The sequence below is a fragment of the Haemaphysalis longicornis genome, unplaced genomic scaffold (genome assembly GCF_048455015.1).
Source record: "Haemaphysalis longicornis isolate Haplotype H1 unplaced genomic scaffold, Haemaphysalis longicornis Haplotype H1 scaffold_2, whole genome shotgun sequence".
Classification (NCBI taxonomy): domain Eukaryota; kingdom Metazoa; phylum Arthropoda; class Arachnida; order Ixodida; family Ixodidae; genus Haemaphysalis; species Haemaphysalis longicornis.
In genome coordinates, this window is record NW_027526295.1 from 277,986,520 (window position 1) to 278,058,608 (window position 72,089).

Here is a 72,089-nt window from a genome sequence, read left to right on the forward strand (position 1 = left end):
CACCCTTCTCGTACCCTGCAATAAAATGACGGCAATGACCAATGACGAAAACAACAGCCGGAAAGGAGCAGCTCCAACTTCGCTGACACTTATCTTTAGCAATATGCACTTTCTATTTCAAGCTACCCCCCAAGATGTAAAAAACTGGCTGATTCCTCTCTCGTAAGAATCGGTAAAACACGAAAGTGAAATGTGCAGCGAAATCTGCAGCTGAGCATGATTTGCGGGTCGGCGGCTGTCTTGTAGGTGGGCTTCGCGAGCGGCGTCCTGCTGGCGGGTCGCTTCGGCAAAGGTTTACTGGCGTCATCTCCGTGACGGATATGACGTCAGTGAAATTTTGGTGTATCCCGGCATAAAAAAAACTCCCGTGTTAAAATATAAAACCCGAAAATCAACTACCCGAAGTATAACTTACTCTTTTGTATTAAAGGTTGCTTCCCCGCAAGAACATCTGGTTGCAGGGGTGCGCCCTTTACAGGCCACTTGCTTCATTGTACTGGCGTCACTTCCGTGACGGATATGACATAACTGAAATCTTCGTGAATCCCGGAAAAAAACACTTTTGTGTTAAAAAAGACACCTGACGTATTAAATGAATTTTTCAGGTGGCGTACATGCCCGATCAGAAGCACGACATTTCTTTGATAAAAGGCTAAAGCATTTGCCTGAAAAAAGGTCGACAAGAACACTTTTGTGCTGAACATGGTCGTCAGGAAACGAGCAGGAAGAAGATTGGCTAGGATTGCGGGATTAGGTATGTGCTATACGTACAAAAAAAGCTCACTTACCATTCCCTCTTTTCCGGTTGCCAGCGAAGCTAATTAACGCGGCATATTAATGACAGAAGGCCAACAGTATCGCCGAAATGGTCACTAGGCTGGCCCGTGAGTAATGTTCGTTTGTGGGCTCTGCTACCACGCGAAATATTTTGTCGTGATGGTGTCTTTTTCTGCTTGTTCTTTTCCGTGCCTTTTCGTCCTCCGACGCCGATATCTGTGCTCTCAGTTCGTGCCGTGTACATTTCGTGCTGTTGAACCGGAATGGCTTCATGTATGCCTACGTTAGTCGCGACGATGGGTTTCTATGTTGACGGAAGCATATACGCATCAAGCAAAGTGAGAAACGAGCTTCCGTGTCTTCATCGGCTCCGCTTTGGGTCCAGGCTTCTTTTTTGGGTGTACGCGGACAGCGGGGGGAAGGGGGGGGGGGGGTCTCCAGCGCAAACACAGCCGGCAGCGCGCAAATGTCGCACGACTCGACACGCGTGAGTGCGTTTTGCACGCCCTGCACCGCTGCTTGCAGATAGCAGTGGTCTGCCACGCACCCTCTCTCCTCTCCCCCACTTCCCACCCTTCTGCACACCGAGATCGAAAAACAAATCAATGAGATTTAGCGCCGGCTCCTGTGTATTCGCCGGTCTCCTTGCCAGAAGTGTGACGAAGAACTGTTTGTGTCGTGACCAAAAGCCGCCTAATCATGTCAAACGACTTTGGAAATTTTCACCATATGTCTTTTTCCCGGAATGACCTAGATAGCTAAAAAACAGCAATATTAGCACTTTTTCATTAGGTGCTGTGAAAGTAGTCGAAATAGAGAAACGCCGCCATGATGGCAAAGGCCACTTTTTATGCAGTCGAAATTCCGAAGGAAAAAAATATTTATGCTAGGTGTCGATTTCCCGTCTGGCGAGACGGTTTTTTACTATATGTGTTTTCTTTTTCCAGTAAAGTGAATGTTGTTTAATGTGAAGTTCGTGCTATGGCGGGTTGATTAAAAGAACCACCAAGACGAAATACAAGTATATTTCATTCACAAGACTCATTGGTCCAAATGGCATACCAATTTAAGAAAAACTTCACATAATGTGCAAAACAGATAAAGTACTGGCCACTCAACATCCACTTTCTCACCCAGACTTATGACGTCACAAGTACTTGGTTGCGGGTATGGCAGTCACCAACCAAAAACACCACCGAGGAACATACGTGAGTGATTGTAGCGGTGTCACTAGTTGAGCTTCATCGTACCGCTTGGATGCTAACATAAAGTGATACCTCAGTTTCTGCTATTTTCCCTCTAACATCACTACTGACGTTGCGTAGCATGGGAATTTAATACTTCTTAAGCTTTAATGCTTTAATACTTTCAAGACCGAATTTAGTTGAGTGAGTTAACGAAGGTTAATTCTCTTCAGAGAGTTAGCGAAGGTCAGTAAAAAAGCCTTGCATTTTTTCCTCAAAGGAAAATTTGATAATAAAGCTTCGCGTTTCAACCATCGACGTTGTTAGCAGGATGTGTGTTTGGTTTTTCTACCGTTTAATTATTACATCACTGAAACTCGCACATGTGCAAAGCACCGTGCGGCACAGAGTTGTTGGCTTGCACTAACAAGCATTATGCAACGAAAAGGTCCTTCGGCTAATCTGAGTGCGACAAACGAGCATATTTTCTGTTCTGTATTTCGCTCATGACACAAAGGAGACTTCTAATTGTTTTCCCATCAGCATGGAGCTAAGAAAAGAAGCATTGTCGCGGCTGCAACAACGGAGGAGTAGGCGTACACTTCTCTCCCTCTCTCAGGCTAGTCCAACCATAAGCCTGAACCTGTTTATGAGCCCCCGTACTTGAAGGAACGAATGGCCGGGAGGAGAGTCCAGTTTTCGTGCGAGGGGAAGCGATAGGTAGTGTCCCACAGTTTAGCAAAACGTAAACAACAGCTGTCTGGAGTCGTTCGTTAGAACCATTGTGCTGCTCTCTCTGACAGACGCGTTGCCAGTTTTGCAGTGTTGGAGCGTTACTGCACCGTGTGCCTTGCTGTCAGCGGGAGTGCATTGCGCGGAGTTAATGATCGCGGCGGATAGTGCGTACCTCGTAGCGCAGCTTCATCTAAATGCGGCTACCGGAAAACAACGAAAAAGTTTGTTCGGGCAACAGCAATTTCCGCTTTAGCGACTGTTCGGACGCGGACCTGTGGGTGGCGTCGACGTCTCCGAAAATAGGTTGTGTGTAATTGTGATAACCAAAGCTCGGCACACACTGAATATCTGCTGACACACCCGCGAACAATCAGGTTGATGGAAAGCAAGGTTGCAAGTTTTGTCGTTGTTGCCTAGTGTTACCTACGTTCTCATCTGGTAATTACTGTTTATAATTACCAGTTTGTTACTTCATGTTTTCTCCTTTTTATCTTATTTCGTTCAGCAAAGACCGTAGCGGTCGTGTAAAACCTATTTGTCTTTTTGAAGCAGCTTCTGTACTGGTGGTTTTAGGTTAGTTTTCTCTTTAGCTTTTCTTTCTTCACCCCAGCACTGTGCGAAATAATTGACTACAGCTTACAGGTTAAATTTTGTACAAGTTCGATATGAAAAACGGAACTTAGTGGGAGGAGATGGAAGATCCTTCTGTTAGAAATTGACTCCCTGCTTATGTGCATTTTTTTTTACTTTTCTTGTCGTTTGCACGGCGACTTCCAACTATTTTACGCGTTGTCAATGACTCAGTACGAGTAAAGAAACATCTTCGCTCCACCCATTAAGTGCAAAGCCAATATGTTTGACTGAAATTATGAAAGCTGTTGCTGAGCGTTCAGGAAATATTTTTTTTTCGTTAATGTAGTAAAAACATTGCGTTGGTTCTATTCAATTCTTATTTTCGTTTGGGTAATTGTGCCACTCCGTTTAAACGACAACATCGATGGCATGATAGCGGTGCAGAAGCACGACATTTACATTATCTGAATTTACCCTCGAGTAAAGGCCGTACAAATGACACTTGCTTCGCCCAGTTCCACGCAACATTATGCACGATTCTTGATTTGGTCGGCTTGGTTATACCAAGGCATTGGACTGGGCTAGTTGGTACATATTTGAATGAAGTAAAAAGCAATGGAAAGCACAGGACAAGCTAGCTTGGTTATCTTGCGCGTGCTCTAAAAACCCTAATTCGGACAGCCCCTGTGTGATAAATGGTACCCATCGCATGAAGCCTGTAGGTCTTGCGGCCTTATCCGAACCTTGATCGCAGTTTTCTTAGTGTACAGTGCCGTTCAGATATAATGCCGCTTAAAAGATTCAGGTATGTTAGGATATACACGAGGCGCCCCATGCAATCCAGGACAGATATTATCTTGAATATTTTCTCTATTGACTATTCCCGTGCGCCTCTCAAACAGCGTCGATAGTTCACTACCTATACAAGCACCGTCACCGACAAAAATGTTGGTAGACGCGCGTTAGTCAATGAGAGAAACTAGCTCTTAGTCAGGGCAGGTTCGGTTTCATGAACCTTCTGTTACAATTAGGTAATCTTGAGTGCATTTCAAGGAGGCATGGCCTTCCGCATTACTCTTTAACAGATGCAAGGGAAGGAACAGCGCACATTCTAACACAGGACGACAGAGTCGTCCTTTGTTAGAATGTGCGCTGTTCCTTCCCTTGCATCTGAAAACCACCAACTAGCCCAACATGCCACCCTTTTGGACTCTTTAACAACCATCGTACACAGGTCTGTTAACTCCCAGACCTGCTTCCGTCCCGGCATATCAATTCCGAAAGCAAGTCGTTTGATTCCCCTTGAGTTACGCTTTCACACGGTGGCTTTACCAGTACAACGGAGAGCGAAGAGCGCGGGTCATGTATGAGTCATAGATTTAGTAAATTTAATATTCGAATGAATGTGAGTACTCATATAGTGTCTTCTATATGCGCTCTTGAAGAGCCGGCCTCCCACAAAAAGACTGTTTGGTAACTTGTTTCGCAGGTGTATGTTATTAAAGGACTGAAAGCCCCAGCGCACCACCGCACCCACCACAAAACTTCCGCAACTTCAGAGAAGGAAGGAAGGAAGTAAACTTTATTTTCCTGAGCACCCTTAGTCCAGGGCGCCGTCTTGGGAAGCCGTGGCCATGGCTTCCTCCCCTCTGGACGTCAGCAGGAGCTGTGTCGCAGCGCTGGGGTCAGCCAGACTTGCCTCCCAGGATGCTAGAGTTGGATTCGGGATGGGGGTCAACTTTGGATGTCGATCACAGGTCCATATTGTGTGAAATATGTTGGGGTAACCTCCGCAGAACGAGCAAGTAGAGGTGCCGGGTAAATTTCGAAAGCGATGTGTGAGATGTTCAGTGGGTAATGTGTTTGTCTGAATCTGTCGGAGGAGGACGGACTGCCGCCTTGTGAGTGTACGATGGGGGGAGGGATGTACCTTGCGCTGCGCGCGGAAAGACTCGAGGTATTCGCGCGGGCTAAAAGACGGCTGTGCATCAGAAGGCAAGCAAATTAACCTTGAAACTCTCTGTGCTACATGGGACGAAGTAAAGGGGCCCTTACGACATTCACTGACAGTCAGCCGATGGAAAGAGCTTAACAACGTCAAATAAAGCCAGTCGGTCCACAATTCAGTTGACTTCTGCGTGATCGAGATACAGTTCCAGAGATCGTAGATAGAGGTTTTTACGGCCCCCTTTCTTTCATGTATAAATCGAATTTTGTAACCCTACAACTTTGTGAGTGATTGTGGCACCTCTCATGTGTATTTTGTTCATGTGGGTTTTTTTTCCTTTTCGTTTCTATTGTTCTTAATGTAGAGGCTTCCGGCCAGCGCTACTAGCTTTCCGCTTAAAACTTCATTTTCACTCATGCTAGCACCAAATAATGGAGAAAAGAGACGGCGCACAAATACTGGGGACTGTTTTCTGTTTGTGTGCTTGTTATATTCACTGCTTCTATTCAGTCTTCCCGCAGTTTACTTTTTTGGAATTGTCCCCGCAGCCATCGCGTATCACATAGTCGGTTATCGGATGTAGCAACTATTTGTGCCGTCAGCTAATGGTACTCGAGCACTTCTGAAACCATAACCCGCTTAATGCATTGCAGCACAGAAATATGTAGGACGAGGGATTGTACACTTTAGGCGGAAACTACAACGACAACTTTGCATAACGCGTGCAGTGTTCCACCATTTGAGGTAGTGCGTACTGCGACACTCTTTCGATTTCAGCGAAGTTTTCGTAATTTTCGTATCTCAGAGGCTGGTCAACTAGCGTCACCTAGGCTGGCTACAAAAATACTCACTTCCTGCGATCACGGATGACGTTCTACGTGGCACCTGCGTGCAGACAACGGCGTTTTACGTCGCCCGCTGTGGTTGAGGTGTAGCGCTGTACATACATACATACATACATACATACATACATACATACATACATACATACATACATACATACATACATACATACATACATACATACATACATACATACATACATACATACATACATACATACATAGGAAAAAAACTTCCAACAAGGTAGCGACAACGATTGTTGCCAACGTTTCAGCAAGAGACTTGCCTTTGTCAGCCTTCGCCCTGACGAAAGCAAATCTCTTGCTTTAATGTTGGCAACAATCATCGTCGTTGCCTTGTTCGAAGTTTTGTTTTCTTGTGTTCCCTACCATCTTCCAAGATTTATTGCTTCATACATACATACATACATACATACATGCATGCATACATACATACATACATACATACATACATACATACATACATACATACATACATACATACATACATACATACATACATACATACATACCATAGCGGCGCCCGCGAACGGCGATACATTTCTGCTCCTGCTCGCACACCATCTGTTGAGGCAGTGCCTTACGATCCCAGATGTTTCAGTGGGCGCCGCAGGGTGGCGTTGCGGGTTTTTTCGCTCACGCCGGCTTTTTGCTCGCGGTCAGCGATGGCGACGACGTCGGCTTTCGGCCCGAGATCCTTAACAATACGCGTTGAAAGTCCGTGCGTTGTTGGTAAAAGACACACTAGCAATGGTTTACGAGCACAAGAAACGGATTTTCAACGCTCAGATTCTAGGACCGGCGCATGTAATCATGGTTCTCTTGGGACTCTATGGCTGTGAAATATCTTTGCCGCATTCTAATAGATAGTTTAAAATATTCTAGAACACAAAGAAAACACTCGTGGTGTGGCAATCTTGCGTTGAAAAGAATATGTTTACCACTCTCTTGAAATATTTTCAGTTACGGAAGGAGCTAGGTGTAGCTTTAACGTTTCCAAGCATCGCTGCGAGCTAACTTATTCCCCTCGTAGTGCGTCGAGTTTCTTACTCTGCTTCCTTAACTTTGCTCTAGTACTAGTTCATCACGAGGATGGTTCAGTTTCGGGGAGCGTGCTACTACTCGCAAGGTATGAAGTTCTGACTGCGCTCCCTTTCCGTGTTAGCAGTTAGCAGTGCTTTTAGCGCGTAGAACGGGCTGCTGCATTTGCAACAGCTTCGGATGTCTTTGAACTGGTGCTGTAGATGACGTTCTTTCTTTGGAAATAAGTGTCGTAGAGGGGACGCATTCTTTCAGATATTTTGAGGCTTTGCTCGGTGTCTGAAAATTTGACCTGCAATGAGGCCTGGCTGCCTGTGTGAGCTTGTCCATTCGTATTTCGCCCTCTTTTTGATCACGGAGAGGGGAACCACTCCTCATTGACAAGGCGGTTTTTGAGGAGGCCTGCCTTTTTTTTTTTTACGGAAATGGGGATAGAACAGCTGTCTTTCGCAGCAATCGATGCCAACCTGAAATTTGCTCCCAAAAGTCTGCTTTAAGCAAATGTAGCTAGCGAACGAATGAACTTCTTAATTAAGGGTACCGTACCCTTTTTTACGTCTGACATCCACTTTTCAACGGATCTTCGCCTGCATTGGCTGATTTGCGCCTTGGGGGTGGCATATGCCGATACGTCTTGCGGTGACGCCAACCTTTTCACATGCTCTAATAACGATGATTATGATGATGGTGATGATGCCCTTGAAGTGTGTTAGCGCATAGCCACTCGGGAGATTGGCCAGGTTTGAAGTTTTGACTGTGCACCTGTTAGGGCTTATACATTTAATTACTGATGGTAACCTTAACAGGGATTCACCTTCTCGGGCGCAGCTCCCGCTCGCCTTTCGCAGCTTCTGCGGGCGCGCGCACTCAAGTGTCCTGCTATACACGCCACAATTGCAGCCAGTCAGCGTCGTCGCTCGCATCGCGCCACATCGCAAGTGTGGTCGCCCGCTCTCGTCTGGCAGTTAACCTTCGAGCGCGGCATGGGTACGTCGCACATGGTTCGCTCCGCTGAAGAACGGGTAGCCATTCCTGATAATCACAGCAGAATGTTCGGTATACGTTATTACGTATACCGAACAATTGCATTCGGGTAAGGCTAAGGTAAATGAAGGTATTTCGTCTTGGTCGATCGATGGTTTTGCCTTTTTATTTCGTTCATTGCATTTTGATTTCGTGTTTTCGTGTTTTTTTTTTCTTGCGGTCAAGTGTTTTCGTTTTTTTGTTTTCCGGTCATTACGTTTCGATCTTGGGCTCATTCGTTTTCACTGATTGCAAGCTTCGCGTGCAACCCTGTTTCCGGAGAGAAAGGTTTCTATTTTTTCCTTCGATCTCTGATAACATAAATAAAAAGAATGCAACTTCTGTTCTTTTCTGTTTTATGACATGTGTTCCGTCTGCAAGGAAAGACTTTGCCTTCCAAAGCTTAACGTGACACCATTTGTTTGCTGCATTTCAGCGTGAGACAAGTTTTAATTGAGCATCTGGGCTATTCCTGTAGCGGCTGAGTGGAACGCTAACACATTTTGTTTGCACACGAAACCCTCGGTGAACTCAGCGTGTCGGCAGCAGCTTTCCGCTTACCCGACTCGCGAAGCGCACAGGCGGTCAGCAAAACTCCCTTTGCATGCCCATAGCAAAAAAAACAACTTCCTAATATACATAGCTATATACAGAGCTAGCAGAGAACCCCTGTACTGCACAAAATGTCTAGTATTGTATGGCCATGCAGAACAACTCGCGAAACTCACGCCGCACAATAGCTCGAACTTCGCTTCGCCCCATGGGAGAGCAGCTTACTCGTCGGCGCCAACAGAAGACAGAACGCAGAACAGCGGGCATACGAAGCCGCCTTACGATTCGTTCAGACTGTGCGAAATGTAAAAGAAGACAAACATGCGATAGGCACGTCCCATCCGGACTTGTCAACGTATCTGCACTGTCTGTAGACAGGGACGAGGTATTGCGTTAACACAGTGAATGGCACTCTGGCAGGAAACACATTAAAAGACGCTAGAACCACCCATACCATTGAATGATAGCACGACAAGCGTTTGTAGCTCTTCTAGGTTCTATCAAGTGCTACGGCACCACACCGACAGGGTTTTTTTCCCCATGGTGATGGCGACCATGGCGGTAGTCCGGCGAGCGCACAGTCTTGTCAGTTTTTATGCGAGATAACAGTTTTGTAAAAGCGCATACTTTTTTACTACTTTTCACGGCTAACAGCCCGTTCCCTATTCAACGTGTGTAGGTGCCGCCTGGAGCAAAAGTATACGGTCCACGAAAATCGAAATTTTAGGTAATTTCACTTCAGGTAGCAGACCACGAACTGGAACTGTAGTATTCATGTGACATGTAGTGTATTACTAAAGCAATGCAAAAATACCCCACCTAATACGCCGGGCTGCCACACGGCAGCGTCAGACCCTAAAATTGCTGTTTTCGTGGTCCGTAAACTTTTGCTCTTAACGGTACATACATACATACATACATACATACATACATACATACATACATACATACATACATACATACATACATACATACATACATACATACATACATACATACATACATACATACAGACATAAAGCACACGCTCACAGCCTTTGATGTGAATTTTTCCCGTGCCATCCGTTCAGATCACCATCACTTTCTCACTATTAGCAAAATCTTGCTGTCATCGGACGGCATGTATGTAATATCGTCATTTCATTCTCACCAAAAGAGGCGGACTTGCCAAGCTGTGTATAGCGTGGCTGTCGCTCTCTTTATTTCTTATTGGCGTTTGTACATCTTGTTCTTTCTACTCGTAGACCACATACGTCTCTAATTTCGGGAACGCAATGATGGCCAGTTGCTGCTTAAAACAAACCTATTCTTTTGCATAGGGGGAAATTAAATGTACAGATACACCCCGGATTCACGAAGGAATCGGAGCAGGAGGCCATGATGTGGTCCTTGTATCCACGCCATGAAATCTGGCAGACGTCTGGGGCGCGGGCCGCAGGTGGCGGTGCTTTCCGTGGTTGAACTGCGCCTGATTATGAGGCTTCAGCCCTGGGTAGGCGTTTCTGTTTCAGGTCTTGTTGAAGTTCTGTTAAGCATCCTGATCGAAATCCCCAACGCAGACAACGTTGCGAGAGAAAACAATTTCAGGAGTTTACGTTTGTGTGACGAAAATAGTAGTTGCTCTGCCACCTACGATCTGAGAGACTAAGCACGTTGCACACCATGCACATGCAAGTAGTTTTTTCGGCGATATCGAAAGAATAATTCTTTCATCATAATCGTGCACCAGGTGCTCATTTGTGAAAGATGCAGTTTGTACAATCTGCATCTGCGCTGGAACACATTGCCTAACTGCGAGCTTGGATGCTGCCCATAAAAGTTGGTGTGGCTTCAATGCAAAAGCATTAAATGGCCCATTGATGAAGAAATCTCCAGAAATTCAGACAATTGTCTACGAATCCATAGCATTCTTATGCCGCTTGTCCAGAATGTGTTCTTTAAAACCAAGTATGGCTATGAATAGCAAAATACCTAGGAATTTTTTGTTCTTTTAAGTTTTCTTTTGCTTCTTTTTCCTAAGACTCTAAATTTATACCATTATACCGAGGAAGTGTGTTTAGTTCACCAATTTCTTTTCGGAGATGCAAGGCGTACTGCAGAGTTAGTCCGCTGACGATGTATTTTTATTCGTATTTCCTATGTTGTTTTACGGTCTTTTTTGTTCCCTCTTCGGTAATTTTGGGAAGATGTATAACCGGCATATTTTCGATTTTGCCATGCCAGATCATTTTCGTTCACATTCTGATTTTTATTGTTTTATGAATTATTGGTTTTTCAAAATTATGTTCCACCAATTCCACTTACGCTATTATAACGATTAAAGGTGTTACTTTCGCCAAATAAGCGATTTTCTGGAAATGCAGGGCATTACACGGCTCGCCATTTTCGCTATTTTTAATTGGTATTTTGGAAGTTCTCCTGCGAACTTTTTTTAGTTTTTATTTTGGTTGATGGGAGATATATAAGATGCATTTTTTATAACTGTCAGATGGTATTTTTTTATTGTATTTTTTCTATTTTCCTATTTATTTGTTTTCAAAAATTGTGGCTGACCAATTATCTCCATTTACGCTATTATAACAATTAAAAAAGTTACACCAGCCAAATCGGCATTTTGCGAAAAAGCAGGACGTGTTGCACGGTCCGGGCTGTGTCAGTACTCGGCAAAGAATGCTACGCATCAAAAGCCGGTGTACGGAGTCTACAGGAACTAAACAGTTTCTCAACCTCCCATTGGCTGTGACACGTTGAACGTATACCCTCATTGGCCAACGGTAGCCTCCGGGACTTCATGTTTTCTGCGCGTCCCAACAGTACTCGCAGAGTGCTGCCCTTGCCCACCAAATAGCAGGCACCCCGCGACGGGTATTGGCGTGAGCTTACGACTGGGTTAAGTGGTCCATTTCTCTTGGGCATGCGCAGAGCCACGTGGGCATCGGGGAGTGCGGCACTGGCTGCGGCCGCCACTCGGCGTCCAGCGGCAGTGACACGTCAACAAGCCCGTCCGCGCTGCTCTTCCCCAATGACGCAACGGTCACCAATGAGCCAGGCGGCTCTACGCATCAGTACGTATACCGTACCGGTATCAAGTCTGCAGCACGCATTTACATCGCCGGTGATCGCAACCTGGGCAGTAGCGAAAAGTGGCCGTCCACTCCAGTAGACCGTACATTGCCCGCAGCGAAACTCGAAAATATTACCAGCAGCGCAAAACACAAAGTTGTGCTAAATGGTATTGAATTATACATAATGGTCAGGAGAGCAGTTTAATGTTGAATTCTAACAGAAGATAAGGAGCACTTTCAGAACAATCTTTTAGAGCTAAAGTTCTACTACGCCACATCTCTCAAGACATTCATCGCGTTGCAGTGACCTTCAGCCGCCGGTGCGCAAGCGGCGTCTTCCTTATCGCTTCTTTCACTCGGAGACTCTCGGCGCCGGCTGTGCCATCTGAGCGTGAGCTTCAGCGCAATCGAAAGGCTGAACCCAACAATTCCGTAGATGTAGCTGGACGGCTGGCTGCGAAATTGCAAGCAAAGACAAACTTTCACGAAACATTGCGTGCACCGTCTTCGCTTTCGCTCTTGATAACTAGGTTTGGAGCGGATACTGAGGCATTTTCGACCCGTTTATAGCAAACACGCCCTAATGCCACATTGAGAGCGCCGTCTCAGCGAAGGTCGCTCCGAGGAGCTAGAGAAGTTGCCTCCAAAAGTGGGTTGATTCGACCGGAACTCACGAGCCGTTTCTTCCTCTCGCGTGACGGTGTCGCCGTTTGCTTCCGGTCTACTCTACATTTCGAACCGCCTTGGCACAGTGAACTATCCGTGGCGCCCGCTCCGGGTCCACAAAGCGGAAATAGATGCCGGACGCCGTGTCGCGCTCGCGCTCTTGCTTTTTGGCGAAAGGGAGTCGGACTCAAGCAGCTTAAGCTTGGAAGAAAGCTGCGAGGAAGGCGGCTCCGACGTCGACCCGACGGACACGCCGTGTGAACATGTTTTTCGCTGTTTTTTTTTATTTTTCGGGGGGGGGGGGAGTAGGGGGGGGGGGCTTTCTGCGTCGAAGAAACCTTGGCCAAAGGTGGCGTTGGGCATCCTAGAAACCTGGAATCTACTAGTCGGGGACCACTCGTCACAAGGCCCCTCGTCATAGGCCAACTTGTCACAGCTAAAGTGTCAGGAATGTCAACTTGTCATAGGGCATTTCGTACGAGTAATTCTCCTGTTACTGGAATATTCGTCACACAAAAAACTAGTATTAGGAAGTTATTTTGGAGCGTCAAAGCTATGTTTCCGCCTCATATGCATAGTCTTTATAGAAAAGGTGAGTGTGCGTCAGTTTTTAGCGCAGGAAGTTAGGTTAATAAACCGTCACACCTCATTAATTATATAAAAATGATAAGTGGATTCAAATTTATATTACAAGACACGCAGAACAAGCAAACTAAATGCGATAAATGATGCAGTAAACAAGTTGTGCATGAAATGGAAAAGGTTGTTTATTGTGCAAGCTTTGTAGTGCTGTACTATTTGTACTATTGTCGTCCTGCCCCGCTCTCTCCATGTGTACGCGTTTTCAAGGCTGGGTTCTGTCGTTCTTCACTACACCAGTTTAGAAGCGCATGTTCCGGGTAATATTCCGAAGCGTATTGACTGGGGCTCGGCTGTCGTGATGATCCAAGATTCTTGCGGTGCGATTGTTGACATCTTGGTATATGAGTGCGAGGCGGGGGTGGGGGGAGAAGGAAGCTTCTGTCCGACGTCTAACTGGGTCTAACAAGTTCCTGCAGCCCTTGCTCACCCTTCAGGCACTTGAAGGCTTACAGCGCGGCAGCTGCGTTTAAAGGGTTAACACATGCCCAGGTCACACCATCACGTGGTGACATAGACCTCGCCATCAGCCTCGTCAACTGCAGCTCTAACTAAAGTACCATTGTCGATACCATCTAAGCACCCAACCTTAAAGCCCCTGTACGATCAGCGCTTGAAACAAGTGCAGGTCGCGCTGACCCCTCCACCTTCCCCTCTTCTCCAAAAGAAAAGAACCCGCCCTTCAGGGCGTTAAACACGCAACACGCACGCAGGTCGCAGAGACCACCCCCACGTCCATTTAAACATCTGCAACGGGTTTACCTCTCTCGAAACCCGCCTCAGACCAGCTTTCAACGCCAATTTCCGGTCAACGCTTCAAGGCCTTTGTTCAAGCCGCCGTGGTGCAGCGAAGTCCATGCGACGATACGGCAACTTTCCCGAGAGTTCCCATCTCGAGGTGGCATGATACCAAAAGGCTGGTGGGACGAGATGACCTATGACGAGTTCTTTGGTGCCGAGTGGGCTCGTTCGCGGAATCCAGATGGCGCGTGTAGGGAAGCGGGTGCTTTTGAAAGTGCATGAAGCAAGAGGTGCCGAAAACGTGCTGTTAGGCTCATGTATTGTGAACTAGAAGAGTTCTATAGTTCATATCAGAAGCTAGCTGCAGCACTGTGGAGGCTACATTGTTGTCCCCCTCAGGGCGCCTAACTCACCGCGAAGGAAGCGACAAAAGGCGCCGGGGCCGTGCGGTGCCACTTGCCGAGAGGGGAGAAGGGAGTGTCCTTTCAGAATCCCCTTCACGGCGGATTAGGCGCCCTCAGTGGGAGCACTATTGATAACAATGTAGCCTCCACAGTGCTGCAGCTAGCTTGTGATATGAACTATAGTTCATTTAGCTCTCGTTTAGGCAATACGCTCCGGCGGTAGCGAGTGCGTACCGAATGCAGCTTCGGAGAGACTGAGATGAAGGGCAACATTTATCCATCATTTCCATGCTCGAGGTTTGAGTTAGGGAAAGGGGGTGGCAAGTGCGGGTTCTGGCTACATCTGCACACTATGTTGCACAGGGTGACTGAGTGTGTACATGACTTGCATTAAGGCGAATGCTGATTAGGGAACTGCATTCGGAGTCGGACTGGGCGTGGGGACATGTTGGTTTGAAGTTAACGAAGTGTAGAGCCTCGCTTTTTTTTATTGTTAATGGACCTTTTTCCAGTAGCGCTCTGAGAGTCCGCTACACTCGCTCCCTGCGCCCGATTCGCCATAATTGGGTGGCGAAATGCCTATAAACCGACGCCATGCTGGATTAGCCAGTTGCGAGCGCTTGAGCCAGCCAAGCGCTGCTTCGTTTTCTGAGCTCTGCTATCTCTGTCTTTTTCACCATTTTCATCCTTTTTAGCTTTACCGCACTCACTTTAACGTTGTTCGCGTACTTTATGGTGTACTGTCACTGTTGGTGTCGAGACACAAAGCACGTGCGCAGGTTTCCGAAGGGGCACCTGCTGCGGGATGCCCCACTTTTGTGCTGCGGTAAACTGCGTGAACCTCTCTTACTGCGGCTGTGGCCTGAGAAAGTTCTTGAGAAAGTTCTTGAGATTCTTGATAAAGTTCCACCCACGCCGCATCTGACATTCGCATGACGAACCAGCTTGCGTGGGGTCGTAATGCCGCTCCAACTCCCAAGCGGCGATGGCTGGCAGACCTCTAGGTCGGTTTGCCACCTCACTTCGCTTAAAACACTCCAAAACGGCCAAAACGAAGGCGCTACGGCGGCCATCGAAGAATTTCTCTGCCACCAAAACCATGCGTGGCGTCTGGGACAGCTTCCTCAACTGCGTAGGGCAGGCAGAAAAAAAAGAGGGCGTGTTCTTTCGTAATCCCCCAAGTGCGGTTTGGGCGGCCGTCTCGAGGGGGCTACGTTATTGAAAAAGGTCCATTGCGGATGTGCTTGTCGATAGATTCGATGTTCTATCCTGTAATGTTTGGCAATGCATCAGCCCTTCGAGGGACCAGAATCCACTGCAGAGCGCGGCGATATTGCAATTCAACATTGGTAGTTTCAAGCGAGCATTTATGTGTACTTCATGTTCAAGCATTCTTTCACTGTAGCTGGGAGGAGTAATTTAATTAATTGATTGATATATTGACAGATTAGTTGATTGATCGGCATATTGATTGATTGACCGACTGACAGACACACAGACAGACTGACAGACGCACAGACAGACAGACAGACAGACAGACAGACAGGTACTTTGCTAATCTTTGTCAACATGCCCGTGCCTCCTCATTCGATTCGTTCAACAATTACGCTGCCTACGCTGCACGCCCTATAAACAAACTCGATCGCATGAATCATATCATGTCATACAATGATATCATATTGTCGGGAACCGCGGGGTCGCAGCGCCGCGCAAGAGAAAGAGTACCAGCGTGGCAGGCTTTCATAATCGAACTGCCCGTGCCGTGCTGACCACCAAGCACGCGTAGCTCGTTTCTTTATTCTCCTCGTCATTCATAGACGGCGCCAAGGCGCTGGCTAAGAGCGCCGGCGAAGGGGCGCTACAGGGCCCCCCGCCCAGGCGGAATGTCGAACTTAACGCGACGGCGAGGCAGATAGGCGTTGGTGTTGGTGGCGAGTAGTTGGGTGTTTAGGCCTGCGATGTTTGAGCGGAGTTCGTTGGGTGGCGTCTCGAGGTAGGCCGTTTTGAGGCGGTCCAACGAGATGACTTCTTCGCGGCCATTCAGCAGGATGGTGGCAGACTTCTCCGTCTTGTTAAGGACACGGTACGGCCCATCGTAGGAATGAGTAAGAGGCGCCTTTACAGCGTCTCACCTGAGGAAAACGTGTGTCGAAGACGCAAGGTCTGGATGCACAAAGATGCGGTGGTCAGAAGACCGAGGCGGGACCGGTCGCAGATGCTGCATGCAGTCCTGTAGGCATTGGAGTCACTCAAGCGGCGGGGGCGAGGAGGCCGAAGGGACGAACAAGTCATCAGGAAGCCGCAGTGGTGCGCCGTAGACAAGTTCAGCAGTTGAACAGCCGAGGTTGCGACGAAGGACGGCACGCAGGCCAAGCAGCCCTACAGGAAGGGGATCGACTTAGTGCTCTCGATCCAGGCACGCAGTGAGAGCACTTTTTAGCTGGCGATGGATTCGCTCAACGATGCCGTTGGTACAGGGATGGAATGCCGTAGTGCGGCAGTGGTTAGTGCCAAGCAGGCGGCTGAGGGAAGTGAACAGAGTACATTCAAACTGCCTGCCTCGATCTGTGGTAACAATGCCGGGGCAGCCGAAACGGCAAACCCATGCCGAAACGAAGGCCTTTGCGACCGTTTCTGCCGTAATATCCGGAATTGGTACGGCTTCTGACCACCGGGTGAAGCGGTCAATCATTGTGAGAATGTACCGACAGTCCGACCAAATGTACCGAAATGGTCCTACCAGAATGTACCGAAATGGTCCTACCAAATCAAGATGCACGTGGTCAAAGCCACAGCTAGGTGGCAAAAAAGGCTGCGTGGGAGTCTTCGTGTGGCGGGTCACCTTGGCTGTCTGACACGTGAGGCACGAACGGGCCCACTGGCGGACATCAGTGTTGATACTCGGCCAGACGTACCACTGTGTAACGAGGCGCTGAGTGGCTCGGATGCTGGGGTGGCATATGTCGTGGAGTGAGTGAAAAACAGCACGACGAAAGGCAGCCGGAACGAAGGGTCGAGGCGCCACCGCTGACATGTCACACAACTGTCAGCCAGGCACGAACGAATGAGGCACAAGTTGTAGACGGAAGGATCCCGGGTGGTCCCGCAGTGCTTGCAGCTCAGGGTCTTCAATCTGCGCCTGAGCAAGGCGTTCCCAGTCCACAGCAGATGCAGCACTGCCGATGGAGGTAATGCGTGAAAGCGCGTCAGCAGCCTCGTTGTCGGTACCTTTGATGTGCCGAATGTCCGTCGTGAATTCCGAAATATAGGCGAGCTGGCGGAGTTCCCCTGCGACGTACTTGGAGGAGTTCGTACGGAAAACGTACGCCAGAGGCTTATGGTTCGTGAGAACGTGAAAGGACTGGCACTCGAAAACAGTACCGGAAGGGCTGGATGGTGGCGTAAATGGCGAGCAGCTCACGACGAAAACGCTATAGCGCGTCTCGGTAGGTTGGAGCTTCCGAGAGAAAAACCCAGCGGGTGCCACTCGCAGTCGATTCTCTGCTGGAGAACAGCGCCGATTGCAACGCTGGAAGCATCCACCATGATGCGAGTGGGGACGTCGGTTCTCTGGTGGATGAGAAGCACCGAATCGGTGACGGCTTGTTTAGCAACGTTGAAAGCGCCTTGAACTTCGGGAGACCAGGAAATTGTGGATGAGGAGCTCTTGGTTGTGCGAAGAAGCTCAGTCAGTGGATGCAGAAGCTCGGCGCAGTAGGGTATAAAGCGTCGCGAGAAATTCACCAGGCCCAGGAACTCACGAAGCTGGCTGAGGCTGGTAGGTTCTGGGAAGTCCTTCACGGCTTGAACGTGAGAGGATAAAGGGCGAATTCCCAGTGCCGAGATGTGATGGCCTAGGAACTCGAGCTCGGAAGTCCCGAAGACGCATTTCTGGGCGTTGACAACGAGGCCACATTTTTGAAGGCGTTGAAAGAGTTTGGAGGTGACGGTCGTGTTCTTGTGGAGTCGGACTCGCGACGAGGATGTCGTCAATGTACGCAAATACAGTCGGAAGGCCGCGCGTCACCTCGGCATTGAACCTTTGAAATATTTGAGCTGCGTTGCGTAGCCCAAATGGCATGCGCACATACTCAAACAAGCCGAAGGATGTAGTGATGGCCGTCTTCGGGATATCGGCACGCTCGACGGGGATTTGGTGATACGCCTTGACTAGGTCCACTTTGCTAAAGATTCCACCCTTCCAAGTGGCTTGTGAAATCCTGGATGGGGGGGTAGCGGATAGGGGTGCTTGGGCGGCTGCTTTAAGTTGCAAGGTCTCGTAACCTCAGGGAAGTCTCTGAGGATTCTTGCGTACGGGCATAAGGGAAGCAGCGTGCGGATGCCAGTTGGAGCGACAGTAGACAGTACGCCAAGGATGGAAAGGCGCGTCTTGCTGTCAATCAGGCGATGGTGACGCATGCTGGCGTCTAGGTCAAAATGGCTCAGGAAATCGGAGCCGAGGATGGGCTGACTGACGTCGGCTACTACGAAGACCCACCGGAATGCGCGCCGCAAACCAACGTCGAGGGTAAGGGACCGCAGACCATGCGTGGCCATAGAGGTAGAGTTCGCTGCACGCAGCGTAGGTCCAGGTGATTTAGAAGTACGCTCATTCTTGGTGGCCGGTAATACACTGACCTCATAACCTGTGTCTACCAGAAAGTGCAAACCAGAAATGCGATCCATGACCAGGAAAAGGCGGCCAGATTGTAAGGCGAGGTCACCTGCCGCCATCAGTGATCTCGCGTCGCGTTTCCCGACCAGCTGTATGGGGAAGTTCAGTGACGGGTGCGGTGCCGGAAAGTGCGACGGTACCAGCAGATAGACGATCTTCGAGGGCTGCGGGGGCCAGAACTTCCCGGGGAAGACGAACGATGGTTAGGACATGGGGAGGAGCCGCATTGGCTATCATAGGACGTCCGAAGCGCTTCAATGGAAGTGGCGAGTTGATCGATCCGAGCCTGTAAGCGGCACACGGCTGATGGCTCCGTTGTCGAAGCGAGGGTGGCGACTGAGGGAGAAGTCTCGTCGTGAACTCTATCAGCAAGCTCGGCGGCGCGGTCCAGGGTCAAGTCCCCTGCAGCAGCTAAAACGATGCAAATGGACAGTGGTAAGCGCTGCAGAAAGAGCTTCTTTAAAAGCGTACCGTTCAAGTCCACGTTGCTCGCGCCCACAAGCTGTCGCATGGTGTTGAGCAGCTTGGAGGAGGGCCGATCACCAAGCTCTTCGTGGCTGAGCAGGTACCGGAGGCGCGTGCGCTCGGGCGCCGTGGTTCGGTCCAGAATACTCTGCTTGATCCGCTCGTACGGAGCATCGCCCACAGGGGCAACTATGACGTCTGCCACTTCATTAGCCACCTCAGGAGGCAGGTTGCAAAGCAAGTGGCGAAACCGAGTAATCTCTGCGATGACGCGGTGCAGATCGAAGACGGCTTCGACCTGGGCGAACCAAACCTGCGGGTTCTTGCGCCAGAAGGTAGGCAGACGGAGCTGTATGACTGCGACGTCCGGCGGCTGCGAGGAAGCGTCAGGCAAGAGAGGGCCTGAGGACGCAAGGTTGCTGGGGTCGGTCATGTCTTAGTTCGAAGTCACCACTGTCGGGAACCGCGGGGTCGCAGCGCATCGCAAGAGAAAGAGCACCAGTGCAAGAGCAAGAGAAAGAGCATCAGAATGGAACTGCCCGTGCCGTGCTGACCACCAAGCACGCGCAGCTCGTTTCTTTATTCTCCTCGTCTTTCATAGGCGGCGCCAAGGCGCCGGCTAAGAGCGACGGTGAAGGGGCGCTACAATATCATATCATTATGTTACCTCACCATGGCAGCAACCCTTGGAGGGACCTCATACCATTTTATTGTTAGCACATATTTACTTCGGGTGCGACACGTCTATAGTTAGCAATTTTAATCGGTTTTCCCTCATGCAACGACGGAAATGTCAATAAGCATCGTTACTCTAGACGGCGAGTATGAAGCGGGTGTGTCCCCCATAGCGGAGCAGATCTTTGGTGTTCTCCCTCGCCTAAAATAAATCCCCACAATTAATGGTGAGAGCAGTTTGCAAGTTGCATCGGGTGGCGATTTAAGGACAGATGCGTTTCATTGTTTATCGTTTGCTCATTTTGTAAACCACACAAGTCGAGGCGGATATTGCCACAACTATCAGAAACACCTGGCCTGGTGATTAATATTTTCAATTTTTTCTTTAGCGCGTAGTGCAGGAAACAGCTATGTGTAATAAGCAGAGAGAGAGAAGCCACTCATGAATGAACATGCCTCAGGTGAGAAACTATCGGAAAAGCGACAGTCGTCTGCCAACAGCGTCTCTTGGGAACACGCCCGCGGCGCAACTTTCAGATACAGTCATGAAAGCAGGAACTTCCCGTGTCCCCAAGCGCCCACCATTGGGCTTCAAGATTTGGGGTCTCGACTGACTTCCCAGTGACAGGCATATGTCTTGGCGATTAGTCGCGTAGTCATTAAGGCGTACCTGCGAAGAACTATACCTGGCGCGAGTCGTTTCTGCAGGACGGCAGCTCTCAGACAGGAGCAGCAGCTGCCAACGCAAACACTCTTTTCTTTATCAAGCCAAGTGTAATCGCTGCGTCTAGAAAGCAGAACCTGTAAACAGAACAACATAGCGCAGCTCACTGGGACGCGTATAATTGTCCAGTTTTGTCAGGAATTAAAAATGTCGTTATTACTGCATGGTTTGCCACCGCTGAACTCTGCGGAATGTTTTTGTAGGCGAATGCAAACTGACAGGAACCAACGGAAGTAACCTACACGAACTGTCCGGCGTCTGCCCGAATCCTCCTTCCGGAAGGAAATAGAGCACGTTTCGCACCACTTCAATCCCATCACGAGCATTTGCATGGAGATTGAAAGCTGTCCTCCACAACCACGTGCGGGACGGACTCCCATTTTATCCATTCGTCGTCACAAAAAGAAATGTGTGAATAGCGCAAAAACAAGACAAATAGCGCAAAGAGGGAAATGTTTCTCCGCTCGACGTCCGACACGATGTCGATTCTACCTTGAAAACGGACCTGTCTAAACGGAACAGAGGAGACTACTTTGCAGGAATTGGATATTCTAGAGAACAATAGAGATTGACCTTAGGTCGGCTCATGTATAAAAACCCGATGTATAGTGCTGCAACATTGCCAGATCTGGCTTCTCGGAGCTTGACAGCCGACATCTGAGGTTGGACAAGGAAGGTTTCGGAGATTTGAAACCTTTACCTTCCGTTTTTTTTAAATGTCTGATGTCTGCACCTTTTTCTTCACTTAGCTGTAATTTTTTATCCACCCTTTCTTCTCCAGTTTTTCTCATTTCCTTCTTTTTTCATATTTTTAGTTTTAGAACATTGCTCCGAGAGGTGTGGCCGTCAGGGTCCTATTACTCATATCTGCGCCTCCCACTTTTGATATTACAGTTAAACCTTTATGTTACAAACTTCTATGTAACGAATTCTTGCATTTAACGAACTTTTTCAATTCTCTATTGGCAGGCCCATTCAAACCCACGTGTTTGCGACGGTTTCCATCTATCGAACACTGTTTTATCGAACGCCGTTTTATCGAAAAAATGCCCGTTTTATCTATGCCAGTTTATCGAGCAACCTACGTCCGTTTGACCTACGTCCGTCACGTCCGTTTTATCGAAAGTGTGCTTTTGTTGCGTTCACTGTCATTTTCAGTGTTTATATTATATAACTGCCGTTGCGTTAACCTAATCTCCAGCTTGTTTCATTCGACATTGTCGCGGTCGTGCATTATGTGCAAGAACCGGCATATGTATGTTAACGCGTCTTTCCCGCCTTTCCCTTGTTTTCGAGCACCTTTATTTTTATAAGACTTTTATTAATTTTTGGCGCGTTAATTGATACCTTCCAAGCATGCATATTCCTAGTTTTTGGATTACAACACTGTTACCCACTAGGCGAGCAACCCTGAACCCGTGCGCAATATTCCTTAAGTGTTCGGGGTATTTCGATTAGTATTTCAAATATACACCTTGCGTCAATGTTCATCATTACGTGATCCGTAGTTTTCTCCTTCCACCATTTTCCTAGTCACGCGGTCTGCCCGCAATTCCTACTGTGACCATGTGGTCGTATTTTTTTCACCTTGGAGAAATATCGCGTCGAGAACTTTGAAAAGATTAGTGATAAATAATTGACCCGGGCGGGGTGGAGGGGATTCGACGGTGAAAGTGAGGCCCCGAAAGAGGAGGTGGGAGGCGTCACGGACTCATTGGCTTCGATAGCCGCCGTCCCGGGAACTCTGCCCGAATAACCCGAGCCGACTACTGCGTGGCCAAAACAAGCCCTTTGGCAAAACTGATTACTCAGCCGGCGCTATTGTGCGGTACATCTCATCCTAGTTCGCTCTTCCAGCACCAAAGTCATCATTAATTGGTGATTCACCCCACAACCTGGAAGCTTGTTGCCTGAAAACCGTGACCTGCTAAGGTGCAAAGAGGGGGAAAAAGATGGAGACAAACCAACCGGCCGTATGGGGAGCAATATTGTAACTCACTTTTTTTTAATCTTTAGTTCTACGTAAGTCGTTGAGAACAGTAGGACAAGAATTGGCACCCCAGTAGAAATAAACACCTGGCCGATACCATAGAAATGTCGAAATCGGCGGGAAGCTTTGACTGGCTGTCCAATTGGATTTTTGACTTTGGACGGACAAGCTCTGATTTGATTGATTTTGGGGTTTAAAGCGACGAAGCTACAGATGAGCTATGAAGCGCGCCGTAGCTCAGACTCCGTATTAATTTTGACCACCTGGGGACATTTCACGTGCGCCGAAATTTCGACACCCTCGGGTTAACGCTTTTTGTTTTTGTCTGAAAACCGGTCACCGCGGCAGGGATCCAACCCGCGACCTATGCCTCAGAAGCACAGCGTAAAGCCACTAACAGTGCTTTAGCCACTGCGCCACCACGGCGGTATAAGTACACGCGGGCAGAAGTACCTGGCTTACACATACAGACGCGGCAAAATGATTATGTGCTAATGCAAAAGCAGAGTATTAAAAACTAAGAAGCAAATCACGGCGTTCTAGCCTTTACGCCACAATGACGTGGTATGCTGCGGATAAGATTGGGGGCCAGAGGGAGAAGGAGATTCGTTATAGCAGTTCCGCCGGAGCAATGACCAGAGCAAAAAATGTGTGGAGAAAAACTTTGCGCATCGCAAAAACATGAAGCGCACACAGGAAATAAAAGGCGGCTACTATAAATACTACAAATTTGTAAATAATAAATAACGGTTGTGGAGACAAGGTTTTTAATTACATAGCGTAGAGGAAACTAAAAGAAATGTACTGCAAATTTTCTTAGATGGAAAGGTTGAAAAAAATATTTCTGATAACGTGACTTCGATAAAACGTCGGTCGATAAAACGCCGTTCGATAAAACGGCTTCGCGAAAACGACGTTCGATTTCGATAAACTGCCCGGACCCCGTTTGCGACAACTCTGGTGCGAGAGCGTTGCGACGGTTAACCTTTACGTAACAAATTCGCTACGCTGATGAGCCATTTTTTTGCACTTTTTCTGAAAAATCGGCGGGTTAAATGCACTGATCTAGCGAACTTCGCCCGCACCGCAAACTAACGCGCGCTTCTAGTGTGAGTGCGGTGTCGGTAAGGTGCTAGGCCTGACTCTCCGCGTGTAGTCACGTCGGTTCATCGAGGATGAGTTCTGCTGCCAGATAACGAGATGAGTTGTTTTTTCAATACAAGCTTGCAATTTTAAATGCCGTCTCCACCGTCGATAACGCAGAATGTTGCCGCCAGGAACAGTACTCCAGCTAGCACCCTTTAAACAATTTATTTTGATTGCGGCAAAGAGAATCAAGTTCGCTAAAGGCGCCTTTTCGGCATAAGTTTGATCCTTGAAACGGGTGAGCCACCGAAAAGTGTCAAAAGGCAAAAGTTATACTTCAGCTGCGTTTGTGAATACGGCGGTAAGTGACCTTCCGTGTGCCGTGTAGTGACTAAATTCGTGCGAATGCAGCAGCCGCAAATCACGCAGTTTTTCACTTGAAATAAATCTTTTTAAGGGTGAGTGCACCATCACTCATAACTGGCATTTTGCTTTCGTTTCTGCCTCATTCACGAGAGCCTTAACTCGAAACCTGCATGCAACGAAAAATTGCGAATTGTTTTCAACTTCTTTATGTCCAGGTTTAACTGTACTTGAGGTTTCTGGCTCTCATGGTGCGCTATGCTACTGTAAAATCTCGAAAAAATTTAGAAAAATCAAAATCTCAGATTTGACGGATTGAGGTATAGCGTGTCACGAGGGAATAGAGTTATGATTACAGTGCAGGATTTCTATCGTAAAATGATTCACAGCGTGTTCAGTAGAAGAAAGGGGAAGTGAGTTCGCACAATTTCGTACGTGCAGTGTCCTCTCCCGGATAAACACGGCCATCGTTGCAGCTGCCGTGCGTGTATAATAAAATACTAACGAACAATGTAGCCAGCACTCTATCCTGTACTTTCCCGTGAACGTGTTTACAGGCGCGTTTAAGTAAGAAACCGGTTCCTATCCCACACAATGGGAACCACATCATTGGCATCGAATGGGAGACAGACGAACGCATACTGCAGCCCGTCGAATTCGACAAGACGAAACAGACATTTTAATGACGTAGGCAAGGGTCGCGCTATGTAACACTTGTCTGGAGGCACTTCACAAACTTGTTAAATATGCATTATACATTAAGAAAGAACATTCATTTTATTCTCCAACTCACGCCTCAATGTCAAGGTGGTCTCGAAATTACACTTTCGAAAACGGCTGTCATGAGCTCCGTTGAGTGAAGACGCGTGCTGGTGGCTCCGAGAATTCTTAAAATCTGCTCACGTAGAGGCTGTTCAGACGCCGCTGTATTTGCATGGGGGCTCACGCCGACGCGACTAGGGGATAGATGCAGAAAAAAACATGATTAGTATTCTCTGGAGGGATACCTCTTGAACACGGCGAAGTATACGTACGCTACGTAAGTTCGGCGAGAAAATGCGTTTGAAGCGCCCATTCCAAATGATTTCTGCCCTCTACTGCGTGTGCTTCAAATCGTAGAAATATCTAATGGCCGTATGCTGCTTACATATTGTGATCTCTACCCTCTCTGAGAAGTCTGTGCAATAAAAAATATTTCCAAAATTTCTTTCCCCTTTGACCTGAAAGTACGGATTCGCGTAGAGAAGCCGGTGCTCGCTTCCCCGCATAAATAAGCAGGTAGTTCGATAGAACAACTTCTAAGAAGGTCGCACGTTTAGCTGCTTTTCGACATAATTTCTTCTAACCAGTTAGCCATGACCAATTCAGTGCTTGCACATGGGCGTTGTGTATAGTGGGGTGGATGGCATATAGCCGCGTGGGGTGTGGAAATGTGTTCGTTTGAAAATCTAAAAGGGTAACTTAAATCTTGCTTTCTTGTTAGCTCTTTTGTTCTTCTTCTTTTAACCAGTCATGGGAACGTTACCAGTAACAACTAACAGTGTTACCTGAGCCAAAAAAGTAACTCTGTTGCACTAACAGTTACAGAGTTTCCAAAAGTAACTTGTTTCAGTTACAGTTACTGTGAAACAATTGGCTCCAATCCACGCTGTGAAGGTGGTTGGAAAGCAAAGCTTTAACCGACACCCCCAACCATTGCCCATGTGACGTCACTTGAATTCACACATGTGGCTCTACAAAGAGTGAAAAGAGAGATTCTCCCAGCCGTTACTTGGAATTCACGGGGTGGCGTCCCGAACGCAGCAGCAGCGTCGGCCACGACCGAGCTATAGCGCTGGATGCCGCCGCCGTAACCCGGCCGTGCGTCAGCAGAAAGAAAACGGAGAGGAGCGTCTTTCGTAGGGTGAGATAGCGGAACCTAGCCATCCTGATGTGCTAGCTCGGAGCTACAGCACCGCGCGACACAAGTGTAGACACCGAAACAATTCGGCATCTGAGCTTAGTGATTCTCATTTACACTTCTTTAAACTAGTTAGCTTAGTAAGTTTGAGAATTGTGAGAAAGCTGAGAGAATTTTTATAATCGCTATTTGTCAGGACCAGTTGTTCCTTCCGCCTTTTGTAATACCTCTTAAAAACACAACCGAATTTAAAGTAATTTACGAAACGGAGTCCCGTTCGTAGCAAGCCGTGCGCGAAAGGTTGCGTTTCTCTACCGGCCAGGTGTCTGTCTGTATGTGGTCTCTACATTTTGTTTTCCCCCATTGCAAACAAATACTTCGCGTATCTTTGCCGTACGACCATTAAATCCCGTCGGGTCCGGGTTACCCCGGAGGTGCTGCCGAACAAGTTATTCAAGCCATGCGAAGGAAGTGCGCAATGGACGCGAAGCTGCGCCAAAACAGGCCCGAAACAACCGTTGCTAAAGCAGACGACAAAGCCGTACCGCCGACGCGCCCGCCAGAGAGCAAGCACCTCCACGCGGGAAACGCTGGGTAATTTCGCCGCGCCATCTACAGTGTGCTCCGTGAGTGAACCCCCCGCGTTGGGAGTTTATTGTCCCGCGCGCCGCGAAAGAACCGTTGGCTTGTATAGGTAACGTTCGATGTAAGTCTATGAGGTTTTGCTGCGCTTTTGGGAGACATGCCAATTCTCTGTCTGACGGGAGCAAATTCCTTTTAGCAACATATATTTCTTTTCTTTTGGCAACTAAAGGAAGGTTCAAAAGATGTAAAATGCTCTCTAAATCAATTGGCGCTACACCAAGATCTCACCGGCACCAAGATCTCACCGGCGCCATATCCTTAGCTGACGTAACGTTAGGTATGCAAAGCAAAAGCTTGACTGAGTCTGCTTGAGTCTTTGTTTTGTTTGGTTAAACCTTTGATTTAGCTGCATTGCCGACCACGTCTGAAGGCCGTTCGGTTTCGTGCAACGCTCACAGGAGGAGGCCGGGGCAAACGCGGCGGTGATTCATGGTGAACGCACCGTTCTCTTCGCCGGACGCTAGACGAGTCACGTTGCCCGGAACGACCCAGCGCCGCATGCATGGAAGTCTGCGGGGGTGGTTGGCTGCCTCGGCCGCAGCCGTGGTGGCGACCCCTGTAGACGCCTGAGGGCGCCCACAGCGTGCCCGGCGAATCACGGGATGCGCTTCGAGGGGCGTGTCGCCGGGGCGTGTTCTCCAGTCAAAAGGTCATTTCATCCTCCCCGAAATCGCTGGACGAAAGTAGTAAAGCTTTTCTTTAAGAGTAGCGTCGCTACGTTTCCGTTACTGTATGAATTCAAGTAATTGATCCCCAACCAATTGATGCACTTTAATTTTAGGCCCCGCGGCTGTGGCTCAGTGGCTATGGCGTTGTGCTGCTGAGCCCAAGGATGCGGCTTCGATTCCCGGTCACGGCGGCCGCTTTTCTGATGGAGGCGAAAAACGAGAACTCCCGTGTGTCCGAGATTTCGGCGCATGTTAAACATCCTCAGGTGGTCAAAATTAATCCGGAGCAACCCACTTCGGCGTGCCTCATCGCCTGTGTAGCCTGGCGCGCTTAACCTCACAATCAATCAATCAATCAATCAATCAATCAATCAATCAATCAATCAATCAATCAATCGATCGATCTATCTATCCATCAATCAATCAATAAATCAGTTTATTAATAATATACGAAGGCATGCGGGTGATCAAAGTTGCACGTGTTAAAACCCTAGACAAAGAACACCTAAGCGGTGACACATTCAAGCCCATTTCCACACCAACAATCGTCGTGTACGCCTCGTTTTGTGGCATAACCTTTTAGAGACTACAGCCTTATTTAAATAAAGGTAAACCCAGCGCAAAACCACGGTACACAAGAAGAAGGTAACAAAGAGACACTGCGCGGATACTGTTTATTACCTTCCTCTTGTGTACCATCGTTTCGCATTTATTTCCCCTTCCGTTTTAGCAAGTATTTTTTGAACTACTCAAACGTGAAAATTTTGGGCAGCCAATCTGCCTGTCTATCTGTCCCTCCATTCCGCGGCCTGGACAAAAGTTAAAAGAATTTTTAAACGAGACGTTTGAACAGGCAAAACATTTCCAAACTTCTGAATCTGGTGGCAATGTTGATACTTGTCCATGTTGTTGGGCAAAAGAAAACTTCACGTATAGTTGAAGTAAAACATCAATGCATAAATAATATTTACATGTTTTTTTGCTAAACAAATTCATGCCTGCTTGATTTTTGCGATAAAAAATAAATACGCCATAAAAAATGGTTCGACCCAACAATTCAAAATGCTCGCAGCCCCCCGCCCCCCTTTCCCAGTGTCGGCATTCCAGTAAGTGCAACAGTAACAAATAGTTTCAGTAGACGGCGCGCGAGCAGTGGAACGGGGCAAAATTGAATTTATTTGAGCAAACCACCACCACGTTTATCGTGGGAGAGGAAGAGCTTGAGAGATGGGCTGGAAAGTGGAGAGTGTCATTTACATGGCAGGCGCGTCAGAAGACCATGGTAAGGTGGCTAACCATTGTCTTTCGATGACATTTGCAGCAGAATGAGCAGATATGCAGCCAAATTTTTCTTGATGCATTCTTAATGTCGGCAAATTTAGTGCAAAAATCGTTGCAACTTAGAATGAGTTGTTTCTCAATGTTGGCATCCGAGAGCTTCTGTCCTTTCAGAGGTTTAATTGCCAGTTTCTTTTTCATTTGTTTCCGCTCAACTGAAGACAAAGGAAAAGATTTAAGAAATCACCCTAAAGACAGCCTCTGACCTTGCTTTCTGGCAGGGAAGATGATCCTACATCTCAGTGACTCCCTCTCTTAAAAAGGCCATGACGACAAAACACAAGTTTGGTTCATTCAAAAGGTTGTGACGTTAGAATCCCGCTGACGCCACTTTTAAAGGAAAGGTCACTCAAATAAGCTATATAATTAGGAAAAAATGGAATGGCCATGCGACGGACTAGCTCATTTCCTGCAACAGAACCTATGATGTCATAGCAGCCAGCTCTGCGATTGGCGGAGGCCGGCAAAAGCAAACGCAAATTGGGCAGAGCTTATAGGCTTGCCGAACGAGCTATTTACGCTGAAATTTAGGGCACATTCTTTTTAAAACAGTAATAATGGTGGGACAAACAGTCGAACTTACGAAAGCGCACGTAAACATAGAAGTACCGATGCGTACTGCGAGCACTATGCTTGGTTTAGCTGCACAGGACTTCGGGGCTTCGGGGTTCTCTCAGACGACACTGGCCGATTGACGCAAGCAACGGTGTCTTACATGACCATATTTATCGAGCGAACACTATGTTTCACGAAACGATTATTTTCTCTGTGAACAAAAACAAACCAGGTTTAAATACGGTCAAAAACAAACCTGAGGCAGAAAACGGCTTGCCGCGCTATGGTGGTGCCGTCTAGGTTCACTAACAGTAAACAAGGCTTCGCAATCGGCTGCAGGGCTGTCGGCTCCTGTGATGTCGTCCGCCCTCATTCATATGTCCATGTGTCCACATGAACACGTGTCCATACAGGTGTCAATAATGTGCCATACGTCATGCACAAGTCCACAAACACAAAGGGGCCATGAAGACAAAATGCCACTATGTTCAGTTTGGAACAACTAGCCTTTGGTAACCCAATAAGCTTTTTTCCAGCCACGGAAGATGTTTTCAAACCGAGAGGACGCAAGTGACAACAAAACATGGAGAAAAATATCTTATTTTACGCTGTAGTGACGCTAAAGGGAAAGGGGCCGTAGTAACGTAACATGGTCCAGCACTAAACTCATCGTCAGAATTTTGGGAGTCCAAATAAACGTTCGGCTGCTGTATTTGCAATCATTCTTAGATTAAGCCTATATTTGCGATGACTAATATTTTATATTGTTATATATCATTATATTTTATGGTATATCGGGTACTGAATGCAGGATGCGGTCTCCTCTACTTCTTTGGGATGCTCCCTGTGGAGATATATTGCGCAGTCACCGATTTCACATGTATTGAACGCCGCAGAACATGGGCATAGACAGATGTACTCATACTTATTGTCCGAGCTTTGACATTGTTAACGTGTTTACCAAGCCCTCCTGAGAGGCCCACACAATGCTGTCGAACTTCATTCCTCCCTCATAAATGTTCGTGATTAGTGGTGGCCGGGCCCCTAGCCCCCTCCCCCCCTTCCCTCCCCCCCCCCCCCCCTCCCGACTACGGGCCCGAGCTAACCCGGTGCATTACTGTCCCCAGCACACTATTTGGCTCAAGTGTAATTTGGGCTTTGGCACCTTGCAATGGACAAATTCCAAGTGGACTCCGTGATAAAACAGCCTATAAGAAAGAACATAATGAAATTGTACGCTTGGCATGTCAGTAACAGCCCAGATGCATGGCAGCGTTTTCAAGTTGTGCCGCGGTACATACCTCCCTGCAATTCGGTTTCTTTTCGAGGGCTCCTGTTTTTCCATGAAGTGACACCGCTGTTTTCTATATAAATACTTACCTCTTTACAATTTCCTGTTGATATAAGTTAATATATTGAAATACAGTTGGAAACATGACACGGCACCCACGTGTGCAGCAATGCGCTTAGAGAGCTTATTCCACCTTTGCCTTCTCTTTTTTTCTTAGACTCCAACCAAGCAAAAAGGCTCAAGACTACACAGATTTCCACTTCTGCTGCGACCCTGAGAACAAAATGAATGGCAGTGAATAAGACAAATGAAGCCACACCCGGTTCTCGGGAAAATTTCAGACATTTGTCAAGTATCAGGGGAGAATTTAGACCATGACTCACATATACTGGACTGTTATCTGATATTTGAGGTGAACCAGTGATGACACCTCCATAGGAATGACTCAAGCAATCGCTTTCAACGCGTCATTCGAAGACCGACTGGACAGCGGGGAACCAGAGGACAACGCCACCGATGTCTATAACGTCACCGACTACCTTGTGCCAGAGGAAGTGTGGGGCCCCCGCTACCACAAGCGAGTCCGCATCGGCATAATCATCACCATGATCGTCGTCTCCACGCTGGGGAACAGCATCGTCTGCTGCAACCTGCTCGTGAGGCAGCGTCGGCGCCGAGTGTCCAAGGCGCGCGTGCTGTTCCTGAACCTGGCCATTGCGGACCTCCTGGTAGCGTGCATCACGATGACGTCACAGGTGGTGTGGGAGGTGATGGGCAGGGTGTGGATCGCGGGCGACGCCTTCTGTCGATTCTTCAAGTTTCTGCAAACCTTCGCCCTAGTCTCGTCCACCTACATGCTGGTGGCCATCGCGGCGGACCGGTACATCGCCATTGCCACACCGCTGGCGCCGAGTCCAGACTCGTGGAAGATGGCGGCGCTAACATGGGTCGCCTCCTGCATGCCCTCCCTGCCTAACATCTACGTGTTCCACATCGTTGAGGTGGCGCCGGGGAAGTGCTTTTGCGCGTCCATCTTCTACGATCGAGGCACGCCGCTCTACCATCGCCAAATCTACATGGGATTTGTGTTTTTTATGGTGTTTGTGGTGCCACTGGTGCTGCTAATAGCATTCCATGCCGGTATACTGTGGGCTCTGTGGAAGCACAGTGCCACCAATAGGAAGATGAGTCGTCAGACTGCAACATCGCTTCCACGCGCGAAGGTATGTATGCTGCTGCTTGTTGAACATGCCGTATAGTTTTCAGTCACGTGAAATGCCAAAAAGCGGTATTGCTGCTTTTCACTTTTCCAGTAAATTGCGTAGCAGCACCCCGAATAACTGGCAGAATCGATTGTAAACCCGTACTACAATGAAATTGACATTTATAAAGGATGCTAAACTAAATACTAATATTCATAAACGCGCAAATGCAACAGGAGAAATGTGAAAAAGGGAGAATCCTAGTCAGCGACTAAGTCAGTGTACATAAAGCGTAAATTATCCACATATTTCTTGACATGTTGGTGCCGATGCCTTGTTTCAGTACGGCGCAATAATGTGTGCGCTTCGTCATTTTTCGTTACTACGGGCTCGATCACCTGTTTGACATCACAGCAGAATTTATTTTTCAATTAAGCAGTTGGCCCACTTTGAACGTTTGATTAAAAAAGAGCAGCACGGGAGCAGCAGCTGATTTCCTACAGCTGGCAGTGACTTACCGGTTTATTGAGGCTATATCGGGCATTTCGAAAAGCTTTTCGTTCAGTTTGGTTGTACCCTTGTTTTGACTTTTTATTGTCTTCCACCAATGACCTACATTTTGACAATTATAAGCATTAAATATGGTAACTCAGCTAATGGGTTTCTTTGCAGGTAGAACACGTACACGTCTGGTGCTTTGTTCCACGTTATTTTTGTTTTTGTTTGTTTCCAGGGTTTCACATTTTTGTTTAACCTGCGTGAAGGTAGTAGATTTTGTAGACCTTTGAGATTTAATTAGTTCATTTCGATCCTTGCATAGTCTTTCGCGCTTCCTTTGGTTCTCTCGATAAATAATCTGCATTTACGCAACTACAACGATTAAATATTCTAAATTCACAATTGATCCGTTTTCGTTCAGTCAGCGCGGTAAAAGTTTAGAGCTCTCTTCCTCTTTATCTTTGTTTCTTGGATTTTTGTCTTATTTGTGTAAAGGCAGTTGAATAGACAGACATTTGCGATTTTGTCAGTTCATTCATAAGTTTTATTATCTGCATTTTTATATTCTTCGAAATACAGTCTAAGGTTGCACAATTGTAACCATTAAATGCGTTAACTTCCCAAATTATGCATTTTCGCACCTATACAAAGCGTTACATGGTTGTTCTCTGGGCTACTGGGAACAGAATGCTTTCGTATAAAAACAATCAGGGCACAAAGCGGAGGGAACTATAGTTGGGGAGTTATAGAGGGGAACTGCGCTCAGTTTCTAACTGAAGATTCGAGGCAACCGGAGAACAGGGGCTGTTCCCTTCTTCTAGTCATCCTCCTCGCGCTGCTCGCACCCTTTCCTCTTAAAGAATTGGCCTTCTTTATACTTTAATTCAAAGTGCTCTTTCAGACGTCGAAGTACACATGCTATATGCAATAATAGTAGTACTATATTTAGTAGTAGGCAACGAAATAATCTGGACCACCATGGCCTCTTTTCTTGCGTACGTCGAAAGCAAAGGGCTATATAGTTTTAAGTGCCTGCATACATGTAACACGGCTGTAACTGCTCACTAAGGGTAAGGCGGAGGGAGAGGAACAATAAAATATTTGGACCAATAATTAGCCCATCTTAGCAGGTCCGAAGTTCCTGGGCGGTCGCTGACTGGCGGGCGCTTTGACCAGCTGAAGCAGATAGCCGGGTCTGAGCTGGCCAGCATTGTTTCCAGTGTTCATGGCTGGGAGAGGGTGTGGGGGTGAACGAAGGAGTGCGGGAGCACCCCCAGCTCACGTGGTAGCGTGTGCAGGGCTGGGCGCAGGTTTGGAAGGCCGCAGAGTAGAAGCGGCGTGGATGGCGTAGAGAAAGGTGTCGTGTGGGTTAGGTATGCGTTTGGTTGAAGACAGAGGTGGGTGGAGCCTCTTCCATGGACGACTTTTTAATGAGCGATGGGGGAGTGCGCATTAGAGGTGGTAGTGTTGCAGCGTATCTTTGTGTGTTCTAGGCATAAGGCTCTTCTTAGAACCGTGATTGCAAGTAAAGTAATACCTCGTTAACTCGAAGTAGCAAAAACCGGAAAATGTTTCGAGATGAGCGGATTTTTGAGAGAAGCAAAGTTGCGCAAATTGCCATGAAATATCGAGTTCTTTCCAGAAAAGGGGCTACCATTTACCAGCTCTTGAACAGTAGCTTCAAATCTTGCTTTTCATGAAGGTTTCAAAGAAAAAAAACATGCAAGAGTCGTTCACCGGCTGGGTTTTGTGGCACTGTAATTTTACTTAGCAGAAAAGAATTGCGTTATGCTGGTCTGCTTTACGGTAGCACTCGGGCCAAGTAAAAAGTCCTCTAACGGCTTGACGCATTGAATGAGACGATTTTCCGCGTCGTTGCTCTCCATTGTGTTTTTCCCTGCATGACACACCTCTATATTCTAGTACACTGTACCTCTCCGCATGTCTCTACCGTCAGGTGATGTGCCACAGGGGTGCTTGGCGGAGTTGATATGCCTCTAGGCTCAGACTTCCCGTTCGGGGAAAACATCGCTTTGTGGTAGGCTCCGTGAAACGAGAAAAATACCGAGGGACATAGGCGCGGCAGCATCGCGCGAGTCATGGGAAACGGTCCGGGGAGGCGAAATTTTCGTTCCACTTTCCGTCAAGATTTCGAGATATCCGCAGTTTGGCCCGAAGATACTTCGAAATAAAGGGAAACAAATACATAAGACGTATAGAAAACAGTTCGGTGCCCCGGATAATTTCGACTTAACCGATTTTCCGAGATATGCGAGTTCGAGTTAACGAGGTATTACGGTAGTTATTTTTTTTTTAGGGGAAGGGGGGGGGGGGGGGCTGTCCCGTAGACCTGTAGATATGCGCGCGGGAAGACCCTTGAGCCGCCCTATTACCCTGTAAACACGCGTGGACCGGGGCTCCGAGAATGCATACATGAGGGGGTTCGAGACGGTTGTAAGGCGCCGTCGGCGAAGGTGTGAGGCGGATGGTGGTTGTGCCGGCAGGAAACTTGAGATTCGGTAACAATGGCGGTAGAATCTTGAGCAGTAGTAGCTGCAAGAGCTATGGCAATTCCTTCTGTGGTTGTGCAATCTCTGGCGGTAATAGTTGCGGAGGTCAGTTCCCTTGTTTCGTTATTCAGGGCGCTCACGAGCAAAGCTGCTTTAAGAACAAAGTTTTTTTTGAGCGCGCACTTATTCGACCAAGTAAACTCCATCGTTCTTGAACGTTTTAAAGCGAGGCTTTATTGGCCTCACCGATGCTGTTGTACTCCGATACGCCCTGCAGGAAAGCCAACTCTCTCAGACGATGACGATGAATTATCGTGGGTGAAATTAAAGAAAAAAACACTTCCCGTGGCCGGAATCGAACCTGGGTCCCTCGCGTTATGACGCCGCAGTCTATTCGATTGCTCCATTTCGACATGGTCAAAGCGGTTTCGCAAACTCAAACGACAACGAAAGATTCCTTAACGAGATGAATGGCGTTGCTCTGCATGCCGTAAGGCTGTTAGCCAGAAAACGCTAGGCCTAACTTCCAATTTTGAGGTCTAGGAAGCTAGGTCTAACATCGCATCTTGCGGTTTAACACCTCAAACAGGCACCCACTCAAGCAATTGCTCACTGAACTCCAAGCAACAGGCACCTATTCGCGCCGTACACCCCCAACCCAAACGTTAGGCTTACGGACTGCACACCCGAGAGTTTCTGCGGGTATTCTAGAAATGTTGTGCGTACCGCCAGAGTGTAGGACCTACTCGCAGTGTGGGAGTCGCCAACTAAAGAATCCATCACTAGTAAAATTCGCGTTCAACCATCGTCATCGTGAGACGGACGGATGCATGATTCTTTACTCAAGGCAACCTTCATGTGCAACAAGGTGAAGAATAACAGGACATTATCGAAGCATTGTTTCAACTAGAAATAGTGCCTATTATCGCCGTTACCTAATGCAATAGATTCCCAGTTGTGTGTGGAACGACACTCATTACTTGCTTATATTGGCTATAGGTGATCAGAAAAACTCTTGTTAAGCCTGGAAGAACACCTAAATTGTACGTTTCTTCGCCAAACGTGCGTGCAAAGGAAGATTGCTGTAATCCTGTTGGCTTCATTTTCAAGGCTGGGTGCACCGGCACGTGACACTACGATTGCGAATAAGGAAAATCGCCCCAAACAAATTCACTTGTCGCAGCACCTACGATGCAGTTGGATTCCGCGATCAAAGAAAACGCTTAAGTATTGAAACTTGTGTGTTCAGCTTACATATGTCAGCGTGCGCCTATCGAATGGATTTGCAGTTTTGATCACGCGTATAACTTGAAGGATCTGTAGATCTTTTCGTGTTTTGAAGTGCGGCTGCACATAGTTACACACGTTTTATTAGCAGTATGAGCCTTACCATCAGTTTTGAGAAGGTTCTTGACCGAGTCTTCAAGAGTGTCCGAGCGTTTTGCGTGTTGTAGTTTGAATCTGATCACTTCCAGCGAGACCGGAGTGATTAACTATTCATTCGTCCTTTCTTGCCTGCGCAGGTGAAGACGCTGAAGATGACGGCAGTGGTGTTTGGCGCCTTCCTTGTAACCAACGTACCGTACATGGTGCAAGAGGCAATCCTGGCCTTTGGAAACCCCGGCATTCTTGATGCCAACATCGTGGCGCTGTTCGGCGTCATATCGGCCTCCAACAGCGCCATCAACCCGTACATCTTTCTCTACTTCCAGAGGCCTCGCAGGGACAATAGCAACGGCGGATTCTGGCGAAGGGTGTCACGCATCGTCACTGAGTCACTCACGTGCCGTCTGCTCAACCGATCATACACAAGTTCCCAGGTGTCCAGCGACCCGCCGGGCATCAGCTCGCCCGCCCCTCACCCGAGAGCGTCCAGTATGAGGAACTGCAAGGCCAAATCCAACGATAAGGCCAAAGTGATGTGCTGATCGCAAACTCAGTGGTTACTCATGGTGCGCCCAGGTGCTCGGCAAAGCGCGATTTCTACTGTGCGCCTCATTGCGGGTTTTTGTTTAATGTCGTAAATACATCCTGGATGTGTCCTAAACACTGCTGCTGTGACGCACTCCAGAACTGATGTTCAAGACTAACGTCATCCGCCGTAGGGCTCGTCACCATTTCTAGTTCAGTGCCACAGTGTGCAGAAGAATGTTTCTGACAGCCCTTACTGCGGTGGTCGAAGCACTACCACCGTTCGTGTTTCATGTTGAAGTGATAGTCCATGCTGCACCTTTCAAAACTCGTTTTTATCTGTTTCTTCATGTAGTTTTGTATCAAGAACTGTTTTCCACTTTCTTTACCACTGCCTTTTACATTTCATGAGTTACGGGGAAATACAGGTTAATGATAAGCGCTACACTATTCTATGCATGCAGCGCCCAAACAGCACATGAAAAACTCTAGAATTAAAACACCAAGGCGAAACCAGTGCTTACGTATACGCACAAAACTTTCCTTCATTCTGCAAAACATCCAGTTTAACTTAATAAATTTCACGAACACAGGCTTGTTTTGGCGCTCTTCGGGTCTTAGATCTGCCCTTCCGGGATTAAAAATGCTCTTACTACTAATTTCTGAAAAATGAAGACAGGGCATTGTCAAGGCGGTGACATATTTTTGCATTCTCAATGCAACACAACAAAAACGGTGATTGCACGAGATCAAGGCAAAGCTTCTAAATATACCTTAAAGGAACTCTGCAATACTCTCGATAAACGCTTTCACTCTTTTCATCGCGTCTGGAAGCGCTGCGAAAGCTATAGTTATTGCCAGTACGGAGCGGCACTGCGTGATTTGCTCGTCGCAGCAGATACGCCTTACATCCCTGTTTAGCTTTTGTGGCTTTTTTTAAGTGGCTATCGAATGCCTTCATTGCTACAACTGAAGGAAAGCCGGCCAGTAGCCGCTACACCACCCTAATGATGTAATTCCAGCCGTCGAAGGACACGAAGACCAGGAAAGAGAGAACAATCTTTTAACCAAGTGTTTAAGTTGTTTGATGGTTTCGCCACCCGCTAATCTAATTACTGGATGTGTTGGTTGACTACATTTTTCAAAAATTTAAGATTTCCAAAAAAGTTGAGTGAAGTGTTGCAGGGTCCATTTAGTCTGAGACAGCCAACGAGACAATTCATGAATCCTCACGTACCCGCAGTTTAACTCAGTCCATGATAATCTACCAAACACCAAATTGAATTCTTGGTACGCCGGAATTGCAAATCAAGGCTCTACGTGACTCACTAACGCTACTGTTTACGCTGCGAAGCTTACTAATTCTCATTTTTAGTAAACTTCATCGCGTCTAACGGCACGGGCCCAAGAGCGAAATTGTAAAGTAAACATGAAACAAGAGAGTGGATAAAAAAGTTTCGTGGCGTAGTTAATACGCACTTTTGGTTGCATGTCACTGCTGATGTGAAAACCAAGGTAATATAAGGGAAGACTGACTACCACTCTATGTTAAGGTAGCAGATGAACAGGTCATAGGGATTATACTGTTTGTTCTCGGGACAAATCCGTATAATTTTACACTTGTCAGTCTTGAGCTATATTAACCAGTGATTGAACCAAAAAGATACGTTATTAGTGTCAGCTTATCATGTTTCAGCAGATTATGCGGAATGCTAAGCGAATAAAAACAATAACCAAAGAAAAAGATATTGGTAACCAGCTTCATAAAAAGTGAAGACCTTCCAGAACTTCCATTACAATGTGAGATTGGGGAGAGCCTGTAGTGAATTCTCAAAAATTATTGTTGTGTTGTCACAAAAACAAAGTGGCGCTAACGAAGAAGTTCGAATTAACAACTGACAACGATTCGGAGCTTAAGATAGTCTTGATAGTTTATAGGCCCTTGTTCTGTAATCTTAATGAACTAGGTATGCTTAATGTTGTATGGCTGTCTACCTAGTTGGGTCAAAAAATTATTCGTTAATGACGAATACGTTGGCAATAGTCGTGATTAAGGCTGGCTCACAATCTTTAGTGCGAGTAACATTACCAATACTATAAAGAAATGACGAGGCGTTGTTTCCCCGCCATCTATGACGTGCCAAAAAATTGTTATGCGTGTTGCTTGGAAGGTATTCAAATTGAACCTCATTATAACTAACACTGAAATAGCGAATTATCGGCTACAGCCAACTTAATGCGAACTTTGGTTGGTCATGCTTCATTTCTATGGCACTTATTCTTTCATAACGAAAGTGAAACTGTGAGAGCCTTCGACATGGTAAAAAGTGCACTAGACGGGGACAGAAGAAGAGGCAGTGACACGGAACGAGCGCTAGAGCCGCACACACTATCGAACAAGCGAAGAAATATTTGGGCACTAGGCTTAGAAGCTACTTGAAAAACTCGCTGCGTTCGAAACTGCAGACTTAGAAAAGCCCCCTTGTTCACGGACACTCTGGAAAAGTTCATCCTGCTCAGTATTGTGAATAGCCACCAGACAAAGATCACATTCTTCCTCGAAAAAATAGGAACTCAGGCATGTTTAGTCAAATGAACTTTGTTCTGTTGTAATTCCCCGTTTCGCATTCTGGTTCTTTGAGCCTGAAATGACGCAAGGAGAAAGATAAGGTTTACCTTGTTAATTGTAGGTTCGAATATTAAAATAATTTTTGCGGGACCCAGATTACCAACGGATTTGAAACGATTTTTAGCTCTACTGCTACAACTAACATCACATATAACAAAATTAATTAGTGTCCCGATACTACATTGTTATAACGAGCTTCAACTGTGCATAAGGGATTGTCGTTGGGGACATCCAAAGCTGTAAAAATTTAGAGAGGCGCGTAAGACTCCTTATGTGTGTTGTAGGTGATAGCCTTACCGAGCAATTACCCCGAATTGGTGAGTGAAAATTGCGGGCAGGTATGTTGAGGCCGCAGCCAATGGAAATCGGTGAATCAGCCATGCGCTTCTGACGGCAAGTGTTATAACCACTGGTTAATTGAGCTAAGTGCGGGTGTGAGCATTGCGAGTAGGTATGTCGCGTCGCAGCCATTGGGGATAGCTGAATTGGCCGTGAGGTTCTTACGGCGAACCCAGCGGGCGGGTAAGTGACAATATTTGGTGGGTACATTGACGCCGCAGCTAAATGGGAATTGGAGCACCTGCCATTAACTTCTGTTGGCAGCTGGCAGCCTCAATGGCCAATCACCGCGAGTGGGTGTGTCGTAAGGCCTATATCCAGCCTTCATGTTAGATAACCTTCGCGTTGAGTCTAACGACATGCCAAGCAACGCCATACTCATTGTATGCTAAGTTGTGAGTGCCCGTTGATGACGCTAGACCACAAAGCATAAAATTAGGCCTAACGTTGGCCCTGCGCATACCAATGGCGACGTCAGGCCAGTGCACACCCATGTACCCAGCCACGTGGGGGGTATATTGGCACTTCAATCAAAGGTATTTTCAATATGCTTACATATACGACGACAACGACACCAGATTTTCTCCGAACGGGTGTATGAGCTTATCATCTGAGTATTGTGGAGTTTTGACTCCTGAGTGGTTCAGTAAGCATGGTTAGCAAATTTTATGCTTTGCATTTACAGACATCACTTGTCTGCACATTTCATTGTCAGCATTTCACACTTCTTTGCGTCTCGAATAAAAAATGGTTGGTCGGCGTTGCAATGAAAACAGGTAGATGCATTCAACACGTGCATACGGTATATAGATGATGACCTGTTCTCCCTATACCAGTTGAATCGTACTGCGCATGCGTAAAGCTATGTGAAAAACATCGGCTAAAAAATCCGCATGGACTACGCTTTCATTGTACATATAGGACGCATGGTGCTTGCTATTGAGTGTTTAGCAGTTTAAACGAGACGGGGTCTCTTGTATAAGTTAGGCCATCTTTCTTCGCGTAAAAAAGAGGAACATTAGGGGCCTTATTATTGTACTCGGGCTCTTCTGTGTACGTGGAAGTTCCATGTTTTCCCCGCCACTGTACAGAAAGCATTCCAGTGTTGTGAAACGAAGGTGGACTAAGAGCACGTCTAGTACAATGGACAACGCTTTTGTAGCATTGACCATACAATAATGCCGAGAATAAAACTTTTAAAAGGAGAAACACATTTCGCTTACAAATCTTCGCAGAAGCAAATACTTTCACGAATTAAAAGAATCATAAAAGTCTGGGCAAAGCACGGCTGAAAACCATATAGAACACAACCACATGTTGAAACGCATCAGGTGTACGGTCTTAATAACCGCCGCTATTTTAGCTGTTTATTACTAGGTTCTTGCTTACCATGGAATTGACCCGGAACTTCAATGTTTAAAAGCAGTCTAATTTGGCGCCCAGGTACTTCCCGAGAGTCGGTGACGCAAACAGGCTCACCGAACATGTCCTAGGCTTTTGTAAAACAGTAGTATGCCCTGGCGTTGGCAGCAAATGTACGTCATTTGTGTGAAGTTGGGGGTGTATCGTGTGTTCTAAATGCATCAAACAATAGGAAGGCGTCTTCTCTCAACGCAAAAAAAAGGGTTGTTAAAAAGCGACATTTCTATCATGTGGCTTGTATGGAATAAAAAGCTTGTGCGGGCTGGCACAGGCAGAGGTCACAGCCGCTAGCACGATCAGTTTAAACGCGTTTTCCAGCTGACACTTTCTTAAAAATTCAAAAATCTAGGTATTTGGCTGTCTTGACCGACTTAGCACTTTTCATTATTAAACTGTTATCTGGGCCGTCTTTCGGGGTTTTTAGCAAAAGTCGCACATTCCTTTAATTGTCTTCACTCCCTCTTGTACATAGAGAGAGTAAGTTTCTTTCATTACCCTCGACCTTGTCTTGATCTCGTAATAAGCGTTTCTGCTTGCAACGCTTTGTAGGTTGACAAGGTATTTGCAAAGTGCCTAGGATCAAATCTTGCAGGTCGAATGCAAAGCAATTAGCGCAACCATTAAAAAATTTTAGTTCGCACTCAGCATTTTTTATTTGTCAACGAACAATTCTTTTCCTTTATATAGTACCAACTGTTGTCAATTAGAGAGGGTACCCTGAGCCCATACCCGCATGATTCTCGCAACGAATGCATTACATCACAAATGATGCTACGTCTACTCACCTCTAGACACCGCTTAAAAGTATTTGTTATAGCATAGGACTGAATGTTGTCATTTTTCACGTGTAAAATACCTGTTTGTCGTAATACCGGATGAAAATAAACCAATTTCTTGTTTTTCTAATCATGATGCGGGCTGGGGGCACTTACTTAAAACGAAAAAATTATTTTAGTATTTATTGCAACCGCTAAATTTCTATATAGTGTTTAAATATTTGCCAATGCTGCAATTCCAAAACAACTAGGAATTTCGGAGAAAAAAATCACTGCTTCTACTAAAAAAATCTAATACGTCAAATTCCTGAGAGATAAACACAGTTTTGAATGTTGAAACTGCAGACAGCATGCAGTATCTGCGACCGAGGAAAATCGCGTGCGGAAAATGTAAAACGGGTAAGAAAGTTGGAAGCGCCTAGGAAACTGGCTATCGATATGCGAGCACCGAAGCGATTCCCCGCCCGCTGTGGTTTACAAAAGAGGGGGAAGCTGACCACTTAAACATGTGTTGAGTGTATGAAATGTAGGAATTATCCTTCGACCAAGGAAGCAAGCGAGAGATAAAGCAAGCAAAGGAAAACAAGCGCGTCATAGAGCAGCTGATTGGAGACAGGTGCATTACTGGCAATACCGGAGGGAACATAAAGCTATCCGACATAGAGAAGGCAAGCGTTGCAGGGGGCGGCAGGAAGTTAGATGGGCAGATGAGACAAAGAAGTTTGCGAGGATAAATTGATCGCAGTTAGCACAGGACCGGGGTAATTGGAGAATAATGGGAGAGGCCTTTGCCCTGCAGTGGGCGTAGGTAGGCTGGTGATGATGATGATGATGAAGATGAGATAGGGGGCAAAAATCTCAGTAGTGGCCATGACGTGATGTTTGGGAAACCGGAAGCGCCATCCTCAGACGTCATGGGTTCGACACTCTGTTCGCCTTTCTCGCGCTGCCCTCGTCTGTTCCTACAAGATGAGCGAAGGGAGCGAAGCAGCATGGGCCGCAACAAGGCAAGCAAAAGGTTGCCCCGGTGGTACGGCTCTTCCACGCCGTTGCTGTGGTCCGGCGATGGCCATCCCCAGCCACTTGATTGCAGTCGCACTTTTTTTAGCTAACCGGCAATAGCCCGGGGACACTCTTTGGCTCTTTCCTCCATGCCGACCGGTGATCACCGAGCGGCCAGTTAAGCAACCATACGTACGAAAATGTGCTGCTATGTTCCCTAAGGAACGCTCGGGTGGACACACCAGAGGCATGGCATTAGAAGCATGCGGCTGTCTCGAGCAGGTGTTGAACCAGAACCGAACCCAAATTTTTCCCGGAACCGAAACTGAATCAAACCGGTATTTTTTTTGTCATTTTGGAACTGAACCAAAACCGTTCCGAACTGGTTGCGGAAACGGTTCTGGGAACTGTTAGCGTGAACAAAAAATACTGAGTCGGTCAGATCAACATCGATATTTTGGGAGGTCCTTGGTATTTGCCAATTTTTTGGAGCTCTTCCTTTCAACCAATCAGAAAATCCAGCTTCACACAAAAAAAGGTCGGAATGTTTTTCTGTGACGACAACCTAAATGCTATAAAGAGCCCTTCTTTACGCACGTGTTGCGCTGTTATGTTGCTTCTAGCGTACGATTGACATTTTGCCCTGAAATTAATAAATAGTTGCCTCCTGCATACTTTGTATTCATCCAAAGGTGTTTTCGAAACAAGTATTTATATAAAGACTAAACTGAAAAAACAATTACGCCCACCTCCCCTCGCGGGAACCCTGGTGTGATGCAACGCATCTCATGGGGGGTTCCATTGGCGTTTTTCATCGAATTGATTACGCTTATAGCAGGGATTCTCACGCGAAGGGGAGGTGGACGGACGATCATCGACTGAGACCGCCGGAGCGCGTCATGCCGCTTCATATTCACAGCACCCGAAGGAGAGGAGAGCGCGGAGAGAGAGAGTACTGCACCTGCGCAGCGCGCGCAGCGCCGAGCGCAGCACCGCCCACCGGCGCCTAGCAACGGAGTGAGAGCGCGCTGCGCCAACCCGCAGCTGTTTGGGAGAGAGTGTTCGCTATCGGAGAGAGGAGAGGAGGAGAGGCGCAGCTGTGCGGACAACGCCGGACAGACGCAGGAAGGACAGAGGGGCGAGCATTAGATGCGTTGCATCTAAAAAAAGATCAATCAACTGGTTTATGCGAGGGAAACACAATAGCGTTCTCCAATACCTTCTCTGCCTTTGTTCTACCGTTCTGAAGCCTTGGAGTACCAGCGAGCGACCGCTACCACTGCTTGTGAATTCCCTACGCTACTATCTTTACTAGAATACAATCGCTGTCACCTGTCGCTGAAGCGTCATTAGCAAGTTGCTATCGCTGGTGTTTCCCTATAGCCGTTCTTTCTTGTAGCCCGTCTGTTAGCAGGTGGAACGTCGGGACAATGAAAACCCTCTAAATGCCACCTGCCATGAGTGACAGGCAGAGGTTGACGTCGACGCCATGTAGTTTTACACTTCTAGCGCTGCTAATGCTCGCGCGTCAAAGATAAAATGCCCTTGAAACTATAGGTACAGTATTTGTCAAAATTTTCTCAGCCAGACCAAAGGTTTCTGGGCCACAAAAAATTCGAAGCATAAGTTTAACGTTTAACTGTGGCCAAAATATTTTATGACAGAAAGGAGGAATGGTATTTTCTCTAGCTTTTCAGTATAAAACATTAATTAGTGTGGAAATTTTTTGCAAGTTGGCACCGGGATAGCTGAAACATGTTTCCTAGAGGAAAAAACGACACGAGCACACAGAAGAATGCGGACGGGACAAATGCGAGACATCAACTGATCTTCTCTGGCATTATCAAGAAAAAGAATTCAGTTATCTGAAAACGAAATCGGCATAGTAATGTTATGTGCGCAGAAGCATGGTTTTTGGAAGTCCGTCGATTTTACGGTTTATTTTTTTGTAACGTCTGTCCCGTCCGCGTTCTTCTCTGTGTTCGTACCATTTTTTTTTTTTGCGCTAGGAAACACGGCTAAGTTATACCGCTATAAAACGTTTCACACTGGCTCGAGAGGTGAGGTACTATTATGAGCAATATGAAAGGGAACACAGGAACACGTGGCAAAGAGCCTCGAAACATACTCGGAGCGATACGCGGATGGCGCTGTGAAAACCAAAGGGGGAAAGGAGAGCGCTCTTCCACAAACTGTTGGCACTCCCACCGCGGTGGCATTTCTACAAAGCAGCAGCCTACGTCATTTCGCCGATAATATGGCATCGTCGGACAGCCGACAAAACGCACGGCGGGATTGGGGACAGTTGTTAGAACAGCGTCCCCCTTTCCACTTTGTTTCCGACGGCGGCCGCTGCGTATCACCCACAGCTGGGTCTGAGGGTGTTTTCCACGCGTTCCCGTGTTCCCTTTCATATTGCTCATAATAGTACAGCCTTTGTCAAAACTTTTCAGGTCAAGCCAAAAGTGCGCATGCCGCAAAAAATTAAACGTACAAGCTGAAGTGTTTTATGCGGGAAATCTAGACAAAACACTTTTCTTACTCTGATAAAAAAATTTTGTCACATTTAAACTTAAAGCTTATTCTTTCAATTCTTTGTTGTAGATAAGGCTAGGATTGCCCTAGAAAATTTTGACAAAGGGTGTACTTTGAATTTTTGTGCGGCCTATGCGCCTTCGCCATGGCCCACGAAATTTAAAAAAAACACTGTACATGAAAAGCGCAGCAGGCCAACCAATTTTCTTTTCAATGCGAAAGGATTACTTACCTCCTTTAGCCAAAATACGTGCGTGCGTGCGTGCGTGCGTCTGCGTGTTTGCGTTTGTTCGTGTGCGCGTGCTTGCGTGTGCCTGCGTGTGCGTGTGCGTGTCAGTGTAGCGGATTTACCACTCCGCAATTGGAATGACTTCTCCTTCATCATCCATTTATTATTCCCTTAAAGGCCCCTTCCGCGGTAATACACAAGGAAAGGGGGGGGGGGGGCAAGATCAACACGGGAGATAGTGAAACATGGTTAAAAAGTAAAGCCCACATGATCGACAAACAATGACACAAAATGCATATTTTTTACAATTGTAGGTAATATTTTCTACAAGAAGAAGACTTCAAGGTAAACACTGCATAACGAATGAAAGAAAAGCACATAGTGATGGACATAGCGACCTCGTAAAAAAAGGAACGATTTAGTTGTAGAAATGTTCTTTGCTGGCAAAAATTCCTGGAATCACGCACAAGGACAATTGCTTTGGGAAGGTTATTCTAATATTCGATTGCAGAAGGCAGGCATTATTTATTAAAGATTAAGTGGAGCATGTAAGCAGTCAAGGCTGTGGGAGTTAAAAAGGCACCATGACGAACCGATTGGTGGAATCAGGAGTCTGGTGTGGAGCTCTGGGAAATTAAAGAAAAGCGAATTGCAAGGACGAAGTCGAGCGATTGTGCGGCGAAGTATCAGGTGATTCCGAGGAATGCCTTGACGCTACTGATGTTATGGGGAGGACTACATTTGAAAGTTATAAAGCGAGCGGCACGGTTCTGTATACGGCTAAAAGTGATTACGTATGCTTAGTGAGGGTTCCATATGTTTGAGGCATATTATAACTTACTTCTTACAAAGATTTCGTATGCGAGTTTTTTTTTTTTTTTGTAAATGAAGGGCGCGAAGCAAGAGATCTTTGATGAAACTGAGAGATTTGAATGCGTCAGCCACAAGTTTTCGATATGGTCGGACCAGGATAAGTTATTTGTGATGAGAGCTCCTAGATTACGGTAAGATTCAGTTAAACACAGGTTGGAAGAGCTTAAGGTATATGAATTCTTAATACTGGAACGTTTTTGAGACATTTGCTTGAGTTTGAACTTATTGTTTTTTAGTGTCAATACTTTTGGGGAACAACAGCTTTATGCTCTGTTAAAATCACCCTGCAGTAGATGTGAATCGCTGTTAGATTCTATGCGGTGATGTAAGACGCTGTCATGTCCTGCGCGGCGGATGGACAATGAAATTTCGTTGCGTAGGTAGTTTATAATTATTAACAAGAGCAATGGAGCTAGTACCGAGCCTTGAGGGACACCGAAGATAACTTTGGTTGAGACTGATTAATGGGATTCGATTACGGAGCGATTAGTAATGAAAGAGTGAGTTCATGAAAATATTGAGGGGTGCAGGTTAAGGCTAGAAAGTTTGGCTAACAGGCGCTGATGAGAAACACAATCAAATGTTTTAGAAAAATCTAGATAGATGATGTCAGTTTGAAAGGAAGGCTCAAGATGAAGATGGAGGTCGGTAATGAATTCGAGAAGTTGGGTCTTAACTGAACGGCCGTGCCGGATTCCTATTGATCGTGAAAGAAGAATGCGGTATTGTTTGGTGGCGGAAAGTTTGGGAATATATTAAGCGTTCTAGTAATATTCACTGGATGCATGTTAATGAAATAGGACGGAAGTTGCAAGGATCTGAGCGGTAGCCTGACTTGTGGGCCGCGACTATTGTTAAGTTTCTAGTCGTCGGGCAGTGTACTGCTAGCGATTGATTGGGGAAACTTATAGCCAAAATCCTGCTAGAAATTGCTTTAGGGTCTTAAATATTTTGTTTGTTATGGCGTTACATCATGGAGCGCCTGAAACCTTTGGATTATCGATCAACTTCACTATGCCTTCGGACGTTACGGTGATGGGAGGCATTTGGGAAAAAAATATAGTTTGGAAGAGTGGAATTGTCGATCTCGGGTTCGCACGGATTCATTCCACTTTTTCGCGACCCCGGATGGAATCCGAATGGAATGCCGACAAGGCTTGCAGGAATGAAATTAGAATGGAATTAGTGTAGGCGCCTTTTGCCCTGAATTGAATCGGAACGGGATGATCTGAGTTTTAGACTAGCGGTGTAGATCTTAATTCGTGACCTACAGCCAAGCTGGCTCTGGAACCAGCATCACTGCAGCTCAAGCGGCCACTCGTCGCCTTTAGTTTTTCGGCGGCGGCTGTAAGTGAATCCCTGGATGAAAGTTGTGACTCCAAGTGAATCTGCCAAAAGAGACGCTCTACAGGTAAAATATTTCTGGCACCCAAGGTGCGCCAAAGTTACTTCCGCCGCGCTATTGCCGCCATACTCCGCAGCCGCGAAATCGCCGCAAGCGCGGCCACCCTTCCCCACCCTGGCGATTTCAGCCTACGCTGCTTTGAATCTCATCTTACTGGGTAACGTGAAGGAAAATTTTTTAAAAGTCAGTTGCCAGCTTCAGATAAAACAAAGTAATGTGCCGAAATAAAATACGGCATTTCAACGAATTAGGAGCGACCATGACACGGTCAGACACTTAAATTCCTGTGCGGCCACATAATCTTGCAACGTTGACACAGCTGTGCCTGGCATTTGTCGTCCCTTCACTCTCCAACATTGCAGTTTATAGTGCACCTTTAATTTATCGCTTGCAAGCTTCACTTAGCGCACAGAACACGCGCTGTCACGTGTGTGACGCGGACTATGGGCAGGTGGTGTAGAGGCAAGGGTATACCATGCATGCCAGCCTTTAACAGTGAAGCTGTTTAAAAAATCGCAATTTTTCGTGCCCGCAGGTAATACCAAGACATTGCAGAGCACGCGCACGTGAGTGCGGTCCTCGCGGCGACCGCCCGGCAGTTAACAAAACCAAGAAAATTGCTAGCGCTCGTCTGGGCGCACGCACGTTTGCCATGCAGAAAGCTTATTATGTTGGAGCATCGTGCACTGAGATTGTGCCTCGGCCTCCCAAGGTGCGTGGCCAATAACATATTTTGTTTGGAGGCCCGCATGCCGTGCCAGGAGTCTCGGTTTCGGCTACTAACTGCACTGACGGTTATGAGGATTTTTGAATCTCCACAGAGCAGATATGTTTCATTGATGGTTGCTCAGCCGGCACTCTTTTTCAGCTGTTGGTGGCCTCGGTACATTCGTCCACAGTGTGTTTACGCCCAGACGTTCCTCTCAACATTGAGTATCAATATCCCCACTGTACTAACAAAGCCCTGTGATGTTCCTCCTGCGCCTTTAACTTTCCATAATATTTTCCCCAGTAACCCGGAAATGCTAACGTCGCGAGTTTTAATAAGAATACTGCACGACCATTTGGCAAGCTTGAAGGATTATGCAATAGTGGCAACAGATGCGTCCCAGCATTAGGAGCGAGCAGGTGTGGGAATTTTTAGTCCACACCTTAACTGGTCAGTCTCGCTGCGTTTACCTGATCTCACACTGATATTTCAAGCCGCATTCCTAGCGATAGTTCTGGCCTTAAAAGAAGTACCTCCGCAGCAATTTAATGTAGCAATAATTACTGACTTCTTATCGCTTTGTTCGGCTCTGTCTTCATCCAAAACTTCCGCTCTTATTCGTACATTCAACATACTTGTGCCTTCCCATTTGCGGGACTTCTGCCTCATTCGGGTTCCAGGTCCCAAAGGGTTACAGCTTAATGAACAGGCTGAATCCTTGGCGCGATCGTCGTTGGATGGCCAACCAGTTGACCTATGCCCTATTCCCTTTATTGTAGCAGGAGCACGGTTTCGTAACTATCAACGCCTAGCAAGAATGCAGGAAGGAATCATCACTAATTTTGAAAATTATGTCCATTTAAAACATAATTGGAATACCCGTTCTTGTGAATATCGTCAATGCGAGGTAACATTAACTATCCTCAGATGTCCAGTCCCCCAACTCAACTTTTATTTGCTCCGGGCTGGTCTAGCCTCCTTCTCACGATGTGCCGTCTGCGGTGATCAGGAGACTTTAGAGAACTTCCTATTGCATTGTCGAGGTTTTTCAATGATGAGGCAACGTCATCTTGTCACGCCATTGCGACGAATTGGTCTACCTATTTCCATGCCCGTATTACGATTTTTTGAGGCCACATCACTGGGATATTGTCACCGAGGGGTGGCTGCAGCCATTCATGCATACGTTTCCGAGGCTAGGGGCCTGCCCTGTTAGCTTCGATTCTTTGATGTACTTTTTCCGGTATAAAAAGCTTATTGGTACGTTCTACCCCAAACTCTATTTACAACTTTCAACCAATTCTGTTTTCTCCCTTTCTGCGTAGAAATCACTAGGTGTATAATTTTCCGGGGTTTTGAGTGGGCGCATTAGCCCTTCTCACGCCCGATTCCTGGCCAATCCCCCACATGGGTATGTGCCAAGTCACCAGGAACAACAACAACAACAAGCCAAGCATACCCACTTAGAGCAATTCGACAAGATTGCGGCGACCGTCTGGCAGTTATCAAAACCGAGAAAATCTCGAGCACTCGTGTGTGCGTGCCTCGCGGTGACCGCACAGCGTCCCCCATGCACGCTTGTGAAGGCAATTGGCTAAGACTGAAAAAAAAAAAAAAACACTCCAGCGATCGCTGTGATCGCAGCAAACTTGCTCGGAACGAGAAAGACACGTCATAGCATACGTCGCTCCAACGTGATGAGCAATGATAATCAATGCAAAAAAAAAGGGAGAAGAAACATCCAGTTATGGCAACAATGACGGAGAAAAGGTCGTTGCGGCAGCGAGAAGAAGCAAATCCGCTGCAATTGTGGACTTAAACCTTCGTGATAGTCGTGAAGGTTGCGTACAGCTTCGTTCAAGTCTTACACGTTGGTGCGAGCTTCCTTCATTTTTTAAAAAGGAGCCTCGCTCAAGCATTACGTGGCTGAGGTGGCAAAAAACGCACTGTCCCCGTATATGCGTGACGCCAAAAACGTGGCGCAAATTTTTTATTAGCTGTGAACGCGGGTATGTAATGGCTCCGAAAGCGGGTAGGTGTCCGCCTGCGAGTATGCGTTGGCCTGACTTCTCTATGGCTGCCAACGCGAGTATGCGCCGGTCTGATGTTCCCATCGGCTGGTGCGCAAAATGTGGATGAACAAAAAAGGCTTATGATGTATTAAAAAAACGTGAATGAGTGGAAATGTAACCAGCCGAACGGCTGATGAGAAGATGGTGGATGCCGGAATGTCATGGCCCGATGTTACTCCTAACGTGCCTGATTAGAGGTCTAACGCCTTCAAACCGTACCCTCAGTTTACATACAATAAGTTTGGCGTCGCTTGGCACGTCGGTCAGGTGAACTGTAGGGTTTCCTGACGTTAAGTTTGAGCATAGGTATAACAAGAGCGATTGGCGAAGGCTCTTGGTTAGAACAACGGAAAGAAGAAAAAAAAAACGAAAGGAACAAAATGGTAACAATAAAACGGTCCGAATATGGTCCGTTAGTGGTTTAGCGTGTTTGACTACATCATACACTGAGCAACGCTGTTCTCAACCAGCCCAAAACCTAGCGACACTAATTTAAGCGAGGTTATTCGGTGACATAACTCAAAGAGCAGTGACATTCGCGCATTCTCGCACCGCAAGAGAAAGCATTGTTGCCGGGACAGTTTTTTTTTGTAATTTTTCTGCCAGGAAATGAATCGCACCACGAGGTTGCTCGAGAAATGATCATACGAGAGCCCAGTGACGCTGCAGAACCTCCTCAAGGGTTCTCCCATAAGGACCGCCTCTTTACCTACCGATCGGTACTCGATCACTTCCGACTGTCCAGAGCTCACTTCCCACCACCCAACCCCCCTCCCTCTCCCGCCGCCACGCTGTAGTATGGCTCCAACTTCAAACAAAAACTTTTCCTACCCCTGCCCTCTTACCACTCTTACACCCCGAACTGTGCTCTAACGAATGCCCTCTTTGCCATCAATACGCTGGCCTACCACACGTGATATGGTCATGCGAGGAGAAATCCCTACAAACTTTTAAACAGCACCTCATGTTATTCCAAATTACGAACGATGAGCAGTGGGAGGCCGCGCTGATCATCACAGATCCTCTGAACCAGGCCTCACTAGCCCAGGTGGCCAAAGACGCTGCAGAGAACTATATGAATCCTGGCGTCGCCGTAGCGATATTGGGTGGGACCCGTCGTGCCACCCGTGACAACAATGAGTTTTTTTTATATTATCTGGTCTGCATAATATGTCAGCAAGCTGCTGCCATCCCTCGACTTTGGCGACATGTGTGAACATTTTTGCACTCCTCTACGCGTCTGGTAACGTCAGCGTTATGTTACGTTAGTAACTCGATACAACCACTAAGAAGTAATTTCCACGTTGAGGAATTACAGGAATAGAATTGAACTTCCCGGTCATTCTAGGAATGGGAATTGGCAAAATTGTGGCATTCCGCGGAATTAAAAGGAATGGAATTGCAGAAAGTTTTAATTCCTAGGAATGGAATTGGAATAGAATGGGGCTGCCCATTCCGCAACTATGGTATCTGAGCGTATGGGTGAGCGTGTGTGGATCGTGTTCGTATGCGTATATGCGCGTGTATGTGTGTGTCCTGCGATTGTGTGTGTGTATGTGTGTGCGGCGACATTGGATAGAACCGCAAAAAGATGGCGGACGGGCAGCCTCTGTGTTCTCCAGAAACGTGGCCTGCTCGCCAAGCAGTCTGGCCAAGGGCGCATTAATTGGAGTCGAGGTTCGGCGTGTCACTTTTCGGCAATAGACGCGGAGCATAAGGAGGCACTGCGCCGGCTACGTAGAGCCATTGTTGTTCTTTTCCTCAAGAAAGCAACTGCGGTCTATGAAATGGCGTGTTTATGAGCGAAGAATAAAATTAAACTTAATTGTTTTAGCAAATAAAACTGAATAACAAATATGAACTGGCGGCCATAAAGAGTAATGCTTTCACACTTACACACGTAAGCAGCCTTAAGTGTCCCTGCGAACATTTTATTTCGCATCACTTAGTGTTGTAATAGTGCGCCTGCCACGAAAAAATAGTTGGCAATGTATTGTACAGTCACGGACAAATGAAATTTGATCACTAAAAATATGAACCAGAACACACAAATATCGCGCTATTGTTCCAGGCATATCAAGTGGACACGTGGGTTAATTACAGTAACAAAGTTGGGAAATGCGGCGTTCTAAATATACCGAGAGTGCCATTATTGAACCTCCACGAACATTATTAATCAATGTTCCGTGTTCTGCCCTCTGTTTTTATGTTCGCATTTTATTTGCCCAGTCAAGGTGGCCAAGTCAACATCAAAGAAAAACAACATTATGAATTTGTTTTTATACTGACCTGACAGAGAGAGACGAAGAAACGAAAACACAGCACTAGAAAGTAAAACGAAATGAAACACTGTTGCTTTTTTTTCTACGAATGCATTTGAACCCGTTTGAACCGGTACGAAGCAGTTCGATGCGGAATGGAATGGTGCTCGGGAACCGAACCTGGAACTGAAATGAAAACATCCCCCCCCCCCCAAAAAAAAAAAAAAAAACCAATCCGGTTCGACAACCTGGTCTCGAGCGCAAACGGCTATGCCTGAAGAACTCCGTAGCTCAGGCACGTGTCATCATTTCCTCCATCAAGATACAATTCTGACATGAGTTACTTCTCACTGTACGCTCGGTAGTTTTGACTTGAATGAATCGCGAAACTACGTTGCCGTGGCCACGCCAAAGTATGCAACCCAGAGTACAGTATTACGCACCTCCTGTACTATTAACGCGACAGTGTTCTTTAACCAGGTCGCAAAAAAAGCGCACCCGGATGGCGTACGCAAAAAGTGTCCACGAAACACCAAACTCTCGGTTCGGCGTGCTCAATTACTATTGGCTACGACGCGTTTCACAGAGCTTCTGTAAAGTGAGTGTCCTAGCGGAATGGAAAGGGATTTCGCAACAACTAACTGCAGTGAGTCCGGTGGCGAGGGTGTAGCGTCGGCATCGGCCCAATTGCCGCCAACGAACCATGCCTTAAACAGCTTTCGCGCTCTCATCTCTTTCGAGTGTGCTAGGGAATCCCCTGGAACTTTTTCTGTTATCACAACTTGTAAAGCATATATAATGTCGACACCAGCTGTCGTAGTGGCCAATCAACTCTAAGTCGGCACACGAGCCTTTCTTTTGTAGATATAATCCAACTTTGGAAAACCATGATGAAGGTGTTTAAACACGCAAGCTGACCGTTCGTAAGATTTGTTTTAAAGACGTCGCATGATTTCATGCGCAAGCACACAGGCGCGCACGCACGCACGCATAGAATTAAGTTTTTAGGTCAATTTGGTTACACAAAATGGGTTTCATGCCGACAAGTATAAATCTCAGTTAAAAAATTGGGTCGCGTCGCGCTAGTAGCGCGAATACGGAGCAAACAGCGAAGCTGGGGGCCCCATCTAGCTTATTCTTGGTTCGGATGGGTTTATGCGTGGTTACACTTGGAGACTCGCCAAATGTTTGTGTGTTGTAAACTCGTCGAGACTCGGTCAAGTTTTCTGCCTGGTGTTGTCGTTAGCCCCCTAAAGAGCAATGCATACTCGTTCATTAAAGTATGTACAGGGTCGTCCACTTTTGGTGCAAACACGGCGCAGCGTGGCCGTGCTCTGCGCAACGCCAGCGCACAAGCCACGGCCGCACATAAGCGGCGCAGGCACACAGGTATTTGGGGGCGGGGCTTCGTGTCGGCCCTTAAAACTCGGAATCGCGCCGTGCTTACTTTGCTGTGAAGCCCGCCAAACTCTAAGCATGCCTGTTACCGTGCCGCAAATTCGTTGCGGCAAAGCGCCCTTCCTTCTCTGCGGCGCGTTTTTGTAATTTTTGAGTACGACAACTGAGCGCGTCCTCTTTTCTGTGCCACGATCAAGATCATGTATTCTTGCAAGAATTTCACTTCTAGTTTAGTTAGGGCAATGCAATTTAGCGCCGTAAGGGTCTACGGAAGGGTCGTTTGTAGGTTATGGAATGCTATGTAGCGATAAGAAAACAGGCTTAAAACGGCTGTAATTATGAAGACGCTGTAGAGGAGGGTTTCGGAAAACCACCTGAGGCTCTTTAACGTGCACTGATATCGCGCAGCAAACGCGTGTGTTCATCAGAGTGTTAAGTTCACATGCCCAGTCTAGCTCAAAGGCGTTCGCGGATTGTTCGATGAGATTCGAATGCGACCAATGAACTTATGGAAATCGATAACCAATATCGTAAATATAAAAAAATTCAATTTGTTCAGTCCACGATGCGTATTCTTTATATTTAAGATATCGCTTCCATTATTAGGTCGACTGAACGAAGATGTATTAATCACTTTACTGAAACGCCTTGTAGGGGGTCAATCAATCTCCTGGTCTCGTTGAAGGTTTTCCGCCCCCACAGATCTTTCTCGTGCCATGCGGAATGTAGCGCAAAGCAGAGGCAACAAGCGTAAAGAACCACAAGGACAGCTGCCGACTATAGCAACAAAAAGTGTATTGCTTCTGAGGCCACTGAGGCTTTACTGGTGCGAAGTCTCTTTCGCGTGTGGGGTGCACTTTAGGAAGTACCCTAAGCTCAGTAGCAGGTGAATTCCCCACAGCATTTGGCACTGCCTGCATTCTGTTCTCCAGGAGCGACAGCAGTAGTTGTTTATCTAAGCCGCTCCCATTCCTCCTGGACAACGGCCCACAGCGCGTCCGCTGAGAGGGCACAGAGCTGTCGGTGGGCCAGAGAAATCTTCACGTTGCCCCAGACATTCTCTATGACATTCAGGTCAGGCGACTGAGGAGGCCATTCGAGGACTGCCACGTCACGACTATCTAGAAACGCAGCAACTTTTTCGACTTGTACATCGGCGAGTTGTCATGCGGCAGGATGAAGTCATATTCGGGAAATGGTCCCCCAACAAGGTATGGCGGCAGCACGTCGTGGCAGTTTAACTGGATCGTGGCAGTAAAAAGAAAAAGCGCTCAGTTGTACGCAGAAACTACACAACGTGGCACAGTGAGGGAAGTGTGCTTTCCCGAACAGCGGTCGCGGTGCGCTAAGGCATTACCGGCGTGCTGAGAGTTTCACAGCAAGGCAAGAGTGCTTCATAGAGTGCATCACAGCAAAGCAAGCAGCGCGCTCCCCAGCTTCTGCAGACGACAGGAAGCCCACCTCCAGGTCCCTCAGCGCCTGCGCCGCTTAGTTTCGATGAGCGGCCGAGGCTTGTCCGCTGGCACTGCGCGCAGCACGCCTCGCCGCGCTGTGTTCGCACCAACAGTGGACGACCCTGTACACTGTAGGCGCACCCACTGGCTTTGCGGCAAAGCTTCAGGAGTAGGGGAGGGCGCTGCGGGACCAGCGTTTGCTCAAAATTTTAAAGCTAATCTTTACTACTTTCGTCCAGCGATTTCGTGGAGGATGCGGAAATGACCTTTTGATCGGAGACACACCCCCGGCTACACACCCCTCGAAGCGCATAGCGTGATTATTCGCCGGGCCCGCTGTTGGCGCCTGCGGGCGCCGACAGCGGTCGCCACCGCCGCTGCGGCCGAGGCAGCCAACCATCCCTGCAGCCTCCCATGCTTGCGGCGCTGGGTCGTTTGTGTCAACGTGACTCGACTCGCACCCGGCGAAAAGGAACGGTGCGTTCGTAATGAATGAACGCCGCGTTCGCCCGGCCTCCTTCTGTGAGCGTTGCACGGAACCGATCGGCTTCGAGATGTAGTCGGCAGTAGAGCTAAATCTACGGTTAACCAAGCGAAAACAAGACTCAACCAGACTAAGCCAAGCTTTTGCTTTGCATATCCAAGGTTAGCGGAGCTAAGCCGCAGCCATTTTTTGAACTGGTTCTGTGACCACTGTTTGGCGTGTATGGTCCGGCGTGGGGGATGCTAATTAAGAAGTGGAGTGACGTTATCGCTACTGGGGTATTTCCCCTATGTTTACACTTAGCGAGATTATTGTCAATTATTGTCAACTATTATTATTGTGAATTCACTGATTTTTTTTATTTTTGCAGCCCCGAGAATAAACGTTGCAGACACCAGAATAAGGTTTATTACTCCTCTGATGAATTAGGTCTGTGTGTGTGTAAGGGAGGGGGGGGGGGGGGAGATTCGTTGTGTACAGTCCAAACCTTGCCTACACTACTGTTATTATTATTATTATTATTATTATTCAAGGAAGCCTCGGCTCCGAAAATGCTGCGCGCGAAAACTTCGCTCTAAGAGATAACACGCACGTCAGCATCTCCCGCATGCCTGAGACACTGTCCAAACGAGATTACCTCCAATTAGCGGACCAGTTGCAATTACGTCTGCTCACACAATGTCCACAGAAAGCTAACAGCGCTTTTTTCCATCGGCGATGGATGTCGCATAGAATCCGCTTAGACAAAGAAAAACGTAGCTTCACCTGCAGGTACTCCCCTATGATTACCGTCTGAAGGGATTTGGAGCGCCAGTCGGCTTATAATTTATTTGCTCTTGGTTGACTTTGTGCAGAAGCCACGCGCCATAATGCGGGAGCTTACCATTCGTATTCGCGAACGTTAACTGTAGCGCCCGCCTGCATGTCATCAAGGGCCGCACCCATTTGTTTTCTGCGTCTGTTAGAATTGAAGCCAAAAGAGTTCGCTACTTTTATTCATCTTGGGAGCGTTGACGTCAGCGGCGCATATACAGAAAGGGGGAATTACGCGGCTCGATTTTGCTCGAACCCTTTCAGACGAGACAATCCTCTCCTTTTTTTGCGGGATGCGAAACCCTCGTCCGTATTCTAGAAGGCTCATTTCCTTTCCAATCTCCTCGCTACACTCCCATTTTAGCTCTTCTTGTCCTGTAGTAAGCGTATTGAGTGTAGGTATTCAGAATATGTGCGATCATCAACAGTCATTTTTTTCGACAATTCTTGCTTTCGGGCACATTTGGTGGATGGGCAACACAGTTATCTACACAGCTCAATTTGGAAATATTCTTCTAGACCATTTTGATCATTGCTTGTAGGTGCGCCCAAGGAAACGATATTGCAGTGCGACACTCGCGATGAAAAGAAACACATTCGAATCGATGCGCTCGGTGCCATGAGCTGCAAAAAGATACAACCGACAACAATGGTAATGCAGACACAAATCCACTTAGCAAAACGACCTTAGAACAATGAGACGCTGTTCTATTCAGCTTTACCGTGGAGCCACGACTGACAGCAACGCGGATGGCCGAAGCCGCGCCTAGGATTACTGGAATCCTGCTTGACAGCTAAAGAAGGAAAATTGCCCAAAACGTCTTCCCGTCAAGACACATTCTCATGCGTCAAATGAAGCTTTACTGTTACTATATGGAGGCGACAAAGAAGAACGCCCGTGTATCGAGATTTGGGCGCACGTTAATGATCCCGAAATGGTCTGAACTTATCCGGAGCACTCCACTACGGCGTCCCTTATAGTCCAGCTCTGGCATCGATGTGTTGTACCCCTAAAACTCGAATTTGAACTACGGAACCAACAGGCTCTCATATTTTACGATGTTCAGAGATATTTTTAAAGCTTGTCAACAATATTTATAAATTCAAATAGTGAAATATGAAAACTTGTCCATTAGGCCACATTAAAAAGAGACGCTTTCTGCGCCTCACTAATGTGGTCCGCCGTTGCGGGAAAGTGTACTGCAGGACAACCAACTTTACACGGCGGGTTTCACGAAACAATGATGATGATAATAAGCGAAGGCACACCAAGCGCCTCAAGAAAGACATTCTTCCCGTGGTCGGAATCAAACCTCCCCACTCCCCAACCCTTCCCATGAGCAGTGGGAGAGATAACTGGCCAGCTCCAGCAGCGAAACTCAGCTTCGGTTGGTGGAACGTGCGGAGAAGGCAGCAAGCTCAACGGGATCGGGAAATGAAGAATCTTACCACGTGCTCTCTCTCTCTCTCTCTCTCTCTCTCTCTCTCTCTCTCTCTCTCTCTCTCTCTCTCTCTCTCTCTCTCTCTCTCTCTCTCTCTCTCTCTCTCTCTCTCTCTCCCTCTCGCGTGCGCGCATTACAAAGCCGACGTCTATCCGGTTGGACCATTCCGGCACGGTTTTAACCACATTTCTATTAAGGAAGAGGCGTTGGTTTTTTGATGCCAGAGAATAGGTTTTTAAGGGAAGACGTTTTGGGCGATCGCCCTCTCCAAAGTATTTATGAAAGAAAATTGGAATTTTTAACTCTAAATCCTAGATAGCTACGTTTCATGAAACGCGTTGTGAGGTACAGAAAATAGGAGCGCCAGCCGGAAAGCGTGTGCCGGGAGAGGGTAGGCCTCCGACGCACGTGCAATACGAGCCGCCTTCGGAGGGGAACGTATCGGCGAAGCCGAATCAGAGGCTCCTGTCGATGGTGAGCGATCGGAACGAGCTTTGGAGCAGAGGGCTCGTCAAGTGGGAACGGGTGCAGCCGGAACGTTAGACAGAAAGTTGCACAGCCGATAAACGGACCGTTCAACTAGGCTGTCGCCTTCACATCCTTAGAAAGTTCCAAGCATCCCCTGTAATTTTTTTCAACCCCCACTTCCTGTACCTCACAACGTGGTCCTTTAAACGTAGAGATTTAAGGCTTTCGCCTTAAACGTTATGCCAACATACGGGACGCCCTAAATAATCCCACACAGGACTAACAAAACCTCCAATAAGTAACCCTCCAACAACAACAAAAAAGATAAAGGCTATCCAACTGCAAAACTACAACACACATGTTTTGAACAGAGCATTAGGCCTGGTGGCGCCGCTTGCATGTTAGTCCAGGAGTCTATAATATTAGGTCTCTTGCAGGAATTCTGCATTGTCACTCCTCATTATGAAATATTGCGCGCGGTATTCACGAAGGCTGTACTAGCAGTTTGTTTCCGCCCTCTCTCAATAGGCACATTGGTAATCGCTTGTCTTTACTAGACACTTTTTTGGATTTTGTTAACGTAAACAAACTTGATGTCAGTCTTGGATGTGACTTCAGCGTAATCCTGCTTGGCGACAGAAGCACAGCTATTGATTTTCTTACTATTCTTGAAACTAACGGATGTATTAACGCTATTAACACGCCGACAAGAATTAAAAATATCACGCTGTCTCTAAGGGACATTTTTATAAGAAATTTTTACTGCACCCGATTATGTCTTCAGTCATTGCATGTGACCTCAGTGATCACTCCCAAATTCTTTTGTCTGGTAAAACAAAAATAAAAACTAGACAGGTTAATACCTTTTCTTTCGACGTATTACTGACAATACCCTGGCTGCTTCAGGTTTGCCATAGCTAATGTTGACTGGTTTGATTTGGCAGCGTTTATCGATGCAGATATGGCGTACAATTATTTCTTTGAAAGTTTCATGGACATTTATAACACAAACTTGTCATTTAAGACCTACACCTCGGCTAAGAAGGCCAGTAAGGAGTGGGTTACTGCGAGACTACTGCGGAAAATGCAAATCAAAGACAATATGTTTCGGTTATTCCTTAAATTGCGTGACCCAAACCTTACAGAAATAAATAAACGCACAAATGTCTTGCCCGCCTTAGCTCGGGCTAAGGCGGCAAGACATTTGTACTACTATACGATGTTCGAAACATGTCACAGCAACTCAACAACTATGGGAAAAAATCAACAACTTTGTCATCCACCCCAACTGCTCTTTCTAAATAGCAAAGTAATTATGTTCTTTTCCTCTAGGATACCAGTGAAGAAGTCGACATTACTCTAAACAAAGCGCGACGTTGGCCTGAAGTTAACAAGCTCAAAAGAAACGCAAAAAAATCAAAAGCGATGTTCTTTCGACCAAAGCAAGCGCTATTCCTACTCCTGTACGGTTAGGCTGTGACACCATAGAAGTCGTGGAAAAAATTAAATTGTTGGGTGTCATCTTCAACAGTCGCTTAACCTGGAATGAATATGTCAATGAAGTTGTCTCTAAGCTTTAAAGAATTACATGAATCGTCAGCCGGCACTGTTACTTACTACCAAGTAAAGTTAAATGGTTGTTATATAATTCCCCATTCACGTCTTAACTATGCTCACCTAATATGGGGAATAACCACTGTGGTAAATAAGCAAAAAAACATTATTTTACAGAAAAGCGCCCGACGCGCTCCATTCACAACCTCGGTTATACCGCGCAAACAGCTCACGTATTTGAATAGCATAACATTAAAAAGATATTTGGCATCTACCGCGCGAAAATAATTGACGCGTACACAAAAGAGATAAAAAGAGGGTGTGATAACGCTGACACACTTGCCGGTCTTTAATGAACCTGCTTACGCCAGCCGAAACCCGGAACACTGGCAGGTGCCTACTTTCCGCACGGGTTACGGGTTGCAAAGTGTATCGAACATGTTGCCACATCTTTTAAATAAATTTGATGGGCAAAATGTATATCAGAAATAAAATTTTCCCAGGAGAGCTCAGAATACATGCCTATGTTGGTGCTTGTGATTGAGTTTTTTTTTCCTGTTCACCCAGTTACATTACAGATTTTTGTTGCTGTTATTGTTCTTGTTACGCTTATTTTAATACTCCCCACATTGTAAGTTTTGCACTGATAATCATGGTTTGTCAGGGTGAGCGGGACACATTTCGCTGAGTGAATAGCTAAGAGTGTTTATAACGCGTTTCTTTATTTTAGCGTACACGACCTATATTACCGACACAGCCTGTCGAGTCAGCTTTGTTTATTGTGCATATTTCGTGTTTATTTTATTTTAAGGTTGAGATGTACAGCGTAGTTGATTTACTTGTAGTGTACGGAGTTTGCCATGGGCGAAATTGTATGCGATGTCATACACTCTATCTATTTTCAAATGGGGATATGCCAAGGTTGCTGCAGTTACCTGAAAATTCGCGTTCCTGTTTAATTGCTAACTGCTGCAATTTATCCAAGGGGCTGCTGAGCCCGTCAAGCTGCAGATGTTTTGTCTCAGCCCTTCCCAGGTAATAAATGGGCAAGTAAGTCATCTTTATCTTTCTCTTTAAGTGCTACAATGTTAGCGGTTCAAACGCGAAAGGAAACCGAGTGGTTAGCATTGCACCACACGCTACTAGCATAAAAAAAGGAAACTACGCCGAGCATTGCCAGAACTGTCTTCTCAGTTTTTCTTTTATAGGCGCCATCCATTTTGGTGTCGCGAACATGGCTTCAATTCCCTGACCGTGCCCTTGTCGCAGGTTGCGGAACTGGTACCCCGGAATGCTGGGAACGCTTTCCGCAGTAGCGGTTTTCACGAAAGCTTGGTTTCTCAGCGAGCTTTTGCGAACGAATAAACAGGGCAAAATCAATTAGACAAGCACGCGCGCGTTATTTTCATACTGCGGTAACACAGCAAGAAAGTTTCTAGGTACAGAATTGTAGAGTGGGAAGCGGCAGTGAATTCTACAATTTTATATATAATAGGAGCGATCCTCTGAACTCAAACTAAGACTTATTTCCCCGCATAAAGTTTTCTGAAGCACGGGCTTAATCCAATATGCGAAACGATCAAACCAGCTTGCGAAACGCCCGATTTTTCCGTCGACATGCATACAAAAAAGGCGCAAAATAGGCGCGTTTTGTAAGCCGCAACTACCGAAGCCTTACTTTCTTTGAAAGCAGTTAAACACCTCTATTAAATCTATATATCCGGGATTTTTACCGAGAAAGTGTTCTAAAAACAAACGCTACTCCATAAAAAATACAGCAGAATTTCCATAAACGGAAATCGTCAAAATGCACTACCTCTTAAAGGGAACAAACGCCATGGTAGGTTTTGTATTAGGGCAATTTAAAAAAAGCTCCAGGTAATCGGAACTCAAATTTTCCGAAAAATCCCGTGCAAGTAATCGAACACCCACACAAACAGCAACTGTATTTGGGAAGCGAAGTGCTCAAAGGGAGGCAGATGACTGTACCAGCGTGCCTTCCATCGCTCTTACGGCAAAAGAGCTAAGCTTCTTGCATGCGCGCATCCGCTTGACGTAGCTTGGTTGTGTGGGGTGGCACGCATCTATGACTGTACGTTGTTTCATTTATTTTTGTGTAATTTGCCTTTTTTTCTTTTTTACACGACAGTGTTTTATTCTATGATTCACGAAGGTTTCACTTACGTCGTATCCGTCACGGAAGTGACGCCACTGCAACGAAGCAAGCAGCCTGTAAATGGTGCACCCCTGCACACAGGGTCTTCTGGCGGGGAAGCAACCTTTAGTACTAACGAGTATGTTATACTTCGGGTTGTTCGTTTTCGCGTTTTATATTTTAACGCGAAATTATTTATGCCGGGATGCACCAAGAATTCACTGACGTCATATGCACCATGGAAATGACACCAGTACACCTTTGCCGAAGTGACCCGCCAGCAGGACGTCGCTCGCCAAGCACACACACAAAACAGCCGCCGACCCGCAACTCATGCTCAGCTGCAGATTTTCTGCACATTTCACTTTCGTGTTTAACTGATTCCTACGACAGGGGAATCAACCACAATCTTTTTTTTCTATTTAGCCTTGTCTGTTAGCGTTATTATATATTACGTGTCCCAAGTAAAGCTATTCAGTTGAAGTCTAACGATTGTCCTGTTTACTTCGCTCTATTTCCCTGTCTTTTTTCGCTGGTAAAATGGTTCTATGCCATTCTATGACACGTCACTCCCCTGCTTCCGTCACCGGCGGTTTCCGGTTTCCTCGCACGTGCGCTCCTCCCACTGCATCCGTATCACTCGATTTTATCGCGGTGTACAGTCATGAACAAATGAAATGGGAACACGCAAATATAAACCAAAACATGCAAAATTGAAAAATGCTGTTCGTTGAGGTCCAATAATGGCGCGGTACTGGTGTGTTTGGAAATTGGAAAGCCACGTTTACAAACTTTGTTTGCGCTAGCCATGTGGTAAACGAACGGACAACAGGTGGACGACAAGGACAACAGAATGGACGCCGCGAGACGGGACTAGAAGAAGAGGAAGGCCGTTAACTCGATGGAGATATGAAATAAGAAATTTCGGAGGCAAGGAATGGACACGGGCAGCACAGGACAGGAACGGGTGGAGGTCAATGGGGGAGGCCTTCGTCCTGCAGGGGACCCAATTAGGCTGTCGATTGATGATGATGATGATGTTTTGATAACTAAGCCGAGCATGATTTTGACATGCATGAAAAGAAATCGCGCTATTTGTGTGTTCTGATTAATATTTTCGTGTTAGCGTTCAAATTGTACATGGCTACTCTCAGTTCTCTTCAGGTGGGCTGAAGCCTTCTTCGTTTTGCGCGCGACATTTTGCCTCGAACCCCCATTTTCAAGAAGACCTGGCGCGCTTGGCAGACGGCTTGGGGCCCTTGCTCATATGGGGCCCTGCTGCCCGGTGGACGACGGCCAGCCAAATCAACCCGGCTGTGGCCAAATAAAGTTATTATGTCTATCTCGAAGTCTATATCGAGATAGACAGTGTATCTAAGTAAAGCCTATCTCGCAGTCAGCATCCGTAGACACCGCAGAAACGACCACTCAATTTCCTTGCATTGAAAAGAGATGACGATCAAGTGGCGCTTCCTTGACTGTTTTTAGATGTGAAGCATCTCATGCTCGGGGCTGTGTCCCTCCCTCCCTCGTTGCCGTCGTCCGCCATCCGCACTCTACTGCGCATGCGCGTCTCTTCAGCCCCGTCAGCGTTTGGGCTGATGTCAGCACAGTCCACTGTAAAAAGAAATTGTTAGGCGGCACCCTGTTTCAATCCCATGACTCTCTGGCCGCAACGGGAGGTACGTGGTGCTCTTCCCACTGCGCTACAAACCGAGACGGGATCATGTGCTACGAACGCGCCTTATGTCATTCACTCATTAAAGCTACGTCAAGAAGCTACTGATACAACGAAGCCACGCGAAGCTGAACGTCAACGGAAACGACGAACTGAAAACTAATGGGAACTTCAGTCGACCGCATGGCTGCTTCGCATACTACTCAAGGTTCTCCTACGGGAAGATGGTGTAATTTTTTCACCAGCACTACTTCCTTAAACGTAAGAAACGTATACGTAAATATGTGCTCCCTATAACGTAACCAAACTTATCTTCCGTTTTGTTTCGCATTATTAGTCGTTGACAAGGCCCGTCGCTAAGAAATTTTCTTTTGCCTCGTTTTCTTGGGCTGCCCTATGTAGGTTCTCTTCTTAACTTCTTTCTTCAACGGCTTGGCGTAGCCTTCTCTTGCTGATAAAAGGGATGTCGTTGGATAAGCGGCAATACAAGTAGGTGGACTCACTCGAAGCCTCGATGGAATGTTTCGGGTGGATTACAAGCTTATTATTGTCCTTACCCACACCGCACTGGAGGATAACGAAGTTCCAGCTGTTAAGAGCAGTAATGCTGTCTTGCACCTGGATACGTCGCTGAGATTCCCTGTAGGCCGAAGTCAGGCAAATTACATGGTTGAGACCGCTTTTCAATCATGGAGATCACAGCTGTAGAACTGCATAATTAAAAATTCGAGGTCTATGAGCTTCCAGTCATAGCCTTCCCTCCTTCGGCAACAATATAAGGTGGAAAGCCTTAGATATCTCATTAAGCATGAAAAACTGCACTTTTCGTGGGCAGTGTGGGCGTCATCCTGAGTGGTACCAAAATTTCCCCGCTGTAAACAGACAAATAATTAATAACAACATATTTAGGTTCGTGTGAGATTCAAGCGAGGATCTGCAGAGCGGGAGCCAAGTGCGTTACCACTGCATTAACTCAATACCGTGGCGGAGGGGAACGAGAATTAGTCGGGTGCGTGCGTGCGTCATGACAAGTGAACGGGACGGCCCGTGAGTAAAACATGTGCACGCGGAGGAGATTTCTGACTGCGGGCAGCTGCCGCGCTAATTGCGGCCAGTCAGGTAGTCGGAGTAATTCGCGTCAAAGGACGAAATAGCGAAAGTGAATAAAGAGACGCAAACACGATGTAGAAATAAAGACGTATTTGGCAATCGCTAGCTTCTCGCTTTAAAAGCACGTAAGCAGACTGCAAATCCGTAGGAATTTTCATACGCGATTGTGAAGACCATCTGGCTCCAACACTGCGCGGTTCTAACAATCTGCTACTCATATTACCTTGCGATGACGTCTATCGGCCGCCCGAACTATCCAGTCAGCTGAAGAAGTCATCAATAAAACTATTCCTTTTTCTTTCTTTTTTTTTTTGGTCGAGCATTGAGCCGCGTTTCGTTCCGCCCAAGATGTATCACCGACAGAAATTTACGTCATGGTCTCGTTTTAGTGCACATCACGCAGATGCGGCAATAAATCACACGGCCTCTGTCTGCGGCTTTCGATAACCCTTCTCAAGCTAAGCTGACCTTGTCTCCTTCTCGACCTGCACCCCAAAAACCCACTTTTCTTTCTCCCTCGCTTTTGGTGTGGCTGTTGTAAACGGTGCACATCAAAGTCGCTCTTTGCTCTCGTGTTTTATTCCTCCGGATGCAGGCTTGAATCCCGAATGCGCTTTTTTGTTATTGTCTTAGTTGCGGATGTTTTCACTTCCGTATAAAGAGATTGCACCAGTAAGAAGAGGTTACCGCGTATTCCTGCCGGAACTTCATGATTGTTTTCTTTCGCTCGTTCCTGGCTGCCCTTGCTATGCCTTGTTTGAGTTAGTTTTCCCCTACAGTCCTTTAATTATATACTTGAGCTTGTACTTGAACGCCCTTGAATGAATGACGGTTATCATTCCGAACTGCAAGTTTTGTTATATTGAAACTAATAAAAGAATTGTACACCCTGAAAACCATTATTAATTATCCGAGTTGATTTAGTACGGGAGGATTTGCGGCAAAACAAACTGCATGGATAATTTCATATACTTTCTCAGTGTTCGAAATGCGATAAGCATTGCAGACAGACAAGCCTCTTTCGGGCGCTGTCAATTTGCTGACGTGAAAGAGTTTGAAGCGTAAACAATATACAATGAGCTTCCGTTGAGACTAACTCAGTTAAGATGAATTCTCGCTTATGCCGAACAAAATGGGAATGATTGTTTTGTTTTTACATAGACACAATGAAAAAAACCGCTAAATACGAACAGCCTTGCACGTACTCTTCGTTTAGGAAGACCAACTTTCCGGCTGGCCACCACTGCTGTCGATTCTGGGTAGCGAACATGGTCGGGAAGTCCCTTGTACCTATTTTACCGGAAGGTGTCCGGTGCTTCCAAGGCAGACGAATGCCCATGGTGACACCCACAGCCACAGTGGACGCTCAACTCGTACCCGCCTGCGGCAGGACATGCCGCCAGGCTCCTTAACTCCCAGCAACGCGGTATAAAGGACGTGGGCCCCGCCAGATGAACAAGTGTCAGGGGCCCCTTGCAAGTGTAAAGGCAGCTTTCCAGGCGTGAATTCTCTTTTCAAGTGTCCGCACGCGACCAGGGACGCCTGTGCCCATTAAAGAAACCGGTGGGTCCCTGACGGTGCGCGGATTCGAACCCGGTATCTCCCGCATACGAGGCGAGTGCGGCACCTATGAGCTGTCGCTGCGATTTAAAAGTTACGACCCCTACCACTGGGGCACTTCCCGGCAACGTCGGATAACTTCCCAAGTACGATCCCCTGTTCTGGGGGTCTCAATTTTTACTAGTTGGTGCCCAGTGGTACCGAATTACCTACCACATTCTTGCAATTAATACAAGGTCCACCGTGGCGTTACGGTATCAACGATCCACCGCATGAAAAGCAGCTGTACGCATTTTTAGTCTGGTGGGTGATCAGCCGGTGAGACTTGGAGCAGGAGCTTCCCACGTCAGCCGCAGTGACAGAGCGTTTATGAGCCCTTTATCCCCCGCCGTGACTGAGACAGGGGGCGCTTGTACCCTTTTGACTGGTGAGTGCCCAGCCATACCAGACCCCGCCAAAAGGGACTCGAGGGACCGCCCACATGCCCCCCCATGGCTGCTTGTGGTCAAGCTCCAAGCGTTTATTCCCACGTCAACACGAGCTGCGGTACTGGGACGCTTGCACCCTTTAAAGAAACCGGTGGGTATCCGGCGGCGCAGGATTCGAGCCTGGTACCTCCCACTTAGGAGGCCAGGTTTTTACCACTCGACCATCGCTGTCGATGACAAGGCTGTCCGTGTCGCTGTCGACAATCGCTGCTGGTGGCGTGCGACATTTTTAACAGCTCCACCGTTAAAATAACCTGGCGTGTGACATTCTTAACAGTTCCGCTGTTAAAATGTTACGCGCCAGTTCATTTCAACCAAGGTATGCCACGATGGTAGCTTAGCGTTTCGTAGATTCCCACATCTGCGTGGCATCCGCGAAGTTTCTTTGCTTTCGTTTCTTTGGCTCTTTTGTTTTCAAGTCAATTACTTCAGTTTTATTATATTTGCGCCGTCGGCCATTCTAGTAGCCGTTTTTCTCCTACAGTCGCCGCGTGAGGTTTTTATACTCAAATTTGGCATTTATTGATTCCGCATTAAAAAGTATAGGCACACATGCGGAAAGGCCACCACTGGCGTTTTTTTCCGACATAAAATAAATGCAGCTGTTATTTTCATGTAGATCACCAGAAGGGATGACGGCTTTTATAGAAAACTGTGCAATAAAACGTTTACACGTGACGCCATGGGCTAACGCGAAACGTGCTAGTTATCTGGCCCATTCCTTACCTTGCTTTGCAATAAACATATGCCGGAAAATAAAAACGGGTTATCAAAATTAACGTCTTTCAAGAAGGCATATGCTTGCTCTATAAATCATACTTCTGGTTTTAATACATTTGTGAAGATCGAGAAAATGTCAGGGCAAGATTTTGTCATTGTATCATCGCGTATTAGAATCGAAACTTCCGCCTTTACAGCCGCTGAGGAAGATAAACAGGGCTAGAAGGATGAACCTATTGTTGGCCTTTTTTTACCCGTAATTTACCCTGTGAGCCCTTTCGAAATAGGGGAGAATCCTCGGTTACGTTTTAGGCTTATTTTTTGTGGCCAACGTTTCTTTTGGAAAAAAACATTGCTTTTTCTTGTTACCCGCAAAACCACATGACCAGGGGGGCCCGTTGGATGCCCCGGTCCGTCATAGTATGCGTGACTTGTTTAGAGGCAGCAGATAAAGAAAAGAGAAGCAGCAAAGGCACAGTTCGTGGCCAGTGCCAGCTCGCAAGATTGATCGCGTATACGCCGAAGTGCGTCGCATGGATCCCAACGGAAAATAGGCTGCCCCGAAGGATGAAGACAAGACCCGCAGGGAAGAATGATCGCTCCTGCCAAGTGTGTTTTCCGGTGGCCTGCTACAAGAAACACGCAAAGGTCGAATGATGCGATACGATGACGACGAATGCGTCCAAGCTCATGTCAAGTCCCGTCACTACCACATGTGAACGCGTGCCGACGGGATCGCGGCGTCGCGAAGCTGTTACCCCACGACGGGTGAATCTTTCTCCTCGGGCTACACAGTGTCCGGTAAAAATTGCCCGGCGTTTGGCCTTTCAGTTCAACAATTTACTGTTGTTTTTTTCTATTTGTTGCGACAAATACATTTACTTTTTTACAGCGTAGCTGCTATGAGCGAGCACCTCCTCCACCCTTTTTTCCCCCTCAGGGCGAGCGAAGTCCTCATTCTCTCAGTTGATGGGCTGGTATTCTCTGCACGTGCCACGGCTTACCGCAGGTAGAGTGAACTAGAATAGGGGAGTGGCCCGAGCGGGCGGAGACGGCGCTGCTTTCGGCGTGCCGCGCGCCGTCGACCCCCGCTAGGGTGGCCAGGGGCGCTGGTGCACGATCTCGCAGCCGGTCAGCCGCGCCCGCGCTGTCGCCGCAGCCCTCGATCAGGCCGGACGAAACGTAGAACTTGGAAGGCGGTGGGGGCACGTGCGTTCGGTGGAATCGGTGCGGAGGTTCTGACGTGTTTTTCAAACAGTGAGAGAGTGCATTTCGTCAAGGACCAGCATGTGAGGAAGATGGGGAAAAGAAGGACTGCTGCGCACTGTTTTGCCCAGGCTGTCGCTCCGGCTATCAGGGCGCTCCAAAGGCGTCTTTGTTCGCCGCCCCAAGAGACGAAGAAGTTCGAAAAAAGTGGAAGCGCAATTTGCGCCGGCAGGAGAGAGAGAGACAAAACTTTTTTATCGAGCTTTTAGGTGGAGTGGTTCCTCATTTCAGGTAACCATGTGCCGTTCCGGCTCGACTGGCCCTCTCAACCAGCAGAAGTTGATCTTGAGGGAGGGAGCTGGACAGCAGTATCTCCCACTGCTCAGGAGTAGGGGAAGGAAAAGGAGGTGGGAGGTCTGGGTTCTTGACGCACTCCCATATTATGTGCCATATATTGCCTGGTTGAGTACAGATTTTACAGTGTGCGTCGAATTGTGTGGGAAATAACATATGCATCCTGACTAGATGGGGAAACGTATTTGTCACTATTAGGACAAGCCCCTCACAGAATCGTCGGCGGCAGTGTGCGAGCTCCACTTTGTGTACAGGCCGTTCTGCACAGGTTTGTGCTCAACATGGAGAACGCGTTCACTGAATGCTTGTCTTCTTGAGCTTCATTGGGATAGCATCCTTGACATTTTGAGTGTGGTGAAGGCTAGGCAGCAGTGTGAACTTGGGTGCAGTGATCATTGTAAGGCTGTTGCGGCAGAGGTGCGTTTTACCTCACGACCCGCATTCACTTCTGCATCAAAAGCATCAACAGAGGCAATGCAAAAAGACGGCAATCTGCAAAGTATGCTAAATTAGGTAAATGCCAGTAGTACTGGACCAAATTGCGAAATAAACTGTGACAGTACACTAAAAGGTAATCTGTTCTATTCGTCCACTGTATATATATATTATAAAAATTGCAATCCGGTTTGAAAAAGGTGAAGCTGGGCCATTAGCTGTACACAACTTTGCTTAACATGTAGCATTGCATGTAAGTGTTAACATTAGTTAGGTACTGTTCTTTTTTTTTATAGTAATTATAACAAGAACAAACTACAAAATAATTTGCCTTTCGCCATGATAGCACCTCTGATCTCTGAAAAATCGTAAAGACTCCATACCATATTGGCAAGCAAGCAGCAGTTAGTTTCGTTTTTGTGCTGTGCGGCGGGTTTAAACTTCCTTTTAGGAGAATGGGGGTGAGGGGGGGGGGGGGGGGTGTCAACGTGCTTATTTACGCACATGCGCCGAATAATACATCAGAGTTCACTGCAACACCAGGGCTACAAAATCTGTCGCTCTTAAATGCTGCTATACGAGCAATAACGTGTTTTTAGAACCAGGATGCTCTGCCATGTGCAGGGACTAACAGTCCATGCTGAACACCTGCCAGTTAGCGAAAAGTAAGTAATTATCGTTCGTCAGGCAGTATTCGGCGTGTTGTGGAGAACATAGGTGACAGTTCATTGACATTCAGAAGCGCCGGCGCCAGATATAAAGCTCGAAGTGAATCAAAATCGCGGATAGCGTAACTAAAGTGCCTGCAACCAGAACGGCCCACCACATCGAGGCCGGAGTTCATGTGCTCGACATGGAGCAGGAGTAAGTAAAGCAAAAGTCACGTTTGGTCGTTTAGAATCTTGCTTAGGTTCTGAATGCCTTTGAAAACCGAAAGAGAACGCAAGAACATGACAGTGCAAGGCCAGACGCGTAGTCTCACTGCGCCCGACCAGCTGCGAAAGGGCGCAGTCGCGCCCCCTCGCGGTGTCGACGCCAACCGGAGTGGCTCGGCGCCGCCGCTCGGGACACTCCTTTATTCTAGTTCACTCTACCGCAGGTTGTTCTTTTCTCGCGCTGCATGCCCCCCTCTCTCTTCGACCCCTGTTCACCTCCGGCGCTTCATATTTTGATATAAGGGTGCGCATTTCGCCCCTGTAAACATGCGTTCTCAACAATACATTTGTGTGTAGAATTGAAGCCGGCTATAAAGAGATCGACATAAGTTTGGTCTTTGTAAGGTGGCTTTTCCTTGTTGTATTTTCCACAGTGAAGCCTACTTATGTAGACAAAATAGGCGAACTCCCCTCGAAGGTGCCGGAAGGTGACCATGGACGATGATCGGGCCGCAGTGCCAAGCGTAAGCGCAATGCCGGTTGGGACCCCGAATACCGATAGGCGGGGAAGGCAAGACATTGGCGTGGCTACAATACGGCGTATCTCTTCCCCGGCGCGACGTTGCTGTTTGAGGGGGAGTCCGTTGATTAATTGATTGTGTGGTTTAACGCGCCGACGCAACGCAGGCCATGAGACGCGCCGTAGTGGAGGGCTCCGGATTAATTTTGACCACCTGGGGATCTTTAACGTGCGCCGAAATCTCGTACACACGGGGGTTTTTGCTTTTTGCCTCCACCAGAAAAGCGGCCGCCGCGGCCGGGAATTGAACCCGCGACCTCGTGCTCAGCAGCGCAACGCCTTAGCCACTGAGCCACCGCGGCGGGTGAGGGTGAGTCCGTGACCAATCGAATCGGCGTCGCTTGTGCGGTGTGTGA

The 72,089-nt window shown here is 47.1% G+C and overlaps 1 protein-coding gene across 1 annotated transcript; it reads left to right on the forward strand.

The window, feature by feature from the left end:
* The first annotated feature begins 11,625 nt into the window (after positions 1 to 11,625).
* On the forward strand, positions 11,626 to 43,515 carry LOC144170745 (gonadotropin-releasing hormone receptor-like). Its single transcript, XM_077700725.1, has 3 exons — positions 11,626 to 11,761; positions 30,804 to 31,809; positions 36,320 to 43,515. Exons 2-3 carry the CDS (start codon positions 31,027 to 31,029, stop codon positions 36,722 to 36,724), a joined length of 1,188 nt encoding a protein of 395 aa, XP_077556851.1. The 5' UTR covers positions 11,626 to 11,761; positions 30,804 to 31,026; the 3' UTR covers positions 36,725 to 43,515.
* Positions 43,516 to 72,089: the final 28,574 nt, after the last annotated feature.

Coding starts and splice junctions, on each gene's coding strand:
- LOC144170745 (XM_077700725.1), top strand. CDS start 31,027: ATGACTCAAGCAATCGCTTTCAACGCGTCATTCGAAGACCGACTGGAC. Junction 31,810..36,319: donor CATCGCTTCCACGCGCGAAG/GTATGTATGCTG, acceptor TTGCCTGCGCAG/GTGAAGACGCTGAAGATGAC.